This window comes from Pongo pygmaeus, chromosome 6 (genome assembly GCF_028885625.2).
Source record: "Pongo pygmaeus isolate AG05252 chromosome 6, NHGRI_mPonPyg2-v2.0_pri, whole genome shotgun sequence".
Taxonomy (NCBI): Eukaryota; Metazoa; Chordata; class Mammalia; order Primates; family Hominidae; genus Pongo; species Pongo pygmaeus.
In genome coordinates this window covers 148,181,473-148,249,503 of record NC_072379.2, presented here as the reverse complement: position 1 = coordinate 148,249,503, position 68,031 = coordinate 148,181,473, and the positions used below count along the sequence as shown (strand labels likewise).

Sequence of the window (68,031 nt, the reverse complement as noted above, 5' to 3'; positions counted from 1 at the left end):
GTCTATACAAAGAGGAAAAAGGTGCCACCTGTGTTTGGGACAGTCCTGTGGGTAGGGAATAGGCTGCTATTTATGTGGTACACCTCAAAAAACAAAAATAAAGTGCCAGTGATCAGACAAATGAAATGCCAACAGTTTAACAGGTAGATTCAGAATTAAAAATAAAACAATGTGAAAATAAAGAAATTTTTAAAAAATGCTTTCCAGAAAGAGTTTTAAAAGATAATGGGTCAGGCACGGTGGCTCACGCCTGAATCTGAGCACTTTGGGAGGCCAAGGTGAGTGGATCACCTGAGGTCAGGAATTCGAGACCAGCCTGGCCAACATGGCGAAACCCCATCTCTACAAAACAGAAAAATTAGTAGGGCATGGTGGTGTGCGCATGTAGTCCCAGCTGTTAAGGGGCTGAGGTGGGAGGATTGCTTGAGCCCAGGCGGTTAAAGCTGCAGTGAGCCATGTTAACACCACTGCACTCCAGCCTGGGTGACAGAGTGAGACCCCATCTCTAAACAAATGAAAATAATAATAATAATAATAATAATAATAATAATAATAATAATGAGTACCCCACAGTACTACATGCTGCAGAAAGGGGTCGAAGAAGAAGTTAAAGGATTATATACGTCAGTGAGAGATATTACCCTGAGTGGCTGAAGCAAAACCACAGGGCTGAGTAGAAGACAGAAGAGAAGGGGCAGTTCCATGACATAGTCCAAAAAGCACAGGGCTTAGAGTAAGACCCACAAAATATAACAGACCCTGGCTCTGGCCTTGGGCAAGACACTAGAGCTCTGTAAGTTTTACTTTCTCCATTTAATATAATGGTGAGGGGAGGGTACCTTTATGAAAATCAGCCACATCTACAAAAAAAAAATGCTGTTTTTCAGTTATACTGGTAACACAGACATTCTCTGGTATGAGCTAGGTGATGGATTGCAGTACATGGAGTGGCCTACAGTCCATACATGGGGGACTGGCACAGAAACAGCAATAAGGAGTGCTTCTGAGGTCAAACCGAGGCAGGAATTAGGAGAAGAAAGTGACCAAGTGCAGGTAGAGAATGGGGAGGAGCTGAGAACAAGGAGGAGGGGTAGCTTTAAGAAAGGAGAGACCAGGCACCGTGGTTCATGCCTGTAATCCCAGCACTTTGGGAGGCTGAGGCGGACGGATCACGAGGTCAAGAGACGGAGCCCATCCTGGCCAATATGGTGAAACCCCGTCTCTACTAAGAATACAAAAATTAGCTGGGCATGGTGGCACGCGCCTGTAGTACCAGTTACTCAGGAGGCTGAGGCAAGAGAATCACTTGAACTCAGGAGGCAGGGGTTGCAGTGAGCTGAGATCGTGCCACTGCACTCTAGCCTGGCGACAGAGGGAGACTCTGTCTCAAAAAAAAGGAGAAAGAGCAGGGCGCGGCGGCTCGTGCCTGTAATCCCAGCACTTTGGGAGGTCAAGGCAGGTGGATCACCTGAGGTCAGGAGTTTGAGACCAGCCTGGCCAACATAGTAAAACCCTGTCTCTATTAAAAATACAAAAAATTAGCTGGACGTGGTGGCAGGCGCCTGTAATCCCAGCTACTTGGGAGGCTGAGGCAGGAGAATTGCTTGAACTCAGGAGGTGGAGGTTGCAGTGAGCCGAGATCACGCCATTGCACTCCAGCCAGGGCAGCAAGAGTGAAACTGCGTCTCAAAGAAAAACAAACAAACAAACAAGAAAGGAGAAAGGAACCGTGGTAAGCATTACCTGGAACTTTCCAGATGCTCATGCTTATCAGGAGCCAAGTAGAAGTTTCTATCTAAGCTGTCTTTGCCCCCAAATCTGGTCACCTAAGTAAGGGAGTATAAATTGTTTCATAACCAGTACTCAGATTCCGGAAATAAAGGCCAAGTTAATAATGGACTCTATAATGTGAGGATGAACATGAGATTATGAATGTGAAATACGTAGTGTCTAGTCAAGAGTAGGCATTCAGGGCTTGGCACGGTGGCTCACTCCTGTAATCCCAGCACTTTGGGAGGCCGAGATGGGTGGTTCACTTGAGGGCAGGAGGTCGAGACCAGCCTGGCCAACATGGCGAAACCCCGTCTCTACTACAAATACAAAAATTATCCGGGCGTGGTTGCATGCACCCATAGCCCCAGCTACTCGAGATGCTAAAATGGGAGAATCACTTGAACCCAGGAGACGGAGGTCACAGTGAGCGGAGATCATGCCACTGCACTCTAGCCTGGGTGACAGAGCAAGATCCTGTCTCAAAAAAAAAGAGTAGCCGTTCAGTAAGATGTAACCCCATGTTATGAACGGAATCATGTCCCCTCCCCTTTCCAAATTCACAGGTTGAATCCCTAACCCCCAGTGTGACTGTAAGATCAACATGACACCTTTATTAGTCATAAAACTAACACGGGAGAGCCCAGCGTGCGCACGGACCTGAGCAAAGTGGGTGAGGAGGCAGAGGCTGCAAGTGCTGTGCTCACAGAGCTCCCCCTCAGTGGAGAGGAACACCAAGAATGAGGGAGAAACACACCACCTCCAAAACCAGCAGCAAGCTATGGCTGTTTGTGTGCATGACTATTTGGCGGTCCCTAGCTGCATCTGGTACAGCCATCTCTTCTGTTACCACATATATGCTAATGACTTTCAAATCTATAAATCCATATTTTCAACTTGTGCCATGAACATCTCAAACACAAAATGCCCCAAGTAAGACTTGTCACCTGTATCAACCCTCACTCTACCCTTCTTTGTTGTTGTTGTTGTTGTTTTTTGAGACAGAGTCTCGCTCTGTCGCCCAGGCTGGAGTGCAGTGGTACGATCTCGGCTCACTGCAAGCTCTGCTTCCCAAATTCATGCCATTCTCCTGCCTCAGCCTCCCGAGTAGCTAGGACTACAGGCACCCACCACCACGCCTGGCTAATATTTTTGTATTTTTAGTAGAGACAGGGTTTCACCATGTTAGCCAGGATGGTCTCGATCTCCTGACCTCATGATCTGCCCATCTCGGCCTCCCAAGTGCTGGGATTACAGGCGTGAGCCACCATGCCCGGCCGTTTTGTTTTTATTTTTTTTGAGACAGAGTCTCGCTCTGTCACCCAGGCTGGAATGCAGTGGCACGATATCGGCTCACTGCAACCTCTTGTCTCCCAGGTTCAAGCAATTCTCCTGCCTCGGTCTCCCGAATAGCTGAGACTACAGGCACCCGCCACCAGGCCCAGCTAATTTTTTTTTTTTTTTTTTGGTATTTTTAGTAGAGGCAGGGTTTCACCACGTCAGGCTGGTCTCGAACTCCTGACTTCAAATGATCCGCCTGCCTCGGCTTCCCAAAGTGCTTGGATTACAGGCATGAGCCACCGTGCCCGGCCTCTACCCTTCTTTGTTACACTTTTCTGTATTTCCTACCTCTGTATACTAAATCTACCTCATCTCCAAAGTTATAAATCTGATGATGCACCTAGATTTTCTTACACCAATCTAGCATCTAGCTCCTGATTCTTCCCAAACAAGATCCTTTCTCGCTATCTCTGTTGTTACTACTTTAAGCTCACTTTATTTATTTATTTATTTATTTATTTATTTATTTATTTATTTACTTAATAGTGTTTTCCTTGACAGGTTTCCTTGCTTCTGGCTTTTTCCCTCCAGCACATTTATCATCCATCTGCCAGATGGGTTCTTCTAAAATGCAATTCTAACGTTACTCCCTTCAAGAAATACTTAGAAGTTTCCCATTTTGGCTGGGCGCGGTGGCTCATGCCTGTAATCCCAGCACTTTGGGAGGCCGAGACGGGCGGATCACTCGAGGTCAGGAGTTCAAGAGCAGTCTGGCCAATGTGGTGAAACCCCGTCTCTACTAAAAATACAAAAATTAGCCAGGCGTGGTGGCACATGCCTGTAGTCCCAGCTACTCGGGAGGCTGAGGTGGGAGAATTGCTTCAACCCGGGAGGCGGAGTTTGCAGTCAGCTGAGATCACGCCATTGCACTCCAGCCTGGGCAACAGAGCAAGACTCTGTCTCAAAAAAAAAAAAAAAAAAAAAAAAGAAGTTTCCCATTTTATTATAAATGCACTCTTTAATAAGACCTAGAAGAGGCCGGGCATGGTGGCTCACGCCTGTAATCCCAGCACTCTGGGAGGCTGAGGCGGGCGGATCACGAGGTCAGGAGATCGAGACCATCCTGGCTAACACGGTGAAACCCTGTCTCTACTAAAAATACAAAAAATTAGCCGGGCGAGGTGGCGGGACCTAGAAGAACCTGTGAGCTGACCCTGACCTGCCGCTACAGTTTGACCTTCACAATGTGAGCCTCAGCCTTATCGCACAGCATGTCTCTTTCTCAAGTGCATTATATTCTGTCATGACTCTCGTCTGTCTGGAATGCCTTCCCTCCCTCACCGCACCTCCTTCACACTCCATGATTCAGTCCAGAGACCAGGAATGTTTTAGCTATATGCTTGTCTCTTCTCCCAGCACCTCTAAATTCCTTCCTCTAACACACTCCTCTCTGAAACTCTGTCTGCTTCCCCTCAGAGCCTGAACCCCTGGAGGGCATCTGTATGCTCTTGTTTTTGCATTTTCTCCACTTAACACACACCTGACATAGAAGACATTCTAGGGCTAGGCGTGGTGGCACACCCAGTTACTTGAGAGGCTGAGGTGAGAGGGTCGCTTGAGCTCAGGAGGTTGAGGCCAGCCTGGAGGACATAGCAAGAGCCCGTTTCTAAAAGGAAGAAAAACAAGACATTCTAGAAATTCTTCTTGAATGGTCAGAAGGAGCGATGAATTGGGTTTTGGGTACTGAGGAAAGAAAGGATGGATATAAAAAAAAGGTAAAGAAGATTAAGCAGGGTTTGGTGACTGGGTCACATGAGGGAGAAATCAAACATTCTTGAAATCATGTCTCTCAGTCCCACTAGATGGGAAAAGAATGTATGTACATTTCAAAGCTGTCACAGGTGATTCTGACATGCTAATTTTGTATCATTACTCTTCCCCTCCCATTTTCTTTCCAAACAGTGAATTTGAGAAAAACCACTCAAAAATTTTTTTTTCTTTTTTCTTTTTTTTTGAGATGGTTGTCACCCAAGCTGGAGTGCAGTGGCACAATCTTGTGCAGCTGTCACCCAAGCTGGAATGCAGCATCACCCAAGCTATCAGTGTCGTGTCACCCACGTTGGAGTGCAGCATGGCGCAATCTTGGCTCATTGCAACCTCTGCCTCCTGGGTTCAAGCGATTCTCCTGCCTCAGCCTCCTGAGCAGCTGGGACTACAGGTGTGCACACCATGCCCGGCTACTTTTTGAATTTTATTTGAGACGGGGTTTCACCACGTTGGCCAGGCTGGTCTTGAACTCCTGGCCTCAGGTGATCTGCCCACCTCAGCCTCCCAAAGTGCTGGGATTACAGGCATGAGCCACTACACCCGGCCTGCAGTTAAAATTTTATGTCTTCTTCCTAAAACTAAAGACTATTTCATACTTAGGATTTTTGCTGGGTGGGGTGTTTCAAAGGTTTCTATTTGACATGTTTGGTTGTCAGTGCCCTGCACTGTAGGCTTTCTCTTTTATTTTATTTTTTAATTTTTTTTTAATTTTTTGAGATGGAGTCTCACTCTGTCGCCCAGGCTGGAGTGCAGTGGCACGATCTCGGCTCACTGCAACCTCCACCCTCCGAGTTCAAGCAATTCTCCTGCCTCAGCCTCCCAAGTAGCTGGGATTATAGACGCCTGCCACTGTGCCCGGCTAATTTTTTTTTGTATTTTAGTAGAGACGGGGTTTCACCATCTTGGCCAGGCTGGTCTTGAACTCCTGATCTCGTGATCCACCCGCCTCAGCCTCCCAAAGTGCTGGGATTACAGGCATGAGCCACCATGCCCGGCCTCTCTTTTCTTTTTTAAATAGAAACAGGGTCTTGCTATGTTGCCCAGGCTAGTCTTGAACTCCTGGCCTCAAGTTGTCCTCTGCTGCCTTCGCCTCCTAAAGTGCTGGGATTAAACAGGTGAAACATGAGGCACAGCCCACTGTAGGCTTTCTACTCCTTAGAACATCTGACAATACCAGCTACTATGGAGAATATGGAGCAACTAGAGTTCTCACACATTGCTGATGGGAATGCAAAACAGCATCATGCCATTCTAGAAAATGGTTTGTTTCTTATAAATATGTACTTAATGACCAGCAATCCCACTCTTGGTATTTATCCTAGACAAATGAAAACCTCTGTTCACACAAAAACATGTACATGACATGGCCGGGCATGGTGGCTCACGCCTGTAATCCCAGCACTTTGGGAGGCCAAGGCAGGCGGATCACGAGGTCAGGAGATCGAGACCATCCTGGCTAACATGGTGAAACCCCGTCTCTACTAAAAATACAAAAAAAAAAAAATTAGCCGGGCGTGGTGGCGGGCGCCTGTAGTCCTAGCTACTCGGGAGGCTGAGGCAGGAGAATGGCGTGGACCTGGGAGGCAGAGCTTGCAGTGAGCCAAGATCACGCCACTGCACTCCAGCCTGGGCAACAGAGTGAGACTCTGTCTCAAAAAAACAAACAAACAAACAAACAAAAAACATGTACATGAATGTTTACAGCAGCTCCCTTCAGAATTGCTAAAATTTGGAACAATCCAAATGTCCTTTGATGGATGGTGGCTATACAAACTGTGATACATCCATAGTACTAATGCATTTTTTTATTTTCTTTTGAGACAAAGTTTTCCTCTGTCACCCAGGCTGGAGTGCAGTGGTGTGATCTCCACTCACTACAACCTCTGCCTCCTGGGTTCAAGCGATTCTCCTACCTCAGCCTCACAAGCAGCTGGGACTACAGGCAGGCATTACCACGCCTAGCTAATTTTTGTATTTTTAGTAGAGACAGGTTTTTGTCATGATGGCCAGGCTGGTCTGAAACGCCTGATCTCAAGTGATACGCCCACCTCAGCCTCCCAAAGTGCTGGGATTACAGGAGTGAGCCACTGTGCCTGGCCTGCATTTATTTTTCTTTTTAGAGACAGGGGTCTCGCTATATTGCCCAGGCTGGCCTTGAACTCTTGGGCTTAAGGGATCCTCCCACCTCAGGATCCCTTGAGGAGACCTACAAGGTGAGAGCCACTACAGCTGGTGCTCCTTAATAACATTGATACAGATAACAATGTGGATGAATCTCAAAGGTATACTGAGTTGAAGTATGTTGTAAACTTTTATAAGTCTCAAAAGGTTACATACTATATAATTCCATTTATATGACATTCTTGAAAGGTAAAACTATAGGGACAGAAATCAGCCCTTGCTAGGGGTTACAGATATAGAAAGGAAGGTGGATCAAAAGACATTATAAGATGGCTGGGCACGGCGGCTCTCACCTATAATCCCAGCAGTTTGGGAGGCCCAGGCAGAGGATCGCTTGAGGCCAGGGTTTTGAGACCAGACTGGGCAACATAGCAAGACCCTGTCTCTACACTTTTTTTTTTTTTTTGAGACAGAGTCTTGCTCTGTTGCCCAGGCTGGAGTGCAATGGCGTGATCTTGGCTCAATGCAACCTCTGCCTCCTGGGTTCAAGTGATTCTCCCACCTCAGCCTTCCCAGTAGCTGGGATTACAGGCACCTGCCATTATGCCTGGCTAGTTTTTTTCTTTTTTTTTTGAGATGGAGTCTCGCTCTGTTGCCCAGGCTGGAGTGCAGTGGTGTGATCTCAGTTCACTGCAACCTCCACCTCCAGGGTTCAAGTGATTCTTCTGCCTCAGCCTCCCGAGTAGCTGGGATTACAGGCACGTGCCACCACGCCCAGCTAATTTTTGTATTTTTAGTAGAGACAGGGTTTCACCATGTTGGCCAGGCTGGTCTCAAACTCTTGACTTCAGGTGATCCGCCTGCCTCAGCCTCCCAAAGTGCTGGGATTACAGGCGTGAGCCACCGCGCCACACCAATAATTTTTTAAAAAAGAAAAAAAAAAGGCTATTTAAGGGCATTTTAGAGGGTGATGAAACTTCCAATAGCCTTGTAACCGGCCCCCTTGAGACTTCAGCATTCTGCAGTTCTTAAGGACTGAATAAATGAAAATTCTGATCAGGCCCTTGCTTGTTTGCATGTTTTAACCACTTGCTTTTTGCCCAATATTCCCTGTTCTCACAATATAATTACATACTGCTGATGTACTGTTTGGTTGTCAAGGAGGAGGAGATAACTTCAGAGTCATGAAAAATTGTTGCAGGGGGAATGCCTTTAGGGTCGTTGCGGCCAGCGCCTGACGCCCAGAAGCCTGATTGCTCAAGGTGTTATCAGAGACTGAAGAATCACAGACTTTCCCCCTTGGCTCCCTGAAACTCCCTCTCCCTTACTCTCTAGCCCCATAAAAACTCCCTGCTTCCTGTAGTTAAGACAGATTTTAGAGATTTGCTCTGCTGCCTTCTCGCTTTGGCCAAATCAATTAAACCTTTTTGCATCTCCAAGCACCGGTGTCTCAGTGTTTGGCCTCAGCTGCCCATGAGGTACACAAGCCTGATTTTGGGGTTCTACAACAGCCTGATTATGATGTCAGTTACGTGTTTATACATATGTTAAAATTTGGAGTTCTATGTAGTAGTACAGAAGTTATACTTCTATATAACTTAAAGTTATAAAAAAAGTTAATAGTTAAAAGTTCATGGCAGGGTGCAGTGGCTCACACCTGTAATCCCACCACTTTGGGAGGCCGAGGTGGGCGGATCACGAGGTCAGGAGATGGAGACCATCCAGACTAACACGGTGAAATCCCGTCTCTACTAAAAATACAAAAAATTAGCGGGACGTGCATGGTGGCGTGCGCCTGTAATCTCAGGGAGGGTGAAGCAGGAGAATCACTTGTTTTGTTTTTTTTTTTTTTTTTGAGACAAGAGTCTTGCTCTGTCGCCCAGGCTGGAGTGCAGTGGCGCGATCTCAGCTCACTGCAAGCTCCGCCTGCCAGGTTCACACCATTCTCCTGCCTCAGCTTCCCGAGTAGCTGGAACTACAGGTGCCCGCTACCTCGCCCAGCTAACTTTTTGTATTTTTAGTAGAGACGGGGTTTCACCGTGTTAGCCAAGATGGTCTCAATCTCCTGACCTCGTGATCCGCCCGCCTCGGCCTCCCAAAGTGCTGGGATTACAAGCGTGAGCCACCGCGCCCGGCCAGCAGGAGAATCACTTGAACCCAGGAGGCAGAGTTTGCAATGAGCCGAGATCGTGCCACTGCACACTCCAGCCTGGGCAACAAGAGCAAGACTTCGTCTTAAAAAAAAAAAAAAGTTCATAGCAGAATGCATTAAAAAATTGTACTGTATACACTTCGGGAGGCCGAGGCGGGAGGATCACCTGAGGTTGGGAGTTCGAGACCAGCCTGACCAACATGGTGAAACCCCGTCTCTACTAAAATACAAAAAATTAGCCGGGCACGGTGGCGCGTGCCTGTAGTCCCAGCTACTCGGGAGGCTGCGGCAGGAGAATCGCTTGAACCCGGGAGGCAGAGGTTGCAGTGAGCCGACATCCTGCCACTGCACTCCAGCCTGGCGAAGGAGCAAGACTCTGTCTCAAAAAAAAAAAACAAAAAACAAAAAAAACAGGCGCGGTGGCTCACGCCTGTAATCCCAACACTTGGGGAGGCCAAGGCAGGTAGATCACAAGGTCAGGAGTTTGAGACCAGCCTGACCAACAAAGTGAAACCTCGTCTCTACTAAAAATACAAAAATTAGCCGGGCGTGGTGGCAGGTGCCTGTAATCCCAGCTACTCGGGAGGTTGAGGCAGGAGAATTGCTTGAATCCAGGAGACAGAGGTTGCAGTGAGCCGAGATTGCGCCACAGCACTCCAGCCTGGGTGACAGAGTGAGACTTTGTCTCCAAAAAAAAAAAAAAAGATTGTACTGTATAACAGTTGTAAAAAATAAAAAACGTTAAACAGTAAGGTGCATGTACATTTCACAATTCCGTGGCAAACACAGATGTGTACACGCTCCTCAGCCTATGCAGGGACTATTTTATTTCTTATGCACATCCTCTCCCAACTGCACACTTTTCCTTTGCTACTTTAGCCTGACACCTAAGACATGACTAACACAGAATGCGAGGTTGACTTTCTGGGGACAGTCGCCACCCCCTTCCTCGCCCTCTCCTTTCTGTCTCTTCCTGGTTTCCCCTTCTGCGTCTTCCCACTTCTCCCCTGTTCTTGCGTTCTCGTGTTTCTCACGCCCTGTGTCATGCCTCCTCCGTCTTCTCCTCCCACTCTGTCTCTGTCTCCTGCCGGGGCCGGGGGTGCCCGGCCGCAGCCTTGGGCCACCCTGAGTCCCTGCAGACGGCCCTGAGGCCGGGGTGGCTTGCGCATGGGGTCTCTGCCCAAGGCCGTTCTCTGCTAATGAAGGAGCGCGGCCGCCCGGGTAGCCCAGAAGGGCTCTAGACCCACGGCGACCGGACCTGGTGGGCGGACCCCGCCTCCGCGTCCCCGGCGGGACAAGCACGGGGCCCCCACGGCTTCCGCGCCCCCGGCGGGACGGATGCCCCGGGCCACTGCGGGCAGCGCGCGCCCCCCACCCACTTTCCGGCCTCGCTGGATTCCCGGGACCCCCTCACAGACGAAGCCTGTCTCGGGGGCGGCTTTGGGAGGAACCGCACCGGACGCTCCCCTCTCGCTGCCTCTCAGTCTGGGTTTCTGTGGAGCGCGTCTCCCTGTCCCTGTCCCTGATCTCTCCATGTCCTGCCCCTCCGTTTCCCCTCCAGTCAGCTCCTCAGCTTGTCACTGACCGCCTCCCTCCCCAGATCCAGGGAATCCGAGGGTCCCTCAAAGACGGGCGTGCTGCGGCCTGCTCTGAGGGCGCCCGGGCCCCTCGGTCCCTCCTCTGAGGACCGACGCTCAGGCAGAGCCGCTCTCCAGCCCGCAGGAGGCGCTGTAGGGCGGAGCGGCAAACGCGGCCGGGCGCCGGGTCCCAGCATGCACCGCGCCCGGCCGGCAATGCGTTTGGGGGCCACCTGGGCTGTGCGTGGGAGTCGGGTTGGGGCGGAGCGGAGGGGAGTCAGTGCGCGGCAGGGCCGGTTCCCGCGGAGCCGCCGGAGACGGTCGGCTTTGCCAAGGCCGGGCGGGACCGCGGGGACCATGGCGGAGCCGCCTCGGGTAAGCGGGTTGGCCTGTTTGGACGCCCGGTTTCGGGGTCGTGGTGGGTCCTCGGGTTCCGGGCTCGCCCATGTCCTGGGGTCCCCGTGAGTGCCCGCGGTGCACGGGTAGGACGGAGTCTGCAGGCCGCTTCTGCTGGGGGTGTGGATTCCGGACCCTGCGGTGAGCCGGTGGCCTCCGCTCCCGCGGCTTGTCCGTAGCCAAACCCCTGGACAAAGCTGAGCGTGGACCGAGGCCGACCTAGGAGCGGGGCGGAGCATGGGCGAGGATGCCGGGCGGGCGGGGAGCGTACGGCGGAAAGGATAGAAAGGTTTGGGGCCAGAGGTGGATGTTACAGGTCAGCCAGTTTTACCTCATAGTCACCGAAATCAGAACAACTGTTGCAAAAAATTTAAGATTCCGAATGGTTGAAGTGGTGTTTGGCGGGGGCTTCAATGTCAGAATTTATTTTCTAGCGTGATTTGTATTGAGTATAAGATGATACGTTGGGAGGAGTAGAAGAGGATACAAAAAATTAAGTTAGTGGTTTCTTAAAATCGAGGTTTGGAGGGTATTCTTATCTTGTAAACTTTAAGGTTGAGGATTTTTGCTGATTATTAAATGAATTAGGCCGGGCGCGGTGGCTCACGCCTGTAATCCCAGCACTTTGGGAGGCCGAGGCGGGTGGATCCTGAGGTCAGGAGTTCGAGACCAGCCTGGCCAACATCGTGAAACCCCAACTCTACTAAAAATACAAAAAATTAGCCGGGCATGGTGGCAGGCACCTGTAATCCCAGCTACTCGGGAGGCTCAGGCAGGAGAATTGTTTGAACCCGGGAGACGGAGGTCGCAGTGAGCCGAGACTGCGCCATTGCACTCCAGCCTGGGCAACAAGAGCGAAACTCCGTCTGCAAAATATGTACATACCTATACATATGGGGAAAGGATATAAACAGCCAAATCACAGACCTGAAAATAAATTATTAATGAGTAAAAGAATGGATTTTAAAACTTGTGACATTCAGGCCAGGCGCGGTGGTTTACGCCTGTAATCCCAGCACTTTGAGAGGCCGAGGTGGGCAGATCAGTGGAGGTCAGGAGTTCAAGACCAGCCCGGCCAACATGGCGAAAAACCGTCTCTACTAAAAAATACGAAAATTAGCTGAGTGTGGTGGCGGGCGCCTGTAATCCCAGCTCCTCGGGAGACTGAGGTAGGGAGAATTGCTTGAACTCGGGAAGTGGAGGTTGCAGTGAACTGAGATGGCACCACTGCACTCCAGCCTGGGCGACAGAGCGAGACTCTATCTCAAAAACAAACAAACTTGTGACATTCAGACGGTGGAAAACTATACAAAATTAAAATAAATTAGCTACATATATAATCAACAGGGCTGGGTGTGGTGGCTCACGCCTCTAATCCCAGCACTTTGGGAGGCCAAGGCGGGCGGATCACGAGATCAGGAGATCGAGACCATCCTGGCTAACACGGTGAAAACCCGTCTCTACTAAAAATACAAAAACAAAAATTAGCCGGGAGTGTTGGTGGGAGCCTGTAGTCTCAGCTACTCAGGAGGCTGAGGCGGGAGAATGGCGTGAACCCGGCAGGCAGAGCTTGCAGCGAGCCGAGATCGCGCCACTGCACTCTAGCCTGGGCGACAGAGCAAGACTCTGCCCCCACCCCCAAAAAAAAAAAACTCAGCAGGGCCAGATCCCAAAATGTTGAGGGAAGAATATAAGTATAAAGTATTTATGTATAAAAGACACAAAGTAATACTGAATATTTACAGATACATATATGCATTAAAATGAATTGGAAAGTTCCCATATTATGTTTGCCTTTACAAAGGAAGGAGAATGTGACAATATCAGAACGTGATTGAAGAGAGGAACCACAAGAACTTGAGTTTCACCTGTCACATTCTATTTCATTAAAAGGAACTCTGAAGAAAAATGTTAAACTTATTAAGTCAGTGGTGAATACTAGGATGCTTATAGTTTTCTCTGTAACTTTCTGGATCTTTAAACTTCTAAAAATTAAAAAAAGTTTTAAAAGTAAGGAATTTTAATCAGAGAAGAGGAGAGAATGAGTATCTTTAATACAGAAGTATAAACATATGTTCAGTTCTGCAATAATACAGCATATGCATTTCTAAAAATCATAGTGCTATGCAAAATTGTGCAATAAAAACCACAGAGCTTATTGGGAGAAATGTTACACATACAATACTCAAACTTACATCAGTGATGTGTTGAAAGAACCTAAAAGCAGTTTTATGCACTTTAATGATTAATAAATTATCTTAATTGCCTTAAAAACTGCCTGAAATAAGCCTGGGCAGGCCAGGCACGGTGGCTCACGCCTGTAATCCCAGCACTTTGGGAGGCCGAGGCGGGCAGATTAGCTAAGGTCAGGAATTCAAGACCAGCCTGGCCAACATGGTGAAATCTCGTCTCTACTAAAAATAAAAAAATTAGCTGGACGTGGTGGGGGGCATCTGTAATCCCAGCTACTCGAGAGGCTGAGGCAGGAGAATCACTTGAACCTCGGAGGCAGAGGTTGCAGTGAGCTGAGATCACGTCAATGCATTCCAGCCTGGGTGACAGAGCAAGACTCGGTCTCGAAAGAAAGAAGGACAAAAAAAAAAATAAGCCTGGGCAACATGGTGAGACCCCTCTCTACAGAAAATTAGCCAGGCGTGGTGGCATATCCCTGTGGTCCCAGCTACTCGGGAGGCTAAGGCAACAGAATCACTTGAGCCCAGGAGATCAAAGCTATGGTAAGCTGTGTTGGCACCACTGCACTCTGGCCTGGGCAACAGAGTGAGACCCCGTTTCAAAAAAAAAAAAAAAAACCTAAAAGAACTACCTGAAATGTGCTTGTGGAAGTGGGCATAGCAAGGGTTGCAGTTTGTGAGCTATTGTGAAGTGGTGAAAGGAAGGTTATCTGAAATGAGATGGAAAGTTGTGACCCTGGAGGTGAATAGGTAGAGCTCATAACACAGGGTAATCTGATGTTTGAAGTGTGTTGCATGTGTGCATTTTGTGTATGTCTATGCAGCCCAGTTCTGTTTGTTCATATAGTACAAAGTGTCTCACCCTTGCCACTACTAACATCCTATGCTGGATAATTTTCTGTTTTGCAGGCTGTCCTGTGCATCATAGGATGTTTATCACTCACTATTCTTGGCTGCTGCGCACTGGATGCCAGTAGGCCGCCCCGCTTCCCCACATTATAACAATAAAAAATGTCGCCAGGGGACAAAATTGTTCTGATTGAGAACCACTAATCTAGTGTTTCTTATAGACAGAATTGCACATAAGCAAATGTGAAATTTTGTAATATATTGTCTCCTAATATATCAATCATGTTGGAACAAATTCACGTTTCAAAACAAGCATTATAGCAGTATTGACTATATTTCCTTAAACTTAAAATAATGAATTTCTGATTTAAGTGTTGCTGTATCTGCAGTTTGGATATTTGTCCCTAAGCCTCATGTCAAAATTGGATTTGTGGCTGGGCACAGTGGCTCGAGCCTGTAATCCCAGCACTTTGGGAGGTAGATCACCTGAGGTCAGGAGTTTGAGACCAGCCTGACCAACAAGGTGAAACCCCGTCTCTACTAAAAATACAAAAATGAGCCGAGCGTGGTGGCGGGCACCTGTAGTCCCAGCTACTCGGGAGGCCAAGACAGAATTGCTTGAACCTGGGAGGTGGAGGTTGCAGTGAGCCGAGATCACGCCACTGCACTTCAGCCTTGACTATGGAGCAAGACTCCATCTCAAAAAAAAAAATGGATCTGCAGTGTTGGAAGTGGGCTCTAATGGGAGGTATTTAGGTCATGGGGGGTGGATCCCTCATGAATGTCTTGGTGCTGTCCTCTATTAGTTCCTGAGGGAGCTGGTTAAAAAGAGCCTGACATCCCCCCTTCTGTCTTGCTTCTTCTTGCCATGTGATCTGTGCACATGCCAGCTCACCTTTTGTGCGTGTGTGTGTGTGAGAGACACAGTCTTGCTCCGTCACCCACGCTGGAGTGCAATGGTGTGATCTTGGCTCACTGCAACCTCTGCCTCCTGGGTTCAAGCGATTCTCCTGCCTCAGCCTCCCAAGTAGCCGGGATTACAGGCCCCTGCCACCATGCTCGGCTAATTTTTGTATTTTTAGTAGAGACAGGGTTTAGCCATATTGGCAAAGCTGGTATCGAACTTCTGACCTCAGGTGATCTGCCCACCTTGGCCTCCCAAAGTGCTGGGATTACAGGTGTGAGCCACTGTGCCCAGCCCCTTCACCTTCCGCCATGAACAAAAGCCATCTGAGGCCTTCGCCAGAAGCAGATGCTGGTGATGTGCTTCTTATACAGCCTGCAGAACTGTGAACCAAATAAACCTCTTTTCTTTAAAAATTACCCCACGTTGGTGTTCCTTTACAGCAATACTAAACAGACTAAGACACATTTAAAGGAGTCATTAGAGTTTTTAAAACTCAACTCTAAATTTCATAATGAATATAACAAAAAGATGGGAAGTCCTAGCCAGAGCAGTCTGGCAAGAGAAAGAAATAAAAGTCATCCAAATAGAAATAGAGGAAGTCAAACTATCCCTGTTTGAAGACTGTATGATTCTATATGTAGAAAACCCCATAGTGTGCCCAGACGCTCCTTGATCTGATAAACAACTTCAGCAAAGTCTGAGAATACAAAGATCAGTGTACAAAAATCAGTAGCATTCCTATGCAACAACAACATCCAAGCTAAAAGCCAAATCAAGAACACAGTCCCATTCACATCTAGTCAAAAATGCCTAGGAATACAGCTAACCAAGGAGGTGAATGATCTTTACAACAAGAATTACAAAACACCACTCAAAGAAATCAGAGATAACACAAAGGGAAAAACATTTAATGCTCATGGATAGGAAGAATCAATATTGTCAAAATGGCCATACTGCCCAAAGCAGTTTCCAGATTCATTGCTATTCCTATCAAACTACCAATGACAATTAGAAAAAAACTATATTGCCGGGAGTGGTGGCTCATGCCTGTAATCCCAACACTTTGGGAGGCTGAGGCGGGCAGATCATGAGGTCAGGAGTTCGAGACCAGCCTGGCCAATATGGTGAAACCCTGGACGCAAGCAATTCTCCCACCTCAGCCTCTCAGGTAGCTAGGACTACAGGCATGTGCCACCATGCCCTGCTAATTTTTGTGGGTTTTGTTACTGTTTTGGTAGAGATGGGGTTTAGCTATGTGGCCCAGACTGTTCTCAAACTCCTGGGCTCCCAAATTACTGGGATTACAGGTATGAGCCAGTGTCTGGCTGAAAAAACTATTTTAAAATCCATGTGTAACCAAAAAAGAGCCCAAATAGCCAAGGCAGCCCTAGGCAAAATGAACAAAGCTGGAGACATCACACTACCTGACTTCAAACTATACAAAGCTACAGTAACCAAAACAGCATGGTACTGATAAGAAAACAGACATACAGACAAATGGAACAGAATAGAGAGCCCAGAAATAATGCCACACACCTCACACACCTATGATCATCTGATCTTGTACAAAGTCAACAAAAACAAGCAGTGGGAAAAGGACTCTCTATTTAATACATGGTGCTGGGATAACTGGCTAGCCATATGCAAAAGACTGACACTGCACCCCTTCCTTACGCCATATACAAAAATCAACTCAACATGGATTAAAGACTTAAATGTAAAACCTGAAACTATAAAAACCCTGGAAGATAACCTAGGAAACAGCATTCTGGACATAGGCCCTGGCAAAGATTTCCTGATGAAGACTCCAAAAGCAACTGCAACAAAAACAAAAATAAAAATTGAAACATGAGACCTAATTAAAGAGCTTCTATGCAGCAAAAGAAGCTATCAGCATAGTAAACAGACACCCTACAGAATGGGATATTTGCAAACTATGCAACTGACAAAGGTCTAATATCCAAAATCTATGGAGAACTTAAATTTACAAGCAAAAAACAACTGCATTAAAAAATGTGCAAAGGACATGAACAGACACTTCTCAAAAGAAGACATACACATGGCCAACAAGCTTATGAAAAAATGCTCCGCATCACTAATCATTTGAGAAATGCAAATCAATACCATATCAGTCAGAATGGCTATTAAAAAAGTTAAAAAAAACAAGGTTACAGAGAAAAGAGAACACTTATACACTGCTGGTGGGAATGTAAATTAGTTCAGCCATTGTGGAAAGCAGTTTGGCGATTTCTCAAAGCAGAATTACCTTTTTTTTTTTTTTTGAGATGGAGTTTTGCTCTGTTGTCCAGGCAGGTGCCATCTCGGCTCACTGGAACCTCTGCCTCCCAGGTTCAAGCGATTCTCCTGCTTTAGCCTCCTGAGTAGCTGGGATTACAAGTGCGTGCCACCATGCCCAGCTAATTTTTTGTATTTTTAGTAGAGACGGGGTTTCTCCATGTTGGCCAGGCTGGTCTAGAACTCCTGACCTCAGGTGATCTGCCTGCCTCGGCCTCCCGAAGTGCTGGTATTACAGGCTTGAGCCACCGCGCCCAGCCAGAATTACCATTTGACCCTGCAATCCCATTATTGAATATATACCCAAAGGAATATAAAATGTTCTGCATAAAGACACATGTTTGCATATGTTCATTGCAGCACTATTCACAATAGCAAAGATGTGGAATCAACCTAAATGCCCATCAATGGCAGACTGGATAAAGAAAATGTACATATGCATCATGGAATACTATGCAGCCATAAACGAAAATTGTATCCGTTGCAGAAAGATGGATGGAGCTGGAGGCCATTATCTTAAGTGAGATAACACAGGAGTAGAAAACAAAGTGCCATTCTCACTTATAAGGGTGAGCTAAACACTGAGTATATATGGATACAAAGCAGGAATAACAGACACTGGGGTCTACTTGAAGGTGGAGGGTGGGAGAAGAATGAGGACTGAAAAATTACTTGTCAGGTACTATGCTTATTACCTGGGTGATGAAACAGTCTGCACACCAAACCCCCACAACACGCGATTTACCTATATAGCAAACCTGCACATGTACGCCTGAAACTAAAATTTAAAATAAATACATAAATAAAAAACTTTGGCCGGGTGCAATGGATCACGCCTGTAATCCTAGCACTGGGAGGCCGAGGTGGGTGGATCACCTGAGGTCAGAAGTTCAAGACCAGCCTGGCTAATGTGGCAAAACCCTGTCTCTACTAAAGATACAAAAATTAGCCGGGCGTGGTGGCCGGCGCCTATAATCCCAGCTACTCGGGAGGCTGAGGCAAGAGAGCCGCTTGAACCCTGGTGGACGGAGGTTGCAGTGAGCTGAGATTGTGCCACTTTACTCCAGCCTGGGCAAAACAGCAAAACTCCGTCTCAAAAAAAAAAAAAAAAAAAGTAAAGATGACTAGGCTGGCTGGGCGCGGTGGCTCATGCCTGTAATCCCAGCACTTTGGGAGGCCAAGCTGGGCAGATTGCCTGAGGTAGGAGTTCGAGACCAGCTTGGCCAACATGGTGAAACCCCGTCTCTACTAAAAATACAAAAAAATTAGCCCATTGTGGTGGCGTGTGCCTGTAATCCCAGCTACTCAAGAGGCTGAGGCAGGGGAATCACTTGAACCAGGGTGGTGGAGGTTGCAGTGAGCCGAGATAAGGCCACTGCACTCCAGCCTGGGCAAGAGAGTGAGACTCCGTCTCAAAATAAATAAATAAAAATAAAAGATGGCTAGGCTGAGCACGGTGGCTCATGCCTGTAAGTCCCGGCACTTTGGGAGGCCAAGGTGGGTGGATCACTTGAGGTCAGGAGTTGGAGACCAGCCTGACCAACATGGTGAAACCCTGTCTCTACTAAGAATGCAAAAAAATTAGCCAGGTGTGGTGGTGTACACATGTAGTCCCAGCTACTCAGGAGGCTGAGGCAGGAGAATTGCTTGAATCTGGGAAGTGGAGGATGCAGTGAGCTAACATCATGCCACTGCACTCCAGCCTGGCAACAGAGCGAGATGCCGTCTCAAAAAAAAAAAAAAAAAGATTGAAACAAGATAAACTTTAATACCCATAGAAAATAAGGACATATGGCAATAACAATGGCAGTTCAATAAAAGGTGGGATGTATGCTTATGTAATTAGAGTGTTTTAAATTAACAAATATGTAATTTACATACTCCTAGTTGTGAGCCTCAGGAAGTATCCATTTATCCAAGTCAACCATAATAAACACAAATATTAAACAATACTAAACATTTGCATACATTGCATTTTTTCTAATGCAGTTTTTAGAAAAGCAATAAAATTCAAAACCTTAGTAACTCTTAGTCTTCTGCTTCTGGGGAGGCCTCAGAAGACTTACAATCATACGGTCTTCTCATGGCTGGAGCAGGAGACAGCAAAGGGGCAAGTGCTACACACTTTTAAACAACCAGATCTTGTGAAAACTCGCTATCATGAGAACAGCAAGGGGGAAGTCCGCCCCCATGATTCAGTCGCCTCCCACAAGGCCCCTCCTCCAACCCTGGGGATTACAATTCAACAGGAGATTTGGATGGGGACACAGCCAAACCATGTCAAGTGTATGCCTAGGCATTTTATTGTTTTTTCCAGCCATTGTAAAAGGTACTGAGTTCTTGATTTCTCAGCTTGGTCGCTGTTGGTGTATAGCAGTGCTACTGATTTATATACATTAATTTTGTTACCTGAGACTTTGCTGAATTCGTTTGTCAAATCTAGGAGTCTTTTGGAGGAGTCTCTAGGATTTTCTAGGTGGAGGATCATATCATCGGCAAACAGAGATAGTTTTCCAATTTGGATGCCCTTTATTTCTTTCTCTTGCCTGATTGCTGTGGCTAGGACTTCCAGCCTTACAAATTAATGTAAATTAAAATACTGAAATACAACTTGCCATCCCACATTGGCAAAAAATAAGGTTTGAGGACATCTTGTGCTGGCAAAGGTGTAAAGAAACAAGAAGTCTCATGTTAATAGCAAGGGTAAATGTGCTGGATTCTTTTTGGAAGACAATCTGATATCTATTAAAACTGAAGATGTGTATTCTCTTTGATTTAGTAGTTCTCCTTTTTATACTTTATCCTGAAGAAGTAAAAGCACTAATACATAGAAAGCACATGAGAACACTAATTTTTTTTTTTTTGAGACCGAGTCTTGCTCTGTCGCCCAGGCTGGAGTGCAGTGGCGCGATCTCCGCTCACTGCAACCTCTGCCTCCCAGGTTCAAGCAATTCTCCTGCCTCAGCCTTTCCAGTAGCTGGAATTACAGGTGCACGCCACCACACCCGGCTAATTTTTGTATTTTTAGTAGAGGCGGGGTTTCACCATGTTGGTCAGGCTGATCTCGAACTCCTGACCTCGTGATCTGCCCCCCTCAGCTTCCCAAAGTGCTGGGATTACAGGCATGACCCACCACACCTGGCTGAATACTGTAATTTATAAGGGAAACAAACGATATGTCCCATCAGTGGGGTATATCTACTCATGGAATATAGTGCGACTTTACCAAAAAAATGAGTTTGCCTCAATATATATTATTGACCTGGAAAGAGGTCTGTGACATATTAAGTGAATGAAGTTACAAAGTGACTTGTTCCCATTTTGTAAAGAAAAAAATTCCATACTCTACATATGTATATATACTTTCAACAAGCATAATGAAACGTGGAGAGGGGGATGTAGTGGTTAACAGCAGAACGATGTAATTGGAGTAGAGGAAGGCGTAGTTCTCCAGGAAGAAGCTGCTGAACAACCAAAAACATTTGTCCACTGCAGAAGTCTTTTAAATTAACAAGGAGAAGAAGCTGGAGTCATTTTGAAGCAACCATGAATGCATATGTCTTATGTCTACAATTTCAGCTACCTCTGACTTTTGAGGATGTTGCCATTTATTTCTCCGAGCAAGAATGGCAGGATCTAGAGGCATGGCAGAAGGAGCTTTACAAGCATGTGATGAGAAGCAATTATGAGACTCTCATCTCTCTAGGTAAGACCTGTTCACCTTTGTGGGTAGGTCATGGAACTGGATCCTGTAAGGGGTCACAGTCACTTGATGCTCCTGTTTCTCAGGTAGCAAGATTTCTCAGAAATTTAACTCAGAAGGGTATTTTTACCCTGCAATCTATTGTTAATACTTTTGTCAACATTGTTAATCTTTACTCAAGGGTAGACATTGTTGCATGAGAATATTTGAACAATGTAAGGTGGTCTGGGTGACTAAATATTATTTATGAGGGGCCTTTAGTCATGACTTACTATTAGGATGCCATGATTGTCCACATAGGAGCACACCTAGCACACATTCATGAAGTGCTCTGTATATCTTTAACCTAGGATATCCCTACCTCACAACTTTTACAGTGGGGTCTAAATACTTCAGAAAAGCTATTTTGGAAGGTTGTACAATGAAGTGTTTGTTTTTTTGAGACGTAGCCTCACTGTGTCGCCGAGGCTGGAGTCTTGGCTGATTGTAACCTCTGCCTTCCGGGTTCAAGCAGTTCTCCTGCCTCAGCCTCCTGAGTAACTGGGACTACAGGTGCGTGCTACCATGCCCGGCTAATTTTTGTATTTTTAGTAGAGACAGGGTTTCACCATGTTGGCCAGGATGGTCTTAATCTCCTGACCTTGTGATCTACCCGCCTCGGCCTCCCAAAGTGCTGGGATTACAGGCGTGAGCCACCGCGCCTGGCCTGAAGTGTTTTAAGAGTAGCTGCCTCTGCTGGGCGCAGTGGCTCACGCCTGTAATCCCAGGACTTTGGGAGGCCGAGGCAGGTGGATCACGAGGCAAGAGATCAAGACCATCCTGGCCAACATGGTGAAACCCCGTCTCTACTAAAAATACAAAAATTAGCTGGGCGTGGTAGCAGGCGCCTGTAGTCCCAGCTGCTCAGGAGGCTGAGGCAGGAGAATCACTTGAACCTGGGAGGCGGGGGTTGCAGTGAGCCCAGATTGCGCCACTGCACTCCAGCCTGGCAACAGAGTGAGACTCCGTCCCAAAAAGGAAAAAAAAAAAAAGAGTAGCTGTCTCTGGCCTGGGTATGGTATTGGATGTCCTTTTTGCTTATTTGGTTTTTATATTTCATTTATCAAATATCATTTTTAAAACATCAGTCTGTTCAGAGAAGCATCAAGTGAAAGATCAAAGTCTCTGTTTTCATTCTTTTTTTTTTTTTTTTTTTTTTGAGAAGGAGTTTCGCTCTGTCCCCCAGGCTGGAAGTGCAGCGGTGCGATCTTAGCTCACTGCAAGCTCCGCCTCCCGAGTTCACGTCATTCTCCTGCCTCAGCCTCCCGAGTAGCTGGGACTACAGGCGCCCACCACTGCACCCGGCTAATTTTTTTGTATTTTTAGTAAAGACGGGGTTTTACCGTGTTAGCCAGGATGGTCTCGATCTTCTGACCTCATGATCCGCCCTCCTCAGCCTCTCAAAGTGCTGGGATTACAGGCGTGCGCCACCACGCCCGGCCCCTGTTCCATTCTTATCTCCACATTCAGTTAACCACGTGAGGGCAACCACTTTTAACCATTTTCGTTTTAGTTTTTAAAGTGGCTTCCTCCAATCTAAATATGCTTACAGTAACTTGATTTATCGAGTTTAGACAGCATTAATTACTATGAAAAATTAGGCATTAGTTCACTTATACAATCCCTCTTCTATCTTCTTCTCCCCAGTTTTTGATAGTTTTTGTGCCTCTGTTGGTCAGCTTTATAATTTAAAATAATATGCTTAAGATTCTAGATTGTATTCCATCATTTTCATCTCTTGACTCATTCAGTATATAAAGATAATTAGTTCTCTAGTACTTCCCTTCATCTCTTCTGCCAGTTGACAACAGCCATACCACTTCCTTTATATTGTGAAGTTTCTAATATTTATATTCTGTTCTGTTACCGTAGTTAACTTTTTTTTTTTTTTTTTTTGAGACGGAGTTTCACTCTTGTTGCCCAGGCTGGAGTGCAATGGCACCATGTCGGCTCACCGCAGCCTCCGCCTCCTGGGTTCAAGCGATTCTCCTGCCTCAGCCTCCTGAGTAGCTGAGATTACAGGTGTGCACCACCACGCCCGGCTAATTTTATATTTTTACTAGAGATGGGGTTTCACCATGTTGGTCAGGCTGGTCTCGAACTCCCGACCTCAGGTGATTCACCCACCTCAGTCTCCCAAAGTGTTGGGATTACAGGCGTGAGCCACCGTGCCTGGCCTACCATAGTTAACTTTTGCAGGCTGTATGTATGGATTGTTTCTAAAACATGTAACTGAAAACATTACATTATTTTCATTGTTACTGAAGAATCAGTTACAGTAAATGAATTTATAGAGGCAAAAATATAATTCTATGCCATTAACCCTGTGCCAGCCTAATAAGAATGTTCCAAGCATCAAGATCAAATGGATTCTATTTTTTTCATTCTTATCAGTTCAAAATTATGCCACATTTTGGCCGGGTGTGGTGGCTCACGCCTGTAATCCCAGCACTTTGGAGGCTGAGGTGGGTGGGTCACTTGAGGTCAGGAGTTTGACACCAGCCTGGCCGACATGATGAAACTCCATCTCTACTAAAAATACAAAAAATAGCTGGGTGTGGTTGTGCATGCCTGTAATCCCAGCTACTTGGGAGGCTGAGGGAGGAGAATCGCTTGAACCTAGGAGGCGGAGGCTCCAGTGAGCCGAGATCACACCACTGCACTCCAGCCTGGGAGACAGTGAGACTTCATCTCAAAAAAAAAAAAAAAAAAGACAAAATTATGCTACATTTTAATTTGTTTCATTGTTGGGCCACGACTGTTTCTCATGCTTTCATCATATCCTTGTGATTATCCATCATCATCATCATGTTGCCCAGGCTGGTCTTGAATTCCTGAGGTCAAGTGATCCACCTGCCTTGGCCTCCCCAAGTTCTGGGATTACAGTCGTGAGCCACTGTGTGGCCGGCTAGGAGAACACCCATCTTCTTTTATTTATTTATTTATTTATTTTTGAGAAGGAGTCTCGCTCTGTCGCCCAGGCTGGAGTGCAGTGGCGCAATCTCAGCTCACTGCAAGCTCTGCCTCCTGGGTTCACGCCATTCTCCTGCCTCAGCCTCCCGGGTAGCTGGGACTACAGGCGCCTGCCACCACGCCCGGCTAATTGTTTTGTATTTTTAGTAGAGACGGGGTTTCACCACGTTTGCCAGGATGGTCTCGATCTCCTGACCTCGTGATCTGCCCGCCTTGGCCTCCCAAAGTGCTGGGATTACAGGTGTGAGCCACCACGCCCGGCCACCCATCTTCTTAATCTAATAGTCAGTTACATGGATCTTTCTGCCTTCTGTCAATTCTCTCCCCAAATGAATCTATAGATTCAAAGCAAGTCCAGTCAGAATCCCAATAGAGCTTTCTGTGGAATTTGATAAGCTGATCCTAAAGAACATGGGAGAACCAAGACAAGAATAATGAAGACAGTCTTATGGAACAAGATGGAAGGTGACTGATTGTCTTATCAGATAGCAAGACTTATTATGTGGTACTATGTTAGAGATAGTAAAACATCTGATAGCATCGTGTGTTGTCAAGATGTGAAGCAAAGTGAACATTCCTACTCTATTGAGATTGTCAATCAGCATAGCCACTTTGGAGAGCAATTTGGTAACATTCTGTAAAGTTGAAGACATACTTATCCTATGATACAGCAATTCACTTCAAGAACTGTCAGTGCTTATGTGTGTATTCATAGAGGCATGCCAGGGAGCAGAAGAAAAAGACAGACTGTGATATATTCATATAATCAAAGACTATCAAACAAATGAAGCCAAGTGTTCCAAAATGGAGAGATTTTCAAAATATAATTTGAGGAGAGAAGAGCAAGTTGCAGTACAATGTGGTATGGTCTATGTAAAGTTTTTTTTTTTTTTTTCACGATGGAGTCTCGCTCTGTTGCCCAGGCTGGAGTGCATTGGTGCCATCTCAGCTCACCACAACCTCCACCTCCCAGGTTCAAGCAAGTCTCCTGCCTTAGCCTCCTGAGTAGCTGGGACTATAGGCACACACCACCACACCCAGCTAACTTTTGTATTAGATGAGCTTTCACCGTATTGGCCAGGCTGGTCTTGAACTCCTGACCTTGTGATCCTCCTGCCTTGGCCTCCCAAAGTGCTGGGATTACAGGCGTGAGCCACTGCTCCCGGCCTGGTCTTGAACTCCAGACCTCGTGATCCTCCCGCCTCGGCCTCCCAAAGTGCTGGGATTACAGGCGTGAGCCACTGCGCCCGGCCTGGTCTGTGTAAAGTTTAAAACCAGCAATGTAGGCTGGGTACAGTGGCTCACGCCTGTAATCCCAGCACTTTGGGAGGCCGAGGCAGCCGGATCACCAGAGGTCAGGAGTTTGAGACCAGCCTGACCAACATGGAGAAACCCTGTCTCTACTAAAAATACAAAAATTAGCCAGGTGTGGTGGCGCATGCCTGTAATCCCAGCTACTCGGGAGACTGAGGCAGGAGAATCGCTTGAACCCGGGAGGCGGAGGCTGCTGTGAGCTGAGATCGTGCCATTGTACTCCGGCCTGGGCAACAAGAGAAACTTTGTCAAAAAAACAAAACAAAAACCCAGCAACATTTTATTTATACATATATATTTTAAAATAAGAACACGCATAGGAATAATGTACACCAGATTCAAGGTAGTGCTTACCTCTGGAGAGGGATATACAGGGGCTTAAACTGTGTAATGTCTCATATCTTCAAAAAACGTGAAGTAGACTGGGCATGGTGGCTCATCCCTATAATCCCAGCACTTTTGGAGGCTGAGGTAGGAGGATATCTTGGGCTGAGGAGTTTGAGACCAGCCTGGACAAACTAGGGAGACCCTGTCTCTATAAAAAATTTAAAAATTAGCTGAGCATGGTGGCTCCCGCCTGTAGCCCCAGCTATCAGGAGGCTGAGGTGGGAGGATTACTTGAGCCCAGGAGGTTGAGGCTGCAATGAGCTATGATTGCACCACCGCACTTCAGCCTGGGAGACACAGTGAGACCCTATCAAAAACAAAAAAACAAAAAACCTGAAGTATGTCAGCATGGTAGGATTTGACAAAGTTAGATGGCATGCAGGTTGTTGTATATTTTTCTCCTTCTCCATGTGCCAGAAATATTTCTAATACGTTAAACCACTGGCCAGTTGTGGTGGCTCATGCCTGTAATCGCAGCACTTTGAGACGCCAGGGTGGGGTAGGACTACTTGAGTCCAGGAGTTTGAGGTTAGCCTGGGCAACATAGTGAGACCCCATTTCAGAAACTAATAAAAAAAATTAGCCAGCGTGGTAGCTCTTGCCTGTAGTCCCAGCTACTCAGGAGGCTGAGGTGGGCAGATCACTGGAGCCCAGGAGGTTGAGGCTGCAGTAAGCTGTGATCATGCCACTGCACTCCAGCCTGAGAAACAGAGTGAGACCCTATCTAAAACAATAGTAATAAAAACTTAAAGCATTATTTTAAAAACTCCTTTTTGACCGCATTTTTGCCATAACCAACTTGCTTTAAAATTGGACCCTATGATTTGGCTGTTATTAAATCACTATTAAGAATATTGAAGGCTGGGCGCAGTGGCTTACGCCTGTAATTCCAGCACTTTGGGAGGCCGAGGCAGGCAGATTGCTTGAGCACAGGAATTTGAAACCAGCCTGGGCAACACGGTGAAACCCGTCTCCATTAAAAATGCGAAAATTAGCTTGGCCTGGTGGTGCATGCCTGTAGTCCCAGGCTGAGGTTGAAGAATTACCTAAGCCCAGGAAGCCGAGGGTACAGTGAGCCATGATTGCACCACTGCACTCCAGCCTTGGCAACCGGAGTGAGACCCCATCTCAAAAAATAAATAAATAAATAAATACATTAAAAACATATATATATATATATAGCATTAGCCATTTTGTTTTTGGACAAAATACATCATTGCTAAATGTGTGGGGACCATGACAAAATTAAAACAACATACCTGATCTAACATGCCCAGACAGACTAGGAGGCATTGTTAGGATGTGTAGGCAGTTTTTTCATCTTTGTGTAAACCTGTTTTGTTTTTTTTTTTGACATGTTGTTCTCATACTTTGTCCCAGGAGTGAATGTTGAGAAATTTAGAAACTTAGTGTGCTTTAAATTCAGGAAGCCAAACTACCCTGTCTTGACTTCTCTGTGCAGATGATGGACTTCCAAAACCAGAACTAATATCCTGGATTGAACACGGGGGAGAGCCTTTCAGGAAATGGAGAGAATCACAGAAATCAGGAAACATAATTTGCTCCTCTGTTGATATGCATTTTGATCCAGGTTTTGAGGAACAGCTGTTTTGGGGTGAGTATTAAGAAATCAGGGCCCCAACCTTGAGACACCGTGTTCAGATTTGTTTCTCTTCTCTGATCTTGTCATCCTGTTTGGGCGAGCTGAGGTTTGATGACTCTTATCTTCTAGATAAAGGCAGTAAAGCATAATGGTTAGGAATGTGGGTTCTAGAGTCTATGTCTGGATCTTGCTTTTTCTTGGTGACCTTGGGCAAGTTATTGAACCTTTTGGTATTTCAATGCCTGATCTATAAAATGAAAGTACCCATGTTAACAGGATTGAATTGGTTAATATATATAGTGTTAGGCCAGGCATGGTGGCTCAGGCCTGTAATCCCAGAACTTTGGGTGGCCGAGGCGGGCAGATCACTTGAGGTCAGAAGTTCCAGACCAGCCTGGCCAACATGGTGAAACCCTTACTCTACTAAAAATACAAAAAAATTAGCCTGGCATGGTGGCAGGTGCCTGTAATCCCAGCTACTCAGGAGGCTGAGGCAGAAGAATTACTTGAACCTGGGAGGCAGAGTTTGCAGTGAGTGAGCTGAGATTATGCAACTGCACTCCAGCCTGGGCGACGGAGCAAGTCTCAGTCTCAAAAAAAAAAAACCTATATATATATATATATATATATACACACACACACACATATATATGTGTATATACATATATAGTATATACATATGTATATAAATGTATACATAAATATATACAAATATATGTGCATATATATTGAGAGATAGTTTATATAGTAAGAACTCAGCAGAAACTGGTTATCCAGATTTTTTTTTTTTTTTTTTAAGACACGGGATCTTGCTCTGTCACCCAGGCTGGAGCACAGTGGCATGACCATAGCTCACTGCAGTCTTAACTCCTGGCTTCAAGCAGTCCTGGCCTCAAGCAGTCCTCCCATCTCAGCCTCCCAAAGTGCTGGGATTATAGGTGTGAGCCACCATGCCTGGCCCATGGTTATCCAGATCTTCGTGACTAACGTGGCTTCCTTTCTGAGACTGTTGTCTACTTGAATACTTCAACCCGAGCTCTTCTCTTTCATTTCTTGTCATGATGAGAGAGTCTGAGATTTTTGGATTCTTAAAGTACAGAATGAAAAAGTCAAACAGGAGCATCATTTCAAGAAATCTTGTCAAATAGTTTTAGTTTTTAGGTGCTTCTTTCGAAAGTGAAGGTTTTTCCCCACAAATTACTTAACTTTCTACCATCTATTAATTATTCCAAGAAACTTTCTTTAAACATTGGCAGAAATGGGGGCAGGGAGAGAGGAACAGGCCCAAGCCTTGCTTCCAGGTCTTAGAGACAGGATGGCTCAAGGATCACGTTTAACTGTGGTATTAGTCAGGGTTCCAGCTCGGGACTCCAGGTGTGTCTGTACACTGGCTTTCCTGAAGTCATGAGAGCAGTCAACACTTACAGAGTACATGCACTATGCCAGGCACCATGCTAAGCACCTCATGCACATTAACTCATTTAATTCTCACAGTAATCTTACATACTTTTGTTTCCATGTTTTTACAGAAGGAGCTGAAGCCAAAAGAGATTAGCTTGACAAAGGTTACACAGTGGACAGATAGGATTCAAAACTAGGCAGACTGATTCCAGAGCTTACACTCTATATTTGCGACCTATATTTTCCTTTTTTCAATATTATCCAAAGATATGTCTGTTCAGTTTAGTTTCAGCAGACTCACCAAACTCACGGCCATGAGACAGACCACACTCCATGGTTGGGTAGCTCAGTGGAAGCTGGGTTCCCAGGCCACCACAAGGCACTCTTGTGGGTCACTTGACTGTGAGAATCGCTAGTAGTGCTGCAGACAGGAATACCGACTGAATTTTTGTTTTCGATTGCAGGAAGCCAGCAGGCTGTGAATTCAGGAAAAACTAAAAGCCATTTCCAATTAGATCCTGAGAGCCAGTGTTCCTTTGGATCCTTTGTTTCCTTCAGGCCTGACCAAGGCATCACCCTCGGGAGCCCACAGAGACACGACGCCAGGGCTCCTCCGCCACTAGCCCGCGGCCCCAGTGAATCTACCCTAAAAGAAGGAATCCCAGGTCCCAGAAATCTGGATCTTCCTGGTTTGCGGGACGTCCCCACCTGGGAGAGCACCCAGCACCCTTGTCCTGTCTGTGGGGAAAGCTGTTGGGAGAACAACCATTTAGTAATGCACCAGAGAGGCCACTCAAAGGACCGGACACGTAGGGCCTGGGAGAAATTCAACAAGAGGGCGGAGACGCAGATGCCGTGGAGCAGCCCTCGGGTACAGAGGCACTTCCGGTGTGGCGTGTGCGGTAAGAGCTTCCGCCGGAAGCTGTGTCTGCTGCGCCATGTGGCGGCCCACACGGGGAGGGGCCCCTTCCAGAGCGCTGACGGTGAAATGTGCTTCCGACACGAGCTGGCCCATCCCAGCCACCGCCTCCCGCAGCAGGGGGAGAAGCCTGCTCAGTGCACCCCATGCGGCAAGGGCTCCCTCCCAGTGGACAGCACGCAGGCTCGCCGGTGCCAGCACAGCCGGGAGGGGCCGGCCTCTTGGAGAGAAGGCCGCGGGGCCTCTAGCAGTGTGCACTCGGGACAGAAGCCAGGCTCGCGCCTGCCCCAGGAGGAGAGCGGCCACCAGGAAGGGGACACGGAGGCGCTGCAGCACCGCGCAGAGGGGCCCTGCTCCTGCTCGGAGTGTGGCGAGCGCTCCCCTATGAGCGCCAGACTCGCCAGCCACTGCAGGGCGCATACTGGAGAAAATCCCTTCCAGTGTCCGCATTGCACCAAGCGCTTCCGCCTGCGCCGCCTGCTGCGGGTCCACCAGCACGCGCACGGTGGGGAGAGACCGTTCTCCTGCAGGGTGTGTGGCAAGGGCTTCGCCAAGCAGTGTAAACTCACGGAGCACATTCGAGTCCACAGTGGAGAGAAGCCTTTCTGGTGTGCCAAGTGTGGCAGGAACTTCCGTCAGAGGGGACAGCTGCTGCGGCACCAGCGGCTGCACACGGACGAGAAGCCCTTTCAGTGCCCAGAGTGTGGGCTGAGCTTCCGCCTGGAGAGCATGCTGAGAGCCCACCGGCTCCGGCACGGTGGGGAGAGGCCGTTCTCTTGTAGCGAGTGTGGCAGAGGCTTCACCCACCAGTGCAAGCTCCGTGAGCACTTGAGAGTGCACAGCGGGGAGAGGCCCTTCCAGTGCCTGGAGTGCGACAAGCGCTTCCGCCTGAAGGGCATCCTGAAGGCCCACCAGCACACGCACAGCAAGGAGAGGCCGTTCTCGTGCGGGGAGTGTGGCAAGGGCTTCACCAGACAATCCAAGCTCACGGAGCACTTGCGCGTGCACAGCGGGGAGAGACCCTTCCAGTGCCCGGAGTGCAACAGGAGCTTCCGCCTGAAGGGGCAGCTGCTCAGCCACCAGCGCCTGCACACGGGAGAGAGGCCCTTCCAGTGTCCGGAGTGCGACAAGCGCTATCGCGTGAAGGCCGACATGAAGGCCCACCAGCTGCTGCACAGCGGGGAGATGCCTTTCTCCTGTGAGTGTGGCAAGGGCTTTGTGAAGCACTCCAAGCTCATCGAACACATCAGGACGCACACGGGAGAGAAGCCTTTTCAGTGTCCCAAGTGTGACAAGAGTTTCCGCCTGAAGGCGCAGCTGCTCAGCCATCAGGGCCTGCACACAGGGGAGAGGCCTTTCCACTGCCCTGAGTGTGACAAGAACTTCCGGGAAAGGGGACACATGCTGAGGCACCAGCGCATCCACAGGCCCGAGAGGCCCTTTGCCTGTGGCGACTGTGGAAAGGGCTTCATTTACAAGTCTAAGCTTGCAGAGCACATCAGAGTACACACAAAATCCTGTCCTGCTCCAAATGAACTGGACATTAAGAAAAGGCTCAGCCAACTGTTTGCAATGATAGAAGCCGATTGGAGTTGAGGCAGAGTGGGACATCCAAAGCGTTGAGCAGGATTGGTACTGCCCAGGCATCCACAGCAACAGTAGCCAGACCCGGTGGTAGACGGGTTTTAGGAGCAGGTGTCCTTCTTTGAGCAAGAGTGTCATGCAAGTTAAGAATATGAAGAACCACAAAGGATTTTCTCTTCAGAAACATCACCAATTATATTTCTTTCTTTTTTTTTTTTTCTCCAAGATGGAGTCTTGCTCTGTCACCCAGGCTGGAGTGCAGTGGCGTGATCCCGGCTATATTGGAAAAGACAGCATTATAAAACAAGGACATAATTTTATGAAAAAGGAGGCATCTGCAAAAGAAAACAATTTCTATGAGGTTATATGTGATTGTTAACATTTTTAAGAAAAAGTGCACACAGAAATCCAGATAAGATGTGATTACCTTTGTGCATTTATATAAAAATATATGTGTGTAATTACAAGGAAGTTCTGACATTTTAAAAAGTAATTGTTATAAAAGTAAATTTAGGCCAGGCACAGTGGTTCATGCCTGTAATCCCAGCACTTTGGGAGGCCATGGCAGGAGGATCACGAGCCAAGGAGTTTGAGACCAGCTTGGGCAACATGGCAAAACCCTGTCTCTACCAAAAATACAAAAATTAGCCAGGCATGGTGGTACACACCTGTAGTCCCAGCTACTCCGGAAGCTTAGGTGGGAGGATCACCTGAGCCCAGGGAGGTCAAGGCTGCAGTGAGCAATGATGGTGCCACTGCACTCCAGTATGGATGACAGCATGACACTGTCTAAAAAAAAAAAAAATTAGGCCAGGGGTGGTGGCTCACGCCTGTAATCCCAGCACTTTGGGAGGCCGAGGCGGGCGGATCACAAGGTCAGGAGATCGAGACCATCCTGGCAAACACGGTGAAACCCTGTCTCTACTAAAAATACAAAAAAAAGAAAAATTAGCCGGGCGTGGTGGCAGGCGCCTGTAGTCCCAGGAGGCTGTGGCAGGAGAATGGCGTGAGCCCAGGAGGCAGAGCTTGCAGTGAGCCGAGATCAAGCCACTGCACTCCAGCCTGGGTGACAGAGCGAGGCTCCGTCTCAAAAAAAAAAAAAAAAAACAAATTTAGTATCTCCCAAAGGAAGCTTGGCAAGTCCTTTTCATTCTCTTTAGAATTTATAGAATATAGCCTGGCGTGGTGGCTCACACCTATAACCCCATTACTTTGGGAGGTCAAGGCAGGAGGATCACTTGAGGTCAGGAGTTTGAGAGCAGTCTGGCCAACATGGTGAAACACCATCTCTACCAAAAAGTACAAAAATTAGCCAGGCATGGTGGCGTGCACCTGTAGTCTCAGCTACACCGGAGGCTGAGGCAGGAGAATCGTTTGAACCCCAGAGGTGGAGGTTGCATTGAGCTGGGATTGCACCACTGCACTCCAACTTGGGAGACAGAGCAAGACTCCATCTCAAAAAAATTATAGAATATATAATTAATAAAGATACAGAATAATATATAATTATAAATTCCTTTTTTTTTCTTTGAGACGGAGTCTCACTCTGTCGCCCAGGCTGGGGTGCAGTAGCGTGATCTCGGCTCACCGCAAGCTCTGCCTCCCAGGTTCACGCCATTCTCCTGCCTCAGGCTCCCAAGTAGCTGGGACCACAGGCACCCGCCACCACGCCACCACGCCCAGCTAATTTTTTGTATTTTTAGTAGAGACAGGGTTTCACCATGTTAGCCAGGATGGTCTCGATCTCTTGACCTCATGATCCGCCCGCCTCGGCCTCCCAAAGTGCTGGGATTACAGGCATGAGCCACTGTGCTGGCCTTTTTTTTTTTTTTTTTTTTTTTTTAGAGACGGTCTCTGTCACCCAGCCTGGTGCCTGGTGTACAGTGCCATGATCATAGCTCGCTGTAGCCTCCACCTCCCAAGCTCAAGTGATCCTTCTGCCTCAACCTCCTGAGTAGCTGGGACTAAAGGCGCACGCCATCACGTGCCACTATGCCTATTTTTGTATTTTCAGTAGAGACTAAAAATACAAAAAATATAAAATGTTGGCCAGGCTGGTCTTTCCTGACCTCAGGTGATCTACCCACCTCAGCCTCCCAAAGTGCTGGGATTATAGGTGTTAGCCACCGTGCCCGGCCTATACTTCGCCATTTGTCTCTTAACACGGGTGCCCAAGAAGCTGCTGCTTGGGGGGCTGTATTCAATTAACACTTCTAATGTTAACAGCTGTGGACCATCAGGAGACTGTCTCTTCCTGGCTGCCGAATTCTCATTCTTAGAGAGGCAATTTGTTAATTGCCGAACCATCACCTGACATTTCTGGTGGGTCGGGGGAGAGCCCTCTGCTGCCCTGTTCGTGCCTAACTACCTGTAACAATCTGATTATGCTAAGTTTTCCTGTATCCAGTATCACCTCCAATATTTATCAAGGAGTTGTGTGAAATACCACCTCACGACCAGATGAAGAATTTTATCACCACCTCCTCCAATTCCTCATGAGGGAGAAGTAGGAATTGCTCTGAGCCCAAGGTAGAAACTGTTCCTGAAATGTTGAAAACCATCATTGTGAGTAGGTGAGTGGAGAGGTGGAGTAGTGAATCACCTGTACAATGGCACTGTCAAAAGACAAAATTACAACACATTTAGTTTAAAAATCTTAATTGGCTTATTTGGTATTCTAGAATTGAGCAACACTTCATCCCATGAAACAGAATAAGTGGCCGGGCGTGGTGGCTCACACCTGTAATCCCAGCACTCTGAGAGGCTGAGGCGGGTGGATCACCTGAGGTCAGAAGTTCATGACCAGCCTGGCCATGGTGAAACCCCGTCTCTACTAAAAATACAAAAAATTAGGTGGGTGTGGCGATGCGAACCTGTAATCCCAGCTACTCAGGAGGCTGAGGCAGGAGAATCACTTGAACCTGGGAGGCGGAGGTTGCAGTGAGCCGAAATCGTGCCATTGCACTCCAGCCTGGGCAACGAGCAAAACTCGGTCTCAAAAACAAAAAAAAACAGAATAAGTGTTTGGATGAGCCAGCCCATGCGGGGGTTTTTGTTTTTTTTTTAGAGGGAGTCTCCCTCTGTCACCCAGGCTGGAGAGCAGTGGTGCCATCTTGGCTCACTGCAACCTCCACCTCCTGGGTTGAAGCAATTCTGCCTCAGCCTCCCGAGTAGCTGGGATTACAGGTGCGCGCCACCATGCCTGGCTAATTTTTTGTATTTTTAGTAGAGACGGGGGTTTCACCAGGATGGCCAGGCTGGTCTGGAACTCCTGATCTCGTGATCCGCCCGCCTTGGCCTCCCAAAGTGCTGGGATTACAGGTGTGAGCCACTGTGCCCGGCCCGCGGTTGGTTTTATGGACAGAAAAAGCTTGGGAAAAGCAGAAACAAAACTAAAAGTGGGTTGGTTGTTTCAAAGTTACTTTTTTCTTCTAAAGGTTAAAGCAGAGGGTGTGTCTTCCATCCGGGCACGGTGGCTCACACCTGTAATCCCAGCACTTTGGGAGGCCGAGGCGGGTGGATTACCTGAGGTCAGGAGTTCAAGACCAGCCTGGCCAACATGGTGAAACCCCTGTCTCTACTGAAAGTACAAGAATTAGCTGGGCGTGGTGACACACCCCTGTAATCTCAGTTACTCAGGAGGCTGAGGCAGGAGAAGTGCTTGAGCCCGGGAAGCAGAGGTTGCAGTGAGCTGAGATTGCGCCACTGCACTCCAGCCTGGCCGACGGAGGGAGACTCTGTCTCAAAAAAAAAAAAAGCAGAGGGGTCTTCCTTATCATGCTGGCCTGTGGTCAGATAAACATCTCCACTTGCTTTGGTGATGTGGCACTTTTGCATGAGTAACTCCATTTTGGTGTGGTCTGTTGAAGCCTAGTGCTGGAGCTGAGTCCGAACCAATGGCCTCCTATTATTTTATAACACTTTTTTTTTTTTTTTTTTTTTTTGAGACGGAATCTTGCTCTGTTGCTCAGGCTGGAGTGCAGTGGCGTGATCTCGGCTCACTGCAATCTCCACCTCCTGGGTTCAAGCGATTCTCCCGCCTCAGCCTCCCGAGTAGCTGGGACTACAGGCGCGTGCCACCACGCCCGGCTAATTTTTGTATTTTTAGTAGAGACGGGGTTTCACCATGTTGGCCAGGCTGGTCTCAAACTCCTGACCTCAGGTGATCCGCCCGCCTTGGCCTCCTAAAGTGCTGGGATTATAGGCATGAGCCACCACGCCCGGCCGATAACAGTTTCATTTTGAAGACAGGCGGCTTGTAGTAGCAAAAATTGAGACCGAAAATGGCGACGTTACACATTCTCCAAATCCCCACTAATTTACATACCGATCAATTTCAGAGGAAATCTCCTGTAACCCTAAAGGAGGAAGCTGTCAGACCTCTGGAGAGCCTGGAGCAGCTCCAGTTCAAGTTCAGAGATCCGGGGAGCCCAGAATGCACAGCGCCGCGGGTGTGCCTCCCGCCAGAAGGCGGCGCTGTGGGATCCCAGCCGGAGCCGTGTCCAGACACAGGAAAGGCAGAGCGTTCTCAGCATGCCCTGCCTGTGCCCTGGGCAACGGCCGCCTCCGAGCGAGATCCCGGGGTCGCGCAGCAGGGTGGGGCTGGGGCTGAAGGGCGCAGGCCCCGCGTACGGGGGCCGCCCCTGCTTTTCCTCCGCGAGACCAGAGCTCAGACTACGGCAGGACTAGTCCCTGGGGTTCCCCCTCGGGTGTCAGACCCTCTCTGGGCGGTCGCGGGAGGGCTCGGGCTCGCAGGATCTGCAGGTGTTGGGGCTGGGGCAGTGGGGAGTGGTCCGTGGGCCCAAGAGGACGAAGCGGAGTCGGGCGGTTCCGGCCGGGAGGAGGCGCCTCCCCGGGGCTGCCCTGACCTAGTAAAATCTGCGGGGAAGCCCTGGCCGGGGAACCTTCCCCCGGCTCGCTCCTTGGGGCCTGGACAAAAGGCCGTGAAGGAAACGCAGTCCTGGGCTCTGCGGTCTTTGGAACAGAGACTGCGACTTTTCATCTTCGTTTCCCACCTAGTGTGGGGCCCCCGTGGGTGCTGTACAAATGCTGTGGAATCAAAGAATTAGTCAGTGGAGGAGTCCCGCACGCACCCATTGATTTTACTCAGTCCAGAGTTTTCGGAGAGTGCCTGCTTTCCTAAGCGCAGCTTGTGGGCGGAGACTGCTGGATGAGGTGCAGATTGGGAGAAAGAACAGGAAATTACGGGTGAGAAAAGGAAAGGGTTCCCATAAAGGGCACATGTGAAAGTACAATGCTGAATTGCAATATTAGGCACTTCCATTTTCTTTTTATTTATTTATATAAGACGGAGTCTCGCTCTGTCACCCAGGCTGGAGTGCAGTGGTGCCATGTCAGCCGACTGCAACCTCCGCCTCCCGGGTTCAAGCGATTCTCGTGTCTCAGCTTCCCAAGCAGCTGGGATTACAGGCGTGCGCCACCACGCCCGGCTAGTTTGTGTGTGTGTGTGTGTGTGTAGCTGGGATTACAGGCGTGCGCCACCCCCCCGGCGAGTGTGTGTGCGTGTGTGTGAGACGGAGTATCACTCAGTTGCCCAGGCTGGAGTGCAGTGGCGCGATCTCGGCTCACTGCAACCTCCGCCTCTCAGGTTCAAGTGATTCTCCTGCCTCAGCCTCCTGAGTAGCTGGGACTACAGGCACGCACCACCATGTCCGGCTAAGCTTTATATTTTTAGTAGAGACTGAGTCTCACCATATTGGCCAGGCTGGTCTCGAACTCCTGACCACGTCCCCGCCTGCCTCGGCCTCCCAAAGTGCTGGGATTACAGGCGTGGTATTATTAATGTTAATGGTGTTGCGTCTTTGGGGTAGTGACTGCCTAGTCAAGCTTCTATTCTGTTTTCTAATTACTAGGAAACTAAAGGGCATTTTCCTTATTCTGCTTTGTCACTTTCTTCTAGGGAAAGTGGTGTTTTGCTTTTCTGGTGCAAAATGTTTTGAAGAAGATAATTTCTCATAGTTGTATTGGAGCAAACTGTCAGTTTAAATTTTATTTTGGTGAAATGGTACCAATTATGGCCGGGCGCAGTGGCTCACGCCTGTAATCCCAGCGCTTTGGGAGGCCGAGGCGGGAGGATCACGAGGTCAGGAGATTGAGACCATCCAGGCTAACACGGTGAAACTCCGTCTCCACTAAAAAATACAAAAAAAAAAAAAAAAAAATTAGCCAGGCATGGTGGTTGGCGCCTGTAGTCCCGGCTACTCCGGAGGCTAAGGCAGGAGAATGGCGTGAACCTGGGAGGCGGAGCTTGCAGTGAGCCGAGATAGCACCACTGCACTCCAGCCTGGGGGACAGGGCCAGACTCCGTGTCAAAAAAAGAAAAAAAAAAAAGAAATGGTACCAATTATGGAAGTCTGCAGATGCAACTATTTTTTGCTTATAAACACAGGTGTTTTTAACATCTCAAAATGTTGAAGACAGTTCAATGTGTACTTTATCACGCAGTACTATAACGTTATATGACTGTATAGTAGGCTAGGTGCTTACAGAACTATGTCCTATGGTAATTTCTCAAATGTTCATTTAATTGAGTCAAATTATTTCAGATTGTGTTTCTCTAGTTACAAATAAGTGTCTGCAGAAGTTCCAATGATTGACTTCTCTATGAGTCTCCCCAAACTATTCCTGTAAAACAAGGGCCTATGTATTCAATATTCCACCTCTGTCAGGGTATAAATCTGCCTTGTTTGCAGCACTGGTTAACTTCTGAAAAGAGGAACAGCAAAATCATCACAAGTCTATTCCTGGAATTATGTCACTAAAGCCTAAGTCAATTCAGGTGATGAATATTCTGCCTTCTCAAGATTTGTGTCCTAATCGCTTCCCCAATATAACAAAGGTAGAAGGGCTTTTAAACATCACTGATGAGGACAGGTGTGAAGCCACCTTGAGACAAAAGGAAATGTGTTTGGGGTTCCAAGTGGCAATGACCTTTGACGACATGCCCATCTGTTTTTCAATACAGGAGTAGGAGAATCTGGATGGATATCAGAAGGAACTTTACAAGCAGGGGTTGAGGAGTATCTGTGAGGCTCTGATCTCTCTAGGCAAGATGGGTTTTTGTTGAAAATTTGAGAGTAATTCATGAAATCAGAGACTAAGCAAGTCTCTGCAGGTTACCTGTTCTTTCTGTTTGCTGCTTGGTTGGCCTTTGGAGACAGCAACCTGCTTATCAGTAGGATATCCTGAGAAAAATTATTTCCTTGATAATTATGCCTAGTTCATGTCTTCCAAGTATCCTATTTACCTTATAATACCTTAATCAAATGCTTTATTGCCACCAATTTCTTAGGGTCTCTGCATTTTGGCTTTATTGTCTTAGAACCCAACCCATAAAACAGCCAGAAGTATATGTGCCAGTTAAATCAATGCTCATCTTTCCGGAATTTTCATTCCTTTATTTAATTCAGGAGAAATCAATAAACACTTATTGCATACTTCCTTTGTATCAGATTCTGGGGTAAGTAGAAAGATAAATAAAATATAGTCCCTACCTTCATGGAGCAAATAGCCCACTAAGAGAGACATATGGGCTGGGTGCAGTGGCTCACACTTGTAATCCCAGGACTTTGGGAGGCCAAGGCAGGCAGATCACTTGAGGTCAGGAGTTCGAGACCAGCCTGACCAACATAGTGAAACCCGGTCTCCACTAAAAATACAAAAATTAGCCAGGCATGGTTGTGGGCGCCTGTAATCCCAGCTACTGGGGAGGCTGAGACAGGAGAATTAATTGCTTGAACCCACGAGGCGGAGGTTGCAGGGAGCTGAGATCGTGCCCCTGCACTGCAGCCTGGGTGACACAGTGAGACTCCATCTCAAAAAAAAAAAAAAAAAAAAAGACATATGTATTGCATGAGGGCACTTTTGCTTGCAGATGACAGAAACTCAGCTCAAAGTACCTAAAGGAAAAATAAAAAGTAGCTTATAGGTTCATGTAATAGGAAGCCCAGTGGTTGGATTGTCTTCACAGCTGGCTGGGTGCAGGGGCTCACGCCGTGGTTCAGGGCACTTTTGTGCTCTTTCTTCTTAGTTTTGCTTCCTTCTGTGTTGACCTTATTTTCTCCAACTGCATAGGTTTCTTTCATATGCTGAGGATGATAGCTGCCAATAGCACCAATTTCACTTCATGTTCCCAAGGGTGTTCTCCAGAAAAGGCAGATTTACAATTGCCCTCAGCATTTTTTCTTTTTTTTGAGACAGAGTTTCACTCTTGTTGCCCAGGCTGGAGTGCAATGGCACAATCTCGGCTCACTGAAACTTCCGCCTCCTGGGTTCAAGCGATTCTCCTGCCTCAGCCTCTCGAGTAGCTGGGATTACAGGTGCGCGCCACAAGGCCCAGCTAATTTTGTATTTTTAGTAGAGATGGGATTTCACCATATTGGCCAGGATGGTCTCGAACTCCTGACCTCCGATAATCATCCCAGCTTGGCCTCCCAAAATGCTGGGATTATAGGCCTGAGCCACCGTGCCTGGCCATGCTGTCAGCATTTTTAAGGGCTCAGAGAGGCCCTGCAGCAAATAAACCTGTTAAACTTTGTTTAATCTGTCGTTTCCCAAGTTTATTTCATCTGAGAACTGCCCCTCCACCTTTTTTTTTTTTTTTAACAGAGTTTCGCTCTTGTTGCCCAGGCTGGAGTGCAATGCGGCGGTCTTGGCTCACTGCAGCTCTGGCCTTCCCAGATTCAAGTGATTCTTATGCTTCAGCCTCCGGAGTAGCTGGGATTACAGGTGCCTGCTACCATGCCCGGCTAATTTTTTTTTTTTTTTTTTTTTTTTGAGACGGAATTTCGCTCTTGTTGCCCAGGCTGGAGTGCAATGGCGCAATCTTGGCTCACCGCAACCTCTGCCTGCCGGGTTCAAGCGATTCTCCTGCCTCAGTCTCCCAAGTAGCTGGGATTATAGGCATGTGCCACTACACCCCGCTAATTTTGTATTTTTTTAGTAGAGACGGGGTTTCTCCATGTTGGTCAGGCTGTTTTCGAACCCCTGACCTCAGGTGATCCGCCCAGCTCGGCCTCCCAAAGTGCTGGGATTACAGGCGTGAGCTATTGCGCCTGGCCTGTATTTTTTATTTTTTTTTAGTTTTTTAAGATGGAGTCTTGCTCTGTCGCCCAGGCTGGAGTGCAGTGGCGTGATCTAGGCTCACTGCAACCTCCACCTCCCAGGTTCAAGCAATTCTCCTGCTTCAGCCTCCCAAGTAGCTGGTACTACAGGCGCACACCGCCACGCCTGGCTAATTTTTTGTGTTTTTACTAGAGATGGGGTTTCACCATGATGCCCAGGCTGGTCGTGAACTCCTGAGCTCAGACAATGCGCCCCGCCTTGGCCTCCCAAAGTACTGGGATTACAGGCGTGAGCCACCGCTCCTGGCCTAATTTTTGTATTTTTAGTAGAGGTGGGGTTTCACCATGTTGGTCAGGCTGTTCTCGAACTCCTGATCTCAAGTGACTCGCCTGCCTCAGCCTCCCAAAATGCTGGGATTACTGGCGTGAGCCACAGTGCCCGGCCCTTCTTTTGATTTTTTTTTGTTTTCTACAGCTAAAAATTGTACGGCCAGTCATGGTGGCTCACAACTGTAAGCCCAGTGCTCTGGGAGGCTGAGGCAGGAGGATTGCTTCAGCCCAAGAGGTTGGGCTGCAGGGAAGCTGTGATTGTGCCACTGTACTCCAGCCTGGGTGACAGAGCAAGACCCTTGTCTCTTAAAAAAGAAGAAATATAAAAACCATCCTTAGCTCACAGAACATGAAAATAAAAGAGGCAGTGCACTGGATTTGCCCCACAAACTGTAGTTTGCTGATCTCTGTCTACAGCTCAGAAGACATGGAACTGGTATCAAGTGCAAGCTTGATAGGAGTGCAAGCTTGTCCAGCCCTCAGCCTGCAGGCTGCTTTGAATGTGGCCCAACACAAATTCATAAACTTTCTTAAAACATTATTAGTCGGCCGGGCACGGTGGCTGACGCCTGTAATCCAAGCACATTGGGAGGCCGAGGCGGGCGGATCACGAGGTCAGGAGATCGGGACCATCCTGGCTAATAGGGTGAAACCCCGTCTCTACTAAAAATACAAAAAAAAATTAGTCAGGCGTGGTGGCGGGCACCTGTAGTCCCAGCTACTCGGGAGGCTGAGGCAGGAGAATGGCGTGAACCCGGGAGGCGGAGCTTGCAGTGAGCCGAGATCAGGCTACTGCACTCGAGCCTGGGCGACAGTGTGAGAGTCCGACTCGCGGAAAAAAAAAAAAAAAGAAAAAACATTATTAGTCTTTTTGTGATTTTTTTTTTTTTAGGTCATCAGCTATATTAGGCAGGGATCTCTAGAGGGACAGAACTAATGGAATACATATATAATCTATATATTATATATAGATTAATATAATATAAATATCTATTATATATTATAAATATGTAAATATATATAAGTATATAATATATATTATATATATAAAATATATATGGGGGAGTTTATTAAATATTACTCACACCATCACAAGGTCTCACAGTAGGCCATCTGCAGGCTGAGGAGCAGGGAGAGTGAGTCAGAGTTCCAAAACTGAAGAACGTGGAGTCCAATGTTCGAGGGCAGGAAGCATCCAGCATGGGAGAAAGATGTAGGCTGAGAGGCTAGGACCGTCTCTCCTTTTCACATTTTTCTGACTGCTTATTATTTGCTGGCAGCTGATTAGATGGTGCCCACCCAGATTGAGAGTGGTCTGCCTTTCCCAGCCCACTGACTCAAAAATTAATCTTCTTTGGCAACACCCTCACAGGCACACCCAGGATCAATACTTTGTATCCTTCAGTCCAATCAACTTGACACTCAGTTTTAACCATCACAAATCCACCCCTTGTCAACTTGAACCTATACACATCTCCTGAGATCATATATAATCTTCAAATAAAGATAATAATAGGGTCATAATTATGCCTAACATAACTGTCCTTCATACAACTGGAAACGCACCAATCCCCAACCCAAATACTATGACATAAAGTTAACAATACTTAAATGCTGATGTGAAGTCAATAAATCTAAATGTCATGTGATACAGGAGAAAGGAAATAACATGGGTTTTTTTTGTTTTTGTTTTTGTTTTGAGATGGAGTTTTGCTCTTGTCGCCCAGGCTGGAGTGTAATAACATGATCTCAGCTCGCTGCAATCTCTGTCTCCTGAGTTCAAGCAATCCTCCCAGCCTCCTGAGTAGCTGGGATTACAGGCGTGCACCACCACGCCCAGCTAATTTTTTAATTTTTTTGTAGAGATGGGGTTTCGCCATGTTGGCCAGGCTGGTCTTGAACTCCTGACCTCAGGTGATCCTCCTGCTTCGGCCTCCCAAAGTGCTGGGATTACAGGCGTGAGCCACCGCGCCCGGCCTAACATGAAGATATTTTCTTAAGTACAAGTGTATAAATGCACAAACACGTTTTTAACAAAAGGAAGAAATACTCATGAAAATTACAGTCCTCCTTTCTGCAGCTGGTCACGCGGTCATAGCTGGTATTGATGACTACCTTTTTCACTACCCATTCTGTATTCCCTTTGTCTTCAGCAAGCACCTCAGCAGGTCGTGGTATTTTCCTGGTGGAGTGACCCAAACCTTCATTCCTGAAGGGTCTGGGTCACTTGTAGTCCTTCCGGGATTGCGCTGTTGTAGTTTCCGGTAGACCTTAATCACAGGGCATGGTAGTGTGATAACATGGTACATGTGATAACATGGTAATACTAAGAGACACCCTAGGCTGGGCGCAGTGGCTCACACCTGTAATGACACCCTAGGCTGAGGCAGGCAGATCATGAGGTCAGGAGATCGAGACCATCCTGGCTAACACGGTGAAATCCCGTCTCTACTAAAAATACAAAAAAATTAGCTGGGCGTGGTGGCAGATGCCTGTAGTCCCAGCTACACAGGAGGCTGAGGTGGGAGAATGGCGTGAACCCGGGAGGCGGAGCTTGCAGTGAGCCGAGATAGCGTCACTGCGCTCCAGCCTGGGTGACGGGGCGAGACTCCGTCTCAAGAAAAAAAAAAAAAGAGACACCCTAATGGATCTCTCTATTCCAGGCATACTCTTCCTTACCTCCACTGTGGAGCAGTAGACTGATTTCATCTTGATAGTCCGGGTCAGTCACCCCAGCCAACACTGTAACTACCTTCTTAGACTGTTGATTTAAAGGTAGGAGGAACCCAAAATGTCCAGGTGGCAATCTTAACTTCCAGTTTAATGGAATCGTGTCTCCTGGGGACAGCGTTCCTCCCTCTGGAACTAAGACCTCTAGGCCAGCAGAACATAATGTCACAGGAACAGGAAGCAAAAATTTTGCTAGCGATTACTAGGGGTGATGGTGAGTGGTGCCACTTCCACTTCAACCCCTTGATTCCTGGACCCGTGAATTCTGGCTATGGGAGAAACAGTACCATATATTGGACGCTGATTCAGAGCATACATGGTCTTGTGGAGAACTTTGCCCCAGCCCTGCAAAGTATTGTCACCTAGTTGGAGTTGTAATTGTGACTTCAATTACAGTGAAGGCCATTCCACCATTCTATCAATCCAGCTGCTTCAGGTTGATGGGCAACATGGTAAGACCAGTGAATTCCATGAACATGAGCCCACTGTTACACTTCTTTTTTTTTTTTTTTTTTTTAGACGGAGTGTCACTCTGTCGCCCAGGCTGGAGTGCAGTGGCACGATCTTGGCGGCTCACTGCAAGCTCCGCCTCCCGGGTTCACGCCATTCTCCTGCCTCAGCCTCCCGAGTAGCTGGGACTACAGGCGCCTGCCACCACACCCGGCTAATTTTTTGTATTTTTAGTAGAGACGGGATTTCACCGTATTAGCTAGGATGGTCTCAATCTCCTGACCTCGTAATCCACCCACCTCGGCCTCCCAAAGTGCTGGGATTACAGGCATGAGCCACCGCGCCCGGCCGCCCACTGTTACACTTCTTTAGCCGTAAAGTGAGTGCCTTGGTCAGAGGCAACGCTGTGTGGAATATCATGCATTCCGTGAGTCCACAGATGGTAGTCTTGGCAGAAGCATTGCATGCTGGATAGGCAAACCCATATCCAGAGTAAATTGTTTATTCCAGTGAGGACAAACCTCTACTGTTTTCATGATGGAAGAGGTCCAATATAATCTTCCTGCCACCAGGGAGCTGGCTGATGGAATGGTGCAATATCAAGGGCTCAGTGTTGCTCTCCACTGCTGGCAAGTTGGGCACTCAGCAGTGGCCGGAGCCAGGTCCACCTTGGTGAGTGGAAGTCCATCTTGCTGAGCCCACATGTAACCTCCATCCCTGCCACCATGGCCACTTTGTTCATGGGCTCATTGGGTGATGACGGGTGGCTGGGGAAAGAGGCTGAGTGGTGTCCACAGAATGGGTCATCCTATCCACTTGATTATTAAAATCCTTCTCTGCTGAGGTCACTTAGCAGAGCACTCACATGGAATACAAATATCTTCAGTTTTTGACCACTCAGAGAGGCTCCATCCACATACCTCTTCCCCAGATTTCTTTTTTTCTTTCCTTTTTTTTTGTTTCTTTTTGAGACAGATTCTCACTCTCGCTCAGGCTGGAGTGCAATGGTGCAATCTTGGCACACTGCAACCTCTGCCTCCCAGGTTCAAGTGATTCTCCTGCCTCAGCCTCCTGAGTAGCTGGGTTTGCAGGTGCCCACCACCACAGCTGGCTAATTTTTGTATTTTTAGTAGAAATGAAGTTTCATCATGTTGGCCAGGCTGGTCTTGAACTTCTGACCTCAGGTGATCCTCCCGCTTCAGCCTTCCAAAGTGCTGGGATTACAGATGTGAGCCACCATGTCCAGTCCATTTTCCTGACCCTTTCTGTTTGCATTGGACCTTAACTATTATTTTTCTGCTTATATAAATTAAGTAGGAATGCAGTAGGCTGCCTATCAATTTCACTTCTAGGAACACTGATTAATTAGCTAATGCCAGAGTTCTACACGAGTCAGACTATTCTGATTGCCACTTTGCCTCTGCTCTCTGTTAGGGTAGCTATGCCCACCATGTCTTTGACAATTGAGTGCTGCCACTTGGTCTCTGCCAACTTGAGATCCAGTTATTCCCACTGTATTTAAATTTTTTTGCCAGTGAGTTTTTATTAGCAGTGAAGTCATGATTTTGGATCCCGGGGTGGGGATCACCGGGTATAGGTCCCCCTTCACCACCCTGGGAGAAGGACAGAGGACAGAGGAGAGGGAGGTGCAGCCAGTTCAGATCTTCCTGGGAAACGTGCCTTCAGCCCATTGTTCGTCCCAGGCTGTGACCCAGGATGTGGGGCAGAGGGACTTGTACACACGCTGGTACCATTCGCACACAGAGATATCGCCTCCTTTAGCGGTCATTGCCTTCTGACAGCAGTGGAAGTCCAGGTAGTTCTGCCAGCAGTTCCTGGTCTGGTTCTGGTTGGGAAGCAGCTGTCAAAAGGGGCAGTCTTGTAGTTCTTGATTTTGGTCTCGATGTCTTCTTCCACCATGGTGCTGAATCCCAAAGGCACCCTAGATGCAACTTCTGTATTTAAATTTTGTAGTTGAGTGACTGAGGTTCCCACTGTTGGATCTGACATACAGAGAAGAGTGATTACAAGGCTCTTCGAAGATGCAGGTGCTGCCCTCACAAATCTATTTTGCAAAGCACTGGTCAAGGGTATATCTTCTGGACCTTTCCAGCTGGGACGAGTAGGTCTAAAGTGACTAATGCACTCCACCATCCCAATCTCCCTAAGCCTTTGGATCCCCTGCTGTACATTAAACCAAGGGAGATCAGGCATTTACAGCTTGCTCACAGTGGGCCATCTTCTAATCCATATTTCAGCTGACTAGGCAAATAAACTATTAGAACTTTTTTTTTAACTCCCTGAGCTGCAACATTAAATGCAGAGTCCCTAATTAGTAGGCCCAAATCAATAAATTCAGCCTGATCCAACCCTATGTTTCTTCCATCTTTTTATTTATTTATTTATTTATTTATTTATTTGAGACAAAGTCTCGCTCTGTTGCCCAGGCTGGAGTGCAGTGGCATGATCTCGGACTCACTGCAACCTCCGCCTCCCGGGTTCAAGCAATTCTCCCTGTCTAAGCCTCCCAAGCAGCTGGGATTACAGGAGCCCGCCACCACGCCCAGCTAATTTTTGTATTTTTTTCGTAGAGACAGGGTTTCACCATGTTGACCAGGGTGGTCTTGAACTCCTGACCTCAGGTGACCCGCCCGCCCTGGCCTCCCAAAGTGCTGGGATTACAGGCATGAGCCACTGTGCCCGACCTGTTCCTTCCACCATTATCCCACACCCTTAATATCCATTCCCATGTCTGTTCTCCAGATTTCTATTTATATAAATTAGAAAACTCAAGCAGTTCTTTTTGAGTGTAGCACATGTCCTAATGGGTCACACTCTCAGCCTCACCTCTAGGGGCCCACCGGGACTTTAGTTATAGGTCTAGAAGCAAACAGGGGTGTTGGGGTGGTTTTTGAGGAGAATCAACATTATCTTGCCTGGCAACTGCCTCAGAGGAGGCCATCACTTGTCTCAGGCAGCACAGGTTGTATCTCCTCAGACAGGTGGAAAGGCTGATGGCAGCATAGTCAGGGAGGGATGTTGCCACTACTGGAGATGGGGAAGCTGTTCCTTCTGGCAAAAAAGGTTCATCAGAGTTTACAAACTCAGTGCCCCCAGCTTCATCAGGGTCCTCCCACACGTCCCCATTCCAAGTTGCAGGGTCCCATTCTTTTCCGATCAATGCCCTCACTTTAATAGTAGACACCTGGCTGGGCGCGGTGGCTCATGCCTGTAATCCCAGCACTTTAGGAGGCCAAAGTGGGCGGCCGATCACGAGGTCAGGAGATCGTGACCATCCTGGCTAACATGGTGAAACCCCGCCTCTACTAAAAATACAAAACAAAACAAAAATTAGCCAGGCGTGGTGGCTGGCGCCTGTAGCTGGTGGGTGCCTGTAGTCCCAGCTACATGGGAGGCTCAGGCAGGAGAATGGCGTGAACCCGGGAGGCAGAGCTTGCAGTGAGCCCAGATCGGGCCACTGCACTCCAGCCTGGGCAACAGTGTGAGACTCTGTCTCAAAAAAACAAACAAACAAAAAAACCAGTAGACACTTGGTGAGGCTGTGCATGCACCTTTCACTGCAGGTCAGCCACTCACATGATAAGAGCTTGTGTCAGTTTTTCCACAATTTCAGCTCTTTCTCTACAGGAGATGAGACTCTCAGGGCAATCTTAGCAGATTTGAGGCCCAGTGTCTGCTTCTGAAGCTGGGAAATAGAATCCCTGAGTTCATTATTTTATTTCATCGCTCTGTCCACTGAATTTAGAAGCAACCAACCAGCTTCATTTTGTTCCTTGGTTCTCCACATATGGTGAAAGGTATTAGGTACAGAGTCACAAAACTCCTTGCCTCTCACAAGCAATGAATCAGGAGTGTCGAATGCATTTATTTTGCATAACTCTCTAAACAGTTCATGCTAAGGACTATCAGTGTTCTCCAAACTATTAGAAGTATAGTCCTTAGCATTTCTAATCATATTAAGCAGCTGACTCCAGAAACCCCAAAACCAACAAAAGAACTCCATCCTTAATATTCTGTTCCTCTAGAATCACTCCTGGTACTAAAATCTGTATTAGTCAGGGTTCTCTAGAGGGACAGAACTAATGGAATATATATATGTCTGTTTATATGTATATGAGTTTATTAAGTATTAACTTACACAATCACAAGATCCCGCAATAGGCCATCTGCAGGCTGAGGAGCAAGGAAAGAGTTCCAATACTGAAGAACTTGGAGTCCAAGTTTCAAGGGCAGGAAGCACCCAGCACTGGAGAAAGATGTAGGCTGGGAGGCTAGGCCAGTCTCTTCACATTTTTTGCCTGCTTATATTCTAGCCATGCTGGCAGCTAATTAGATGGTGCCCACCCAGATTGAGGGTGGGTCTGCCTTCCCCAGCCTACTGACTCAAATGTTAATGTCCTTTGGCAACACCCTTACAGACACATCCAGGATCAATACTTTGTATCTTTCAATCCAATCAAGTTGACACTCCGTATTAACCATCATATCAGCTATCGTTAATGTTGGTGTATTTTATGTGTGGCCCAAGACAGTTCTTCCAATGTGGCCCAGGGAAGCCAAAAGATTGGACACCCCTAGAGTAGAGAATTGTTGCAAAGAAGTCAAGGATGTGAATACTTGTGGTGAGTGTGGCTACTCGCCTAAACAGCCAGGAGGCAATCAGTGAGGTAAGTCCCAGTCAGACAGTCCTCATGCGGGAATAGAGCACAGGAAGAGACCTTTGAAAGTGGTGATGAGCGGTGTTACTGGTTGGCCGGGCACAGTTGCTCATGTTTGTAATCCCAGTGCTTTAGGAGGCCAAGGTAGGAGGATACCTTGAACCCAGGAATTCAAGGCTGCAGTGAGCTACAATTGTACCACTACACTCCAGTCTTGATGACAGAGTGAGACCTTGTCTCTAAAAAAAAAAAAAAAAAAAATGAGAGGGGCCGGGCACGGTGGCTCACACCTGTAATCCCAGCACTTTGGGAGGCCGAGGCGGGCGGATCACGAGGTCAAGAGACCGAGACCATCCTGGCCAACATGGTGAAACCCCGTCTCTACTAAAATACAAAAAAAATTAGCTGGGCGTGGTCACGTGCACCTGTAATCCCAGCTACTAAGGAGGCTGAGGCAGTAGAATGGCGTGAACCCGGGAGGCGGAGGTTGCTGTGAGCTGAGATCGCGCCACTGCACTCCAGCCTGGGCAACAAGAGCGAAACTCCATCTCAAAAAAAAAAAAAAAATGAGAGTGACAGAGAGAGAGAGAGATGTCATCACTGGCAATTGCTGAGATTCTAGGGTTCATAGGGAGTAGAAACCAATTGCATTAAGTATGGAAGATGAGGCAGTGGAGGAAGCCCAGCCTGTTATGTGGGCGACTGTTCTTTCAGGTTTTTCTTTTCTTTTTTCTTTTCTTTTTTTTTTGAGACGGAGTCTCACTCTGTTGCCCTGGCTGGAGTGCAGTGGCACAATCTCGGCTAACTGCAACTTCTGCCTCCCAGGTTCAAGTAATTCTCCCACCTCAGCCTCCTGAGTAGCTGGGACTACAGGCGTGCTCCACCATGCCCTGCTAATTTTTGTATTTTTAGTAGAGACGGTGTTTCGCCATGTTGGCCAGCCTGGTCTTGAACTCATGACCTCAAGTGATCCACCTGCTTCAGCCTCCCAAAATGCTGGGGTTACAGGTATGACCCACCATACCTGGCCTTCTTTCAGGTTTGATGGTTAAGGGAGGAAAAAACCTTATAAAGAAGAAACCTTACAAAGTGAAAGAAGAATCCAAAGTAAGCTTTTTTTTTTTTTTTTTTTTTTGAGACGGAGTTTCGCTCTTGTTGCTCAGGCTGGAGTGCAATGGCGTGATCTCAGCTCACTACAACCTCTGCTTCCCAGGTTCAAGCAATTCTCCTGCCTCAGCCTCCCAGGTAGCTGGAATTACAGGCACCTGCCACCATGCCCAGCTAATTTTTTTTTTTTTTTGTATTTTTAGTAGAGATGGGGTTTCACCATGTTGGCCAGGCTGGTCTTGAACTCCTGACATCAGGTAATCCACCCGCCTCGGCCTCCCAGAGTGCCAGGATTACAGGTGTGAGCCACCGCACCCAGCCCCAAAGTAAGGATTTTTAAGAATGAAGACGCAACCGGGCACAGTGGCTCACGCCTGTAATCCCAGCACTTTTGGAGGCTGAGGCAGGTGGATTACCTGACAACAGGAGTTCAAGACCATCCTGGCCAACATGGTGAAACCCTGTCTCTAGTAAAGATACAAAAATTAGCTGGGCATGGTGGCGCATGCCTGTAGTCCCAGCTACTCGGTAGGCCGAGGCAGGAGAATTGCTTGAACCTGGGAGGCAGAGGTGCAGTGAGCCGAGATTGCACCACTGCACTCCAGCCTGGGCGACAGAGCAAGACTCCTTCTCAAAAAAAAAAAAAAAAAAGAGGACATAATTTGTGAAGCAAACAGGGGATGGGGTCCAGGGGATGGGACTAAGGGCTCTTTTTGAAAAGGAATAAGGACCCAACCTTCCTTTGGAGCTAAGTATTGATAAACTACCTATTACCTATTGTTGTGTAAAACATTACCCCGATACTAAGTGGGTTAAAACAGCAAGCATTTATGATTTCACAACTTCTGTTGTACAGGAATACAGGCACAGCTTAACCAAGTACCTCTGGCTTAAAGCTTCTCGTGAGGTTCCAGAAGCTGTTAACTGGAGCTGCAGTCTCATCTGAAGGTCTGACTGAAGGAAGGCTCCACTGCCACGCTCTCTCCTGTGGTTGGTGGCAGGCCTCAGTCCCTCCCACGTGAGCCTCTCCATAGAGCTGCTTCACAACATGGCCGCTGGCTTCCACCATGGAGACACAGACAGAGAGAGATGGAGAGCAAGTGCTGGAAAGAACAAGAGAGCTTGCTCGCTATGGAGGAAAGAACAAGAGATCTCACTCGCTATGGAAGCCATCGTCTTTTAAAAACTTAATCTCAAAAGTGATAGCTCATAATTTCCTTGGTATCCTGTGTGTGAGAAGGGAGGCAGTAAGTCCATTCCATGCTCAGTCAGATGGAGGGGCCTGCAGAAAGATGAGCAGATCAGGAGAGCAGGGGTTGCTGGGCACCATCTTGGAGGCTGCCCACCACCACTGGTGCAGAAGGCAGAGAAGTTTATGTCCCTTTTGCCTCTGAAAATGAAATATCTGCTGTGGATGAAGATGATAAACAATGGAAGTAGGGAACTTAAGTAATATGGTAAAGCTTTTGTATAGACACTGAGAAAAGTGGGAAAGGAAGCTGTCCAAGACCAGCATCTGGATATGAAAAAGTAATGAAACAGAAATACGATCAAAGTTCTGGAGGCCATGGCCTGGTTAGGACGGGGACAGATCTTAGTGAGAGGTGTTTACTGTAAGTTGCTTTCTTGAATCAAGTTCCCTCCTAACTTTAGTCATCAGAATCTCACTTTGCTCTATCAAGTATGGGAAACTCTGGGAAACTTCAAAATATTTCTATTCCTTTTTTTTTTTTTTTGAGACGGAGTCTTGCTCTGTTGCCCAGGCTGGAGTGCAGTGGCGGGATCTCGGCTCACTTCAAGCTCCGCCTCCCGGGTTCACACCATTCTCCTGCCTCAGCCTCCTGAGTAGCTGGGACTACAGGCGCCTGCCACCACACCCGGCTAATTTTTTGTATTTTTAGCAGAAACGGAGTTTCACCGTGTTAGCCAGGATGGTCTCGATCTCTTGACTTCGTGATCCGCCCGCCTCGGCCTCCCAAAGTGCTGGGATTACAGTTGTGAGCCACCACGCCCGGCCAATACCTCTATTCTTTCTCTTCACCGTTTTGAATATCACTGACCTACCCATTCGATGACTTTTAAACTGACACATCTTTCATTTTAAAGTCACTTTTGCATTGAAGATTCAGCAGTGACTCAATGAGGCATCCACATAGTGGTGAAAGAAAGTAACTGTACAGAAAATTATCCCCTTCTGCCATTCCCTTCGAGTTTTCATGCAGGGAGAAGAGAAAACTACCTGTAATTTTACTATTTGAAAATTACAGGCCAGGCGCGGTGGCTCACACCTGTAATCCCAGCACTTTGGGAGGCCGAGGCGGGTAGATCACCCGAGGTCAGAAGTTCAAGACCAGCCTGACCAACATGGAGAAACCCCATCTCTGCTAAAAATACAAAATTAGTCAGGCGTGGTGACACATGCCTGTAATCCCAGCTACTTGGGAGGTTGAGGCAGGAGAATCATTTGAACCTGGGAGGTGGAGGTTGCGGTGAGCCGAGATTGTGCCATTGCACTCCAGCCTGGGCAACAAAAGCAAAACTCTGTCTCAAAAAAAAAAAAAAAAAAAAAAAAAAAATTACATTAGGCCAGGTGCGGTGGCTCATGCCTGTAATCCCAGCACTTTGGGAGGCCGAGACAGGTGGATCCCCTGAGGTCAGGAGTTCCAGGCCAGCTTAGCCAACATGGCAAAAACCCCATCTCTACTAAAAATACAAAAAAAATTAGCCAGATGTGGTGGCACACACCTGTAATCCCAGTTACTCGGGAGGCTGAGGCAGGAGAATAATTGCTTGAACTCGGGAGGCAGAGGTTGCAGTGAGCCGAGATCATGCCACTGCACTCCAGCCTGGGTGACACAGCCAGACTCCGTCTCAAAAAAAAAAAGAAAAGAAAATTACAGTAGAACTGCCTTATTCAGTGAGAATGACTGATGGGGGGAAAACAGCCTCTTTCCTACTGGATAGAAAAGAGGAAGGATATAGCTGTAAGAACTGCTGACCCAACACCATGGAACCACGGAAGCAGAACTGAGACAGGGAAACCTCCTCCTGTTAACATTATTGGAGCCCTGGATTAAGCTACGCCTGAAGTTATACTACGCCAGGATGCCAGTTATAAAAACTAATAAAATTCCCTTCTTGTTTAAGACACTTTCAAGTTGAATTTTCTCTTACAAAATAAAGAGTCGTAACTGACATAGAAATTGTTAACTAAATGAGGGGTTGCAAGTAACAGATCCTAAACTATGGAACTGGCCGCAAAGAGTGGGATGGAGGGAAGTGAGGACTGTCCTGGTTCAGGAAGTTGACAGTCTTTGTTGGGTGGGAGCTATCACCTGCTGTTTCTCGGGACCTGACCATGTACATACGAATATGAAGCACTAGGGACTTGGTAGGGAAAAAGTTCAGGCATTAACAGCTTGCTTGTTTCAGCCCTCAACAAATATCTAGAAAAAAGAAACAGCCTTATCCTGAAACTGGTCAGTTTGTAAACAAAGAAGGGAGAAATATGGCTTTGCTAAGAGAGCCCCTTTCTAAACTTAAGGAATTTCTTCACATTTAATTTCTATTTAAATTTTTTCAGGTAAAATTTAAATTAATGATTTTATTAAGAATTATGGCTAGGAGGCCGGGTGCGGTGGCTCCCGCCTGTAATCCCACCACTTTGGGAGGCCAAGGTGGGCAGATGACGAAGTCAGGAGTTCGAGACCAGCTTGACCAACGTGGTGAAACCCCGTCTCTACTAAAAATACAAAAAATTAGCCAGGTGTGGTGGCAGGCGCCTGTAGTCCCAGCTACTCGGGAGGCTGAGGCAGGAGAATGGCATGAACCTGGGAGGCAGAGCTTGCAGTGAGCTGAGATTGCGCTACTGCACTCCAGCCTGGGCGACAGAGCAAGACTCCGTCTCAAAAAAAAAAAAAAAAAGAATTATGGCCAGGAGCTGTGACTCATGTAATCCCAGCACTTTGGGAGTTCGAGGTGGGAGGATCACTTGAGGCCAGGAGTTCGAGACCAACCTGGGCAACATAGTGAGACCACCCCCCAAATCTATTTAAAAAAAAAAAAAAAAAGAATAGTATGAAGAGCATGATTGCACTTAGTAAAATAATTCCCATCCGTATTTTTAAAAATTTTTTATTTTTTTATTTTTTTATTTTTTCATTTTTTTATTTTTTCCTGAGTCGGAGTTTAGCTCTTGTTGCCTAGGCTGGAGTACAGTGGCACAATCTCGGCTCACTGCAACCTCCGCCTTCTGGTTTCAAGCAATTCTCCTGCCTCAGCCTCCTGAGTAGCTGGGATTAGAGGCCCCCGCCACCACGCCCAGCTAATTTTTGTATTTTTAGTAGAGATGAGGTTTCACCATGTTGGCCAGGCTAGTCTGGAACTCCTGACCTCGTGATCTGCCCACCTTGGCCTCCCAAGCCCATCCATCTTTATCCTGTCCTCTCAATTCTTGGAAGTACAATGCAGAGAACTTTTATTCTCAGCCATTTGAGAGTAAATTGCCTGGGGCTCCATTACCCTCCAAACAAGGACATTCTCCTACATAACCACAATGGCACCATCAAAATCAGGAAACTGGAGTGATACCATTAAAATGATACCATAACCATGAAAACCAGGAATCTGGAATGAAACTGCCAATCCCTAGGGCCCCTTTGAGTTTTGACAATCGTTCTAATAATGTCCTTTTGGCAAAAGGAGCAAGTTTAGAGTCGCCTGCTGTATTCAGCTGTCCTGTCTCTCTAGTCTCTTTCAGTCTAGAACAGTCTCAGTCTGTCCTTGACTTCCGTGGCCTTGCTGCTCTTCAGGACTACAGAAAAGTTATTTTGTCGAATGCCCCTTAATTTGGGTGTGTCCAGTATGTCTGCCTTCATGAGTAGGTTCAGGGTCATTTCTTCAGGAGCATGTCCGGAAGTGATTCTGTGTTCTGTTGCATCTCAGCAGGTGGCACACGATTCCAATTTGTTTCATTACTGGTGATGTTCACTTTGATCACTTAAGTTAGTGTCTGCCAGATTCTTCCACTATAAATAAGGAAGTTGCTTCCCCCCAACTTTTAATTTTTATTTATTTATTTTTTTGAGATGGAGCCTCGCTTTGTCGCCCAGCCTGGAGTGCAGTGGCACAATCTCGGCTCACTGCAAGCTCCGCCTCCCAGGTTCACGCCATTCTCCTGCCTCAGCCTCCCGAGTAGCTGGGACTACAGGCGCCCGCCACCACGCCCGGCTAATTTTTTGTATTTTCAGTAGAGACAGGGTTTCACCGTGTTAGCCAGGATAGTCTCGATCTCCTGACCTCGTGATCCGTCCACCTCGGCCTCCCAAAGTGCTGGGATTACAGGCGTGAGCCACCACGCCCGGCCCCTTTTCCCCCCTCTTGATAACTTTCAAGTATTTTTGTGATTTTTTGGGGGTAATTTGAAATCATGTGAATATCCCATTCCTCATCGAGTTTTTAGTTTTTCATTTATTCCTCTGCAGATTTTATACCTCTATGACTCATCATTTCCTGTAGTCCTGTTTTATCCCATGCGTTGTAATCCTTCTCTCTCATTATTTTGATGCTCTGTCTCAGATTTGGCCAGTGGGAGCCCTGTACACAGACATCTGTGCCTTTTGCATGTCCCTGGCATTCTTTGGGCAACCTACTTGCTCTCTCTGGCACAAAAAGATGTTCTGGGTTCATTTATATTTTCCCTGTCCTGATACTGGAATCAACCATTTCTCAAAGGAGCCCTTGCTCCTTTTAATGGAGAATGGTTAGAAGCCAAGAACTGGACACAGGATGTGCTTGTGGCTATTTAAGTGTGGCCATGTCCAGGTCCTCTCAGTGGGCAGAGCTAGGATGTGCATACCTGGAACACACATGCAAACACAGAACACACATGCGAACACCACAGAACACACATGCGAACACAGAACACAGTGCACACGTGGGGCACATGCTAACACAGAACACACGTACACACACGAAGCACATGTGCAAACAGAACACACGTGCGTACATGGATCACACATGTGGACATAGAACACACGTGCATACATGGAACACATGCATACCTGGAGCACAGAGACATATTTACACATACACTTATTTCCATATCTTTAAACATTTTTACTGCTTTTTTGAGGTCTCACTGAAAAATAAAAATTGCATGTATTTAATGTGTACAATGTGATGATTTGATATTCATGTACACTGTGAAGTGATGACCACGACCAAGCTGTAACATATCTTCCACCTTCCCTAGTTACCATTTGTGTGGTGAGAACACTTGAGACCTACTTTCTGCACGTTTCAGGTATACAACACAATTTTGTTAACTGTAGTCACCATGCTGTACTTCCAAATCTTTTTGTTTGTTTGTTTGTTTGTTTGAGAGAGAGAGAGTCTCGCTCTGTCCCCCAGGCTGGAGTGCAGTGGTGCTATCTCAGCTCACTGCAAGCTCTGCCTCCCGGGTTCATACCATTCTCCTGCCTCAGCGTCAGCTGAGGACTACAGGGGCCCACCACCAAGCCCAGCTAATTTTTTAAATATTTTTAGTAGAGAGGGGGTTTCACCATGTTAGCCAGGATGGTCTCGATCTCCTGACCTCGTGATCCGCCCACCTCGGCCTCCCAAAGTGCTGGGATTATAGGCATGAGCCACCGTGCGTGGCCAATTTTTTAATTATTTATTCATTTTTTGAGACAGAGTCTTGCTCTGTCACTCAGGCTAGAGTGCAATGGTGTGATCTCAGCTTACTGCAACCTCTGCCTTCTGGGTTCAAGAAATTCTCATGCCTCGGCCTTCCGAGTAGCTGGTATTACAGGCCTGCACCACCATGGCTGGCTAATTTTTGTATTTTTAGTAGAGACAGGATCCCACTATATTGCCCAAGCTGGTCTCAAACTCCTGGCCTCAAGTGATCTGCCTGCCTCAGCCTCCCAAAGTGCTGGGATTACAGGTGTGAGCCACCACACCTGGCCTCTAAATCTATTTTTTAAAATGACTTTAGGTGGTGTGTGGCTCAGGCCTGTAATCCCAGCACTGTGGGAGGCCGAGGTGGGAGGATCGCTTGAACCTGGAAGCTCGAGACCAGCCTGGGCAACATCGTGCCTGGTCAGAAATGTGTTTTTGGTTAAAACAGTTCATGTATGATTTTGACGGAAGGCAGATCCAAGTCCTTGTAAGGAGGGAACTGGGACTAATATCTGCAGCCCTCCAGTCCCAGACTCCCCATTCCACACTCCAGGGCTCCCACTGTCTTCCGGCATTTGCTCCCTAAACTACAACCCAGTCAGCTCCACTGCTTACTTCTTGGACATTGTTGTCCAGCCCCTTGGAAAACAGTTGGAACAGCCGTTGGGCTCTGAGCAGCAAGGCCCTTTTATTTCGGTTAGATGCTGGTGAGAGCTGCTACCTGCAGCATTCCTGACAACGCTTATCCTGGAGCAATCCCTTCCCTCCCCTCCCCTTCCCTCTCCTCCTCTCCCCACTCCCTCCCTCCCTCTCTCCTTCCTTCCTTTCTTTCTCTCTTGCTCTGTCTCTCTCTCTCTCTTTCTTTCTTTCTTGTCTGTTGCCCAGGCTGGAGTGCAATGGCGCGATCTCGGCTCACTGCAACCTCCGCCTCCAGGGTTCAAGAGATTCTCCTGCCTCAGCCTCCTTAGCATCTGGGACTACAGGCACCCACCACCATATCTGACTAATTTTTTTGTATTTTTAGTAGAGACGGGGTTTCGCTGTGTTGTCCAGGCTGGTCTTGAATTCCCGACCTCAGGTGATCTGCCCGCCTCAGCCTCCCAAATTGCTGGGATTACAGGCGTGAGCCACCGCACCCAGCCTCCTACAGCAGTATTTCCACTACTACCATACAATATATGCCACACTGTGCTTTTTAGTTGCATGAAAAGTGTAGCAAAATGGGTACCACAATTCCAAATAAAGGCTACAATCCTGGGAGTATGAGTGGCTTCATTTTCTCTTCCTGGCATCACAGGGTCTTCAGGATTTGGGGGTTTTGTTTTGATTTTATGTCCCCCAGTATCTTGTGCCTGTAGTAAAATATGGGAATTCTAGCACCCCTGATTGTGCTTTCACACATAAAGCTCAAGGAAACTAAACCACCTCATGATGTCCTCTCTGTGCAGACTACGCCATTCCGACAACAGATTTGATATCCCAGATTGAAATGCTGGGAGATCCATTCTTCAGGGACCAAGAGGGAAAGGAGAAAATGGAAAGGGTGGTTCACCTTCATGCCAGTGAGCATTTGTATTTGAAGAGCATTAAAGCGTGGCTGTTTGGAGCAAGTTAGACGGGATTAGGCTGCTGACATTTGAAGCTATACATTGGCATGATCCAAATTCTTTTTCTTAGTATTCTTGTCATATTGGCAGGATTCGGGTTTGGGAAATGGAAATGACAACTAGTAGGCCTTGGATCTTCTAGATGGGATAAGAGATGCTGGTTTGTTCGTTGGCCGATTTATGGTATACATTATATTATATATTAATATATAGACATACATACACATGCACATGCATGCACACACACACATATATGAAATTGCGGGTATGTGTGTCTGTGTAAATAAAAGACGTGCAGCCCTGGGTGGATTTAGAGGGACAGTGCAACTCTGATGGGCCCAAGCTGAGTCACAGCTGAAGACTGGGAAGACACACTGGAAATATTCTCTTTCTATGTCTGAGATAAAGGTTCTAAAGCCCAGAGAAGTTGTCCTCACCCTAGGACTAGAACTCAGATATTTTATTTATTTATTTTTTGAGACAGAGTTTTGCTCTCGTCACCCAAGCTGGAGTGCAATGGCGCGATCTCAGCTCACTGCAACCTCTGCCTCCTGGGTTCAAGCAATTCTCCTGCCTCAGCCTCCCAGGTAGCTGGGATTACAGGAGCGCACCACCACACCCAGCTAATTTTTGTATTTTTAATAGAGATGGGTTTTCATCATGTTGGCCAGGCTGGTCTCAAACTCCTGACTTCAGGTGATCTACCCACCTTGGCCTCCCAAAGTGCTGGGATTACAGGTGTGAGCCACCGCGCCCAGCCAAACCCAGATATTTTAACTCTGTCTAGTGTTCTTTCTAACTTGACTACACTCCTTCAATTAAACTGGCTCTGAGTCTAGGAAGAAAGAAAAATTGTCACATGGAAGTATTTCTTTCTTAGTTCATGAGTTTTTATTTTTATTATTATTTATTTATTTAATTTTTGTTTTTTGAGATGCAGTCTCGCTCTGTCGCCCAGGCTGGAGTGCAGTGGCGCGATCTCGGCTCATTGCAACCTCCGACTCCTGGCTTCAAGCAATTCTTCTGCCTCCGCCTCCTGAGTAGCTGGGATTCCTACATGCACCACTACGCCCACAAGTGATCTGCCTGCCTCGGCCTCCCAAAGTGCTGGGATTATAGGCATGAGCTACCACGCCCGGCCTGTTTTAAATTTTTTTTATTTCCATGACACAGCCTCAAGAGGTCCCGACATGTGCCCCTGATATATTTTGCTATTCATATTACAAATAAATGTAGTATCTCAAGTTAGCTCCCATTTCTTATCTCATTTCAGCACTTCTCTAGGGACACCTGGGTTCTGTTCTGTGTGTGTTAAGGCTTCACAGGCCAGGTTTTCCCACGTCCGATTCCTTGCAGTTGAGCTGCAATTGCTGGTGTCCCATCAGCCTCCACCCCAATTCCTCACTCACAGTTGACGGGAGAAATATCTGCACCTTCCCTTGAAAGGCTTCTTCTTTTTTTCTACTCGTTGCCTTAGCTGTGGCTGTGGAGTCGTTTTATGTCTGGGCATTCCTTCCCCTGACCCATGAACTCTCCTACCCAGCCTTCCTGAACACTTCTCAGTGCATCGACTCTTTATTTATCTAAATTTTTACAGCAGTGGGTCCTTTCATGTCCAATTCTTGCTTTGTCGTTGTTCTAACAACCCATATGGGGAATGTTTTCTGGGCAACACGGAAATGAATTCAAGATGAGTCTTTTATGTATATGAAACTGACCCAATAGTCCCATAGACAGTTTTTTTTTTTTTTTTTTTTTTTTGGATAAACATAGAAATTGTCCCTTCTAGTTTTTTTTTTTTTTTTTTTTTTTTTGAGACAGAATCTCACTGTGTCGCCCAGGCTGGAGTGCAATGGCACGATCTTGGCTCACTGCAACCTCCTCCTCCTGAGTTCAAGCGATTCTCCTGCTCAGTCTCCCAAGTAGCTGGGATTACAAGCACCCACCACCAAGCCTGGCTAATTTTTGTATTTTTAGTAGTGACAGGGTTTCACCAGGCTGGTCTCGAACTCCTGACCTCAGGTGATCTGCCTGTGTCGGCCTCCCAAAGTGCTTGGATTATAGGTGTGAGCCACTGTGCCCGGCTTTGTTTTTATTTTTTAACAGCCTCCCAAAGGATTAGAAGTGTGAGCCACCTCGCCAGGCCCAGTTGCCAACAATTCTTGGTGTTCTTCCGCTTGTAGCTGCATCACTGCAATCCCTGCGTATGTCACCACATGGCCATCTTCCCTCCGTATGTCTGTGACTCCTCGTATAAAGATACCACTCAGATTGGGTTAGGGACCCACTCTACTCCAATACAACCTCATCTTAATTTATTACATCTGCAATGACCCTGTTTCCAAATAAGGTTACAGTCTGAGGTTCTGGGAAGGACATGAATTTTGGGGGACACTTTAATTCAGGTGTAGGAAAATGGCAACAGTATTTCAAAACTCACTCAGGCTGGGTGCAGTGGCTCACGCCTGTAATCCCAGCACTTTGGGAGGCCGAGGCAGGCGGATCACTAGGTCAGGGGATTGAGACCATCCTGGCTAACACGGTGAAACCCCATCTCTATTAAAAATACACACAAAAAAATTAGCCGGGCGTGGTGGCGGGTGCCTGTAGTCCCAGCTACTCGAGAGGCTGAGGCAGGAGAATGGCGTGAACCTGGGAGGCGGAGCTTGCAGTGAGCCGAGATCGCGCCACTGCACTCCAGCCTGGGCAACAGAGTGAGACTCCGTGTCAAAAACAAACAAACAAACAAACAAAAAAACCACCTCACTCGGTGAATATAATGTTTGCAGGGGAAGACAAATGTACATTAAATAAAGACCAATTACAATAGCAAATAACAAGGCCAGGCGCGGTGGCTCATGGCTGTAATCCCAGCACTTTGGAAGGCCGAGGCAGGTGGAGCATTTGAGGTCAGGAGTTCGAGACAACCCTGGCCAACATGGTGAAACCCCATCTCCACTAAAAATACAAAAAAAATTAGCTGGTTATGGTGGTGCGCCTGTAATCTCAGCTACTTGGGAGGCTGAGGCAGGAGAATCACTTGAACCTGGGAGGCGGAGGTTGCAGTGAGCTGAGATCATACCACTGCACTCTAGTCTGGGCAACAGAGTGAGACTGTCTCAAAAAAAAGCAAATAATGAAATGCCAAGCATGAAAGAGTTTAATGTGGGCTGGAATAACTGGGTAAGTCTTCAGGAAAAGGTGAAACTTGGGTAGGTCATTGAAGGAAAGTGAGTGCAGGCATTTTGAGGTGGAGCACAGTGAGGTTAACACATGGAGGTGAGGGTGATCAAGGGCTAAGTGGGTGAACAGGCTGGTGATGACTGGTCTAGCATGAGACGCAGAGATACGCTTTTGAAACTGGCCCCATAGTCCCATAGACAGTTGTTTTCAGATACACATAGAAATTGACCCTTTTGCTCTTAAAGCTTGAAACTTGTTTTTGTTTTATCTGAGTCCCTTCCTCAGGAAAGGACCTTCAGGAAGTATCAAAGAACTGAAACTCACCAGATCATCACACCAGATGCCTCCTTCCCCTCCCTAGCTCCTGTTTTCTTACACATTGTTACATTTTTTTCCCTGCTTATACATCCCTTGTTTTAGTCAGAGAGATGGATTTGAGACTGAGCTCTCATCTCCTCAGCTGCAGCACCCAATTAAAGCCTTTTTCCTTGGCAATACTAGTTGTCTCAGTGATTGGCTTTCTGTGCGACAAGCAGCAGGACCTAGACCAAATCTCTGGTGTTTTGGTAACACTTTCAGACCAAGTTTGTTTCTTTTTTTGTTTACTTGTTTTTAGATGGAGTCTCGCTCTGTCACCCAGGCTAGACTGCAAAGGCACGATCTCGGCTCACTGCAACCTCTGCCTCCTTGGTTCAAGTGATTCTCTTGCCTCAGCCTCCCAAGTAGCTGGGATTACAGGCATGCACCATCACACCTGGCTAATTTTTTGTATTTTTAGTAGAGACAGGGTTTCACCGTGTTAGCCAGGCTGGTCTTGAACTCCTGACCTCAAGTGATCTGTCTGCCTCAGCCTCCCAAATTGGTGGGATTATAGGCGAGAGCCACCATGCCTGGCCCAGACCAAGTTTTTAGAAGAAGCAAACTGAACCTCTATGTATGTCTTCCCAAATCAAACTTGGTGTTTTTTTTGAGATGGAGTTTTGCTCTTGTTGCCCAGGCTGGAGTGCAATGGTGCAATGTCAGCTCACTGCAACCTCCGCCTCCCGGGTTCAAACAATTCTCCTGCTTCAGCCTCCTGAGTAGCTGGGATTACAGGTGTGCGCCACTACGCCTGGCTAATTTTTTTGTATTATTAGTAGAGACATGATTTCACCATGGTGGCCTTGCTGGTCTTGAACTCCTGACCTCAGGTGATCTGCCTGCCTCGGCCTCCGAAAGTGCTGGGATTACAGGCATGAGCCACTGCGCCTGGCCATTTTCTTAGTTTTATCCATGAACTTTTCTATTTCAAATAGGTTGGGAATTAATATCTATGGAAGAGGATTCAACTATTCAGGCTTTCAAAATTGCCCCAGTATCCTGGCAAAAATTCGAACCTACATTTAGAGGCATAGAGACAGGTTGTGTTTTTGTTTTGTTTTATTTTCGTTCTTGAACATTTGGGATATCCAAGGCTGATTTCTGAGAAGTAAAAACATTTGGTAATGTGTTGAAGTACGTCACATCATAAAAGAAGAGCCTGCAATGCATTATACTGGTTTTGTTTCTGCCTTCATTTTCCAGGGAGTAAATAAACCAAGACTTTTATACACATTACTAAATTTCTAATTATACCTTGGGAAAGAATAACCTTTGAGAGTACATAGTTATCTCCCCTTGTCTAAGACTAAAAGACATTGGTTTAGTCACTGATTTCATGAGATTTCTAAAGACTCTTTAAATTAAAAAAAAATACGTTAAGACACAGGGAATTTTAAAATACTGTATTTTATGAGGTTGGGTGCAGTGGCTCATGCCTGTAATCCCAGCACTTTGGGTTGCTGAGGTGGGTGGATCACCTAAGGTCAGGAGTTGGAGACCAGCTTGGCCAACGTGGTGAAACTCCATCTTTACTAAAAATATAAAAATTAGCCAGGTGTGGTGGCGTGCACCTGTAATCCCAGCTACTTGGGAGGCTGAGGCAGGAGAATTGCTTGAACCCAGGAGGCAGAGGTTGCAGTGAGCCAAGATCATGCCACTGCACTCCAGCCTGGGTGACAGAGTGAGATTCTGTCTCAAAAATAAACAAATTAATAAAAATAATAAAATTAAAATATTGTGTTTTAGGCCAAGCACGGTGGCTAATGCCTGTAATTCCAGTACTTTGGGAGGCCAAGGCAGGCGGATCACTTGAGGTCAGGAGCTCAAGATCAGCCTGGCCGACATGACAAAACCCTGTCTCTACTAAAAATATAAAAATTGGTTAGGTGCAGTGGCTTATGCCTGTAATCCCAGTACTTTGAGAGGCCGAGGCGGGTGGATCAGGAGGTCAGGCACAGGCGTTCAAGACCAGCCTGGCCAACATAATGAAACCTTGTCTCTACTAAAAATACAAAAAATTAGCCAGGCGTGGTGGCCTGTGCCTGTAGTCCTAGCTACCTGGGAGGCTAAGGCAGGAGAATCACTTGAACCTGAGAGGCAGAGGCTGCAGTGAGCCGAGATCACGCCGCTGCATTCCAACCTGAGCGACAGTGTGAGACTCTGTCTTAAAAAAAAAAAAAAAAAATTAGCTGGGTGTGGTGGTGCATGCCTGTGGTCCCAGCTACTCGAGAGGCTGAGGCATGAAAATTGCTTGAACCTGGAAGGGAGAGGTTGCAGTGAGCTGAGATAGTGCCACTGCACTTCAGCCTGGGAGACAGAGTGAGACTCTGTCTCAAAAAAAAGATTTTTTTTAACTTTAGTTTATTTTGGCCTGAGCCACATAGATAATTTCCTGGATTTCTTTCTTTTTTTTTTTTTTTGAGACGGGGTCTCACTCTGTCTCCAGGCTGGAGTGCAGTGGTGCGACCTTGACTCACTGCAACCTCTTCCTCCTGGGTTCAAGCGACTCTCCTGCCTCAGCCTCCCAAGTAGCTGGGACTACAGGCACCCGCCACCACTCCCAGCTAATTTTTGTATTTTTAGTAGAGATGGAGTTTCACCATGTTGGCCAGGACGGTCTCGATCTCTTGACCTCATGATCTGCCCGCCTTGGCCTCCCAGAGTGCTGGGATTACTGGTGTGAGCCACCGTGCCTGGCCAATTCTCTGGATTTCTAAATAAAACTATAATGTCCTAAACTAGGACACAATATGTCACGTATTGTCTAATCTTATACTAGACAAGTTTGAACTCTGATATGATTCCTTTTCCTGTCCTCATTGCATAGTTTTTCTCCTGAATTTAGCAGTATATAGAAGTCTGATTTGTGGGAGGAAAACAGCCTTTTCTTCTGGATGCAGTGGCTCACGCCTGTAATCCCAGCACTTTGGGAGGCCGAGGCGGGCAGATCACCTGAGGTCTGGAGTTCAAGACCAGCCAGTCAACGTGGTAAAACTCCATCTCTACTAAAAATACAAAAATTGGCTGGGCATGGCGGCACATGCCTGTAATCCCAGCTACTCGGGAGTCTGAGGCAGGAGAATCACTTGAACCTGAGAGGCAGAGGTTTCAGTGAGCTGAGATTATGCACTGCACTCCAGCCTGGACGACAGAGTGATACACCGTCTCAAAAAAAAAAAAAAAAAAAAGAATATGTATCTTTCTGTAAGGCTTTTTGTACAACAGCAATGAAGTCAGCTTTGATGAGAATTTATTAGTTTATGTTAAAATATGAAACACTTCCCGAATTTGTGTGTCATCCTTGCACAGGAGCCATGCTGATCTTCTCTGTATCATTCCAATTATTTGTTTCTTTTTAGTATATTGCTGCCAAAGACAGCACGTGATGACAATTTAATGTAATTCACCTAAATACTTCTGTAGTTTTAAAAAGGGCACCGTAAAATTATTCAATATTAAAATATCAAGGAATATCAAACTTTTCTTTTCTTTTTTTTTTTTTTGAGGCGGAGTCTCGCTCTGTTTCCCAGGCTGGAGTGCGGTGGCGCGATCTGGGCTCACTGCAAACTCCGCCTCCCGGGTTCACGCCATTCTCCTGCCTCAGCCTCCCGAATAGCTGGGACTACAGGCGCCCGCCACCTCACCCGGCTAATTTTTTTGTATTTTTAGTAGAGACAGGGTTTCACCGCGTTAGCCAGGATGGTCTCAATTTCCTGACCTCGTGATCCGCCCTCCTCGGACTCCCAAAGTGCTGGGATTACAGGCGTGAGCCACCGCGCCCGGCCTGTTTTGTTTTTTAAGATGGGGTCTTCAGGCATGGTGGTGCGTTCTTGTAGTCCCAGCTACTCGCGAGGCTGACGTGGAAGGGTTGCTTGAGCCCAGGAGGCAGAGGTTGCAGTGAGCTGAGATCGCGCCACTGCTCTCCAGCCTGGGTGACAGAGCCAGGCCTTATCTTAAAAAAAAAAAAACAAAAACAAACAAACAAAAAAACCAGTTGTCGGCCGGGCGCGGTGGCTCACGCCTGTAATCCTAGCACTTTGGAAGGCCAAGGCGGGCAGATCATGAGGTCAGGAGATCAAGACCATCCTGGCTAACACGGTGAAACCCCGTCTCTACTAAAAATACAAAAACAAAATTAGCCGGGCGTTGTGGCAGGCGCCTGTAGTCCCAGCTACTCGGGAGGCTGAGGCAGGAGAATGGCGTGAATCCGGGAAGTGGAGGTTGCAGTGAGCTGAGATCGCACCACTGCACTCTAGCCTGGGCGACAGAGCGAGACTCCATCTCAAAAAAAAACAAACAAACAGCTGTCATCCAGGCTGAGGCTGGTGTGCTGTGGTGCAATCATAGAGCTAACTGCATCCCATCCTCAAACTCCTGGGCTTGGCCAGGCAAGGTGCCTCACGCCTGTAATCCCAGCGCTTTGGGAGGCCGAGAAAGGCGGATCACTTGAGGTCAGGAGTTCAAGACTAGCTTGGCAAACATGGTAAAACCCCATCTATACTAAAAATACAAAAACTTAGCCAGGTGTGGTGGCGGGCGCCTGTAATCCCAGCTACTTGGGAGGCCGAGGCAGGAGAATTGCTTGAACCCAGGAGGCAGAGCTTGCAGTGAGCCGAGATTGCACCACATCACTTCAGCCTGGGCGACAGAGCGAGACTCCGTCTCAAAAAACAAAAAACAAAACAAAACAAAAAAACCCTCCTGGGCTCAAGGGATCTTCTCGTCTTAGGCCACAGATGTGTGCCACCATGCAAGGCTAAATTTTAAAAGTTTTTTTGTAGAGACAGAGTTCATGTAGGGTGGAGGGAGGGGTTGATGTTGCTTTGTTGCTCAGCCTGGTCTCAAACTCCTGGCCTCAAGTGATCCTCCCACATCGGCCTCCCATCGGCTTGTCCTCATCACCCAGTGACCCCAAGACTTGCCTTCACTGAAAATGATTGTACCCTCAAATGGGTTTTATTTCCTATCAGTAGATAGATAGTTCCATTGGATATGTCACCGTACTTATGAGATTAAGCACATGGGTCTGATCTCTCGGCTGGACCAATTTAGTGTGCCAAGTCTATAGCTACAGATCTGGTTTCTTTATATTGAATTCTTTTTTTTTCTTTTTTTTGAGACAGAGTCTCACTCTGTCACCTAGGCTGGAGTGCAGTATGATCTTGGCTCACTACAGTCTCTGCCTCCTGGGTTCAAGTGATTCTCCTGCCTCTGCCTGTGGAGTAGCTGGGATTATAGGCGCCCACCACCACGCCTGGCTAATTTTTGTATTTTTATTTATTTATTATTATTTTTTTGAGACGGAGTCTCACTCTGTCACCCAGGCTGGAGTGCAGTGGTGCAATCTCGGCTCACTGCGACCTCCACCTCCTGGGTTCAAGCAATTCTCTGCCTCAGCCTCCAAAGTTGCTGGGATAACAGGTGCTCACCACCACGCCCAGCTACTTTTTTGTATTTTTAGTAGAGACAGGGTTTCACCATCTTGGCCAGGCTGGTCTTGAACTCCTGACCTCGTGATCCACTCGCCTCTGCCTCCCAAAGTGCTGGGATTACAGGCATGAGCCACCATGCCCAGCCACTTTTTGTATTTTTAGTAGAGATGGGGTTTCGCCACGTTGGCCAGGCTGGTCTCGAACTCCTGACCTCAAGTGATCCATCCGCCTTGGCCTCCCAAAGTATTGGGATTACAGGCGTGAGCCACCACACCCTGCCTAAATTGAATTCTTTATGGATTATGTCATCTATGGAATGTCTGTAGGTTTGAGCAGTAAATTGCAGATCGTAAAAACAGTTTCTTCCTGGGTTTATATCCTGGTTGAGTCCCACCCCCCCCCCACCCCCTCAAAAAACATCTTTAATGGACTGTCTTGGTTTTCTACTTTCCTTCAAGAAATGCAGGGTGACGGCACTGTCCCACTGTAAGGAGTGCCATTCACACCGTATTCTCTGTGGCTGTGATCCAGGGCTGGCCATTCACTGAGATTCCGACATGAATGGTGCTTCCTGGAGTCGGGCACCACCGTGGCCCTGTTTCTTCATGACATGTTTATACATTTTCAAGAAAAGTAAATAAGGTGCATGTATTTATAAATAAGGTGCATGTATTTATAAATAAGGTGCATGTATTTATAAATAAGGTGTACGTATTTATAAATAAGGTGTACGTATTTATAAATAAGGTGTATGTATTTATAAAGTGTCAGAGTTCACAGAGAGATTCCAAACAAGCATGCTGGAGTCAGACAGAAGGTTCCTGTCCCAGCTCTGATGATGAACAGCTGTACGACCCAGGACAGGATAATCAGGCTTGCCAAGTCTCAGTCTGATTTCTGTAAAATGAAGGCAGAGGTAATATTCAGGTTACTGTGGGGTTTCAATAGAAAAAAATTTAGGTTTAAATGATTACCACAGCGCCTGTCAAATCACGTTCTGGGGTCACTAATTTCCCAAGTTCATAAATTTCACAAGGGAAATGATAGTAACTGATGGTCACCACTGTGTCCCTGGGCCTAACTCCACCCCTACCCC

The 68,031-nt window shown here is 47.2% G+C and overlaps 1 protein-coding gene, 1 non-coding gene and 1 pseudogene across 5 annotated transcripts; 1 reads left to right on the top strand and 2 right to left on the bottom strand.

The window, feature by feature from the left end:
- Positions 1-10,929: 10,929 nt before the first annotated feature.
- ZNF786 (zinc finger protein 786) lies at positions 10,930-31,757 on the top strand. Of its 4 annotated transcripts, none has more exons than XM_054495833.2 (4): positions 10,930-11,103; positions 20,947-21,073; positions 27,246-27,398; positions 29,252-31,757. In XM_054495833.2, exons 1-4 carry the CDS (start codon positions 10,945-10,947, stop codon positions 31,300-31,302), a joined length of 2,490 nt encoding a protein of 829 aa, XP_054351808.2. In that variant the 5' UTR covers positions 10,930-10,944; the 3' UTR covers positions 31,303-31,757. The 4 variants fall into 4 exon arrangements, with proteins under 4 accessions (XP_054351808.2, XP_063524015.1, XP_063524016.1 ...); XM_063667945.1 differs by having other exon boundaries at positions 10,950-13,859; XM_063667946.1 differs by lacking the exon at positions 10,930-11,103 and adding an exon at positions 24,424-24,547 and having other exon boundaries at positions 20,991-21,073.
- A 13,783-nt stretch (positions 31,758-45,540) lies between these two features.
- On the bottom strand, positions 45,541-45,803 carry LOC129040911 (cytochrome c oxidase subunit 6B1-like; annotated as a pseudogene).
- An 18,964-nt stretch (positions 45,804-64,767) lies between these two features.
- Positions 64,768-64,879, bottom strand: LOC129041750 (U6 spliceosomal RNA). The gene has a single exon (XR_008503906.1). It is a non-coding gene; the product is annotated as a U6 spliceosomal RNA (small nuclear RNA).
- Positions 64,880-68,031: the final 3,152 nt, after the last annotated feature.

What these genes read in the sequence shown, in the direction of transcription:
- ZNF786 (XM_054495833.2), top strand. Translation starts at nt 10,945, where the DNA reads ATGCGTTTGGGGGCCACCTGGGCTGTGCGTGGGAGTCGGGTTGGGGCG. An exon ending in TGAGACTCTCATCTCTCTAG is followed by an intron (nt 21,074 to 27,245) that starts GTAAGACCTGTT and finishes TTCTCTGTGCAG; the next exon opens with ATGATGGACTTCCAAAACCA. An exon ending in TGAGGAACAGCTGTTTTGGG is followed by an intron (nt 27,399 to 29,251) that starts GTGAGTATTAAG and finishes TTTCGATTGCAG; the next exon opens with GAAGCCAGCAGGCTGTGAAT.